The following is a 72,089-nucleotide window of genomic DNA, read 5'->3' on the forward strand; positions in this document are numbered from 1 at the left end:
CCTGGTCAACCAAAGAGATCCCAGGGGATTGGAGACTTGCTAATGTGATTCTAATCTACAAGAGTTATAAAGAGGACCTGTGTACAGGCCCAGCAGCCTCACCTTGATGCCAAGAACGGTTATGGAGCAGATAATCTTGAGTGAGATCACACAGCATGCGTGGGACAACCAGGGGACCAGGTCCAGACAGCATGGGTTCATGAAAGGCAGGTCCTACTTGACCAACCTCATCTCCTTCTTTGATATAGTGAGCCATCTGGTGGATAAGAAAAAGGCTGTTGATGTAGTCTATCTAGAATTCAGCAAAGCCTTCAACACTGTCTCCCACTGTGTTCTGGAGAAGCTGGCAGCCTGTGGCTTAGACAGGTACACTCTTGGCTGGGTAGGGAATTGGCTGGAAGCCAGGCCAGAGTAGTGGTGAATGGAGTTAAATCTAGCTGGCGACCAGTCACAAATGGTGTTCCCCAAGGGCTGATATTGGGGCCTGTCCTGTTCAATATCTTTATTGATGACCTGGATGAGGGCGTCGAGTGTACCCTCAGTAAGTTTGCAAATGACACCAAGTTGGAAGGAAGTGTCAATATTCTTGAGGATAGAGAAGCCCTACAGAGCGACCTGGACAGGCTGGATCACTGGGCTGAAGCCAGTGTGATGAAGTTTAACAAGATCAAGTGCTGAGTCCTGAAGTTTAGATGCACCAACTCCGGGCAACGCTACAGGCTTGGGGCAGAGTGGCTGAAAGACTGTGTAGAGGAAACAGAACTGAGGGTGTTGGTTGACACTCAACTGAGCATGACCCAGCCAATGTGCCCAGGTGGCCAAGAAGCCAATGGCATCCTGGCTTGTGTCAGAAATAGCATTGCTAGCAGGAGCAGGGAAGTAACTGTTCCCCTGTACTCAGCACTGGTGATGCCACACCTTGAGTACTGTGTTCAGTTTTCGGCACCTAACTACAAGAAAGACACTGAGGCCCTGGAGCATGTTCAGAGGAGGGCAACAAAGCTGGTGAGGGGTCTGGAGCACAAGTCTTACGAGGAGTGCCTGAGGGAATTGGGATAGTTTAGCTGGAAGAGGTTCAGGGAATGCCTTATTGCTCTCAGTAACTCCTTGAAAGGAAGTTATGCTGAGGCGGGGTAAACTTCTTCTCCTGTGTAACTAGTGACAGGACTGGAGGAGATGGCCTCAAGTAGCACCACAGAGACTCAGAATCGTGCCCCTTGACCTGTTGGAAACAAGCCTCCTAACGCAATGAAGAATACTAGAAGCCATCCCAGCACCAAGGGCACACGGCTGACTCATTCTACATGGTATTCACAAGGACCCCTCGGTCCTTTCGTACCAGGCCTCCTTCCAGCTGCTTGCCCATGTCCTATCCGAAGCCTGGGGAGCTTCCTTCGCAGGCGCAAGCAGACTTTGCACTTGTAGATCAGGCTCTCCCCGTCCATACCCTACACACACGGGGGTGCTGCCAACGCGAACGCTGGCACACCGAGTCACCGCGGCGGGAAGCCGACGCGAATGGTGTCGTACGAGGAATCCCAGCCGGGCTGCAGAACCGCGACCGCCTTCACACCCTCCTCCAGGGGCGGTCGTCCGTGTCCGGCCCCGCGGCGGCGTGATGCAGCGCTCGGCCCTCGCGCACGGCTCCCTCCGCCCCCAGCCCTTGCCCCTGCCCGTCGCCGCACAACGCCAGCCACCCGCGGGGCGGAGGCAGGGCCCGAGTGCGACGCAGCGCCGCGAGGCAGCCTCGCCCGTCAGCCGCGCAGGCAGCCCCGGCCCGAGGGGAGCAGCCCCCATGGCTGACCGGAGCCTGATCGAGGGAGCCGAGCCCTTCCCGCGCAGGGAAGAGGCTCCGGAATGGGGCTACGAAGAAGGTGAGGAGCGGGCGCACGGCAGCGGCTGCGGCGGGGGAAACTTTCCCCACGGGCAGAGGAGGTGGTGGTGGTGGTGGTGGTGGTGGAGGATTTACATCGCGGCACGGTGGGGAGGGGGATCGCGAGGGAGCCGGGGAGCCCCGGGGGCGACCGATAACGGCCACGTCTTTGGCGGGGTCGAGGCGGGGGGTCCGGGGGTGGATCGCCACGTAACGACTTCTCCTGGCGCTTCAGGGGTCGAGTGGGGACTGATTTTTCCCGATGCCAACGGGGAGTACCAGTCGCCCATCAACTTGAACTCGAGAGAAGCGAAATACGACCCCTCGCTCCTGGAAGTGCGCCTGTCGCCCAACTACGTCGTGTGTCGCGACTGCGAAGTGATTAACGACGGGCATTCCATTCAGATCGCACTCAAGTCCAAATCAGGTATGCCTCCACACTGCTTACGCTTCTCCGGCGGCGTTCCCTGGGCGCTCGCTGCCTCTCGGGTTGCTGTGCGCCCGTAGGAGGGGCTGCTTCAGCGCCGGCTGCGACTCGGAGGAGGGGTGGGTGCTGCTGCCTTGGGACCGGCTTTGGGAAGGGAGCTGTCAGCGCCAAGCTGGATGGGCGGTGAGGCTTCTCCAGAGCACGTTCGGGGACACTCAGAGCAAGGGTTGGACCCTGTTGTGATGCTGTCATCGAGTGTGCTGACAGCTGTCTGCTGTTGCTATTGCTAGGACAGTGTGATGCCAAACTGGCAAAATCTGTCCATTTTCTGAAGTCTGTGTAAGTTAAACTAAACTTTTCCCATTAATTTGAGTGGGTTGTGAATACTAACTAGTCAGTTAACGCAGATACTCCAGTTATACGTACCTACAATATTGATGAAGAGCAGGTAGCAAAGCAGTCCTTATTTCTTAAAGGGTTTTTCAGGTTAATTCATCAAATAAGAACTAGAAGCTGATAAGCAATTTCAAGTTTAGTGAAATGACAGTATCTCGTTTAGACCTTTCATGTGGACAAACTATTCTCTACAAAGGAGACAACTGTCAGGGAAGTTGGCAAAGAAAGCTCTTTCCAGCCCTGTGATAGTTCTTGCCGTGTGTTTTGAAGAGTGTCCAAGTTATTATAACCAGTCTTAGCTAGCAGCTGCCTTCTGGGGGCATTTAAACAGCTGAAGGTTGTCAAACCACAAGACAGCCCAACTTTTGTTTCCTTCTGAGATCCCAGTAGTCCTGTGAGCTGCAGCTGTGTTGGTGGTGAGGCAGTTAGTTCAGTTTTACACTAATTTTTTAAAACAAAAGCGTTTGTTCTTTTAATAATTATGTTTTCCTCTATGATATCCCTTCCGTGGTAAATCTCATGTTTCACTACAAAATAGAACATTGCTTTCCACAGATTTTTGCTGATTTCCAATGGAACAGAAATGTTGTACTTCCTGTCAGTTTTATTGCCTTCATCAGAAGCAGGGGTCTTTTCTCAGAAAGTAAGGTTCTCTCTGTTAGATCAGGAAGGTCGCTGAATTCTCCTCCGGAGTAAGGCTGACTGAGAACAACATTGCCATTTGCATGCCAAAGTGCAACTCATTAAACCCTCCTTTCTGCAGGCAGTTTGTAACTTCGTAGCAATAATTAGTAAGATGGGACTAACAACACACCCTATGCGTGTTCAAAACTATTCGAGGCCCAGGAAGAGAAAAATACTTTCTAAACTGGAATGCAGATTGATGTCAGACTGATGAGTGCTGAAATGTAAGAAATTAAGTGAAATAGAATGAAATTTTATGAGTGAGATATGGGATTAGGATTTAGGAATTCCTGATTTACTTTCAATTTCTTCTTAGTTTTGTATTACCTAGTTTTCCATTTTTAAACAGGATAATTTTTCCACGTTTGGAGGGAGACATTACTTACCCCTGCAAAGGGAAGAAAAGAGTTAATAAGCTGTGTTTGACCTAGTATTCTGGCTAATTTTCAGGGATTGTGGAAACTCCTGCATATTCTCTTCCTCACAGGGGATCTCTGATGACAAATCCATTTAGCCAGATTGTTTTAATGGGAACTGTTGAGCACTGAGTGCTTTTGAAACTTTTGTCCAGTTGATGTGCAAGAGAGTCGCACCTACTGTAGTGCTGTTAGTCAAAGAAGAACTTTGTGGAAAACATAAACTGATTAAGTATATATCAAAAGTCAATTTGTTCTTTTTGGTGAATTATTTTATCCTCCAATTCAGGACACGCTCCATCTGGAATTCTCCAATCCTTTTTATTATTTAATTGTAAACATTTTTACAGGCTGCTTTCAGTTTGATCATCATACATATGTTATACATTAGGGGGAATAAGCATGACCAACTGTGTTATGGAATTGGATATTGAAAATTGCTTTGGAGGATCCATATAACAGAGAGATTTCTTTTAAGCCATCAGTAGTTTCCAAATCAGATGATTTGTTTTCTAGTAAAAAAAAAAAAAATGCTGGAAAGTATACTTAAACATTTCATGCATTTACAAGGATCAGAATTTGATGAAAGATGAAGAAAGATAGACATGCCTCATGCACTGAAATACTTTTATCATGGGATCTGTGGATAAATTAAGCTTTGAAGACGAAGTCTTAGAAGCTCCTGTAGATACAGAACTACTTCATATAGAAGACATTTAGTCTAGTTACACTTTTTAGGAACAGTATTTTAAAGCAGGAAATACTCTACTTTCCTAAGAAGTAACCCTAATTATCATGTATCTTTATTCTTCTAGATTTTCCTAAGTACTTCAATTGGTTGTTTTCCCAAATATTCACTAGATTTGCAGATTTTTCCCAACAGATATGAATAGAATATAGGTAAAGAAAGTTTTAGAAGCAAGTTTGAATTCATAATCACATTTAGGACTCTTCATCTGAGGAACCCTGATAGCTTTTAGATTAATTATGATGAATCACTAAAAGAGAATTAATCTGAATATTTCTTCAGCACTAGTGACTGAAAATTGTAACTGATCAGGTTTCTTTTTTTTTTTTTTTTATCAGTATTTTTGTTTTTATGCAGTTGTAATACAATACAGTTGCTGAATTGTTTTACTACTGCAGTACATCTTATGATCCAAACTACTCCAAGGCTACATAGTTTGTACATCAAAATAAATTTTTTATTATGGAACTGCTGTTCTCTAAAGCTGTACATTATTCAGTTTAATAATCCTTATCAATTATCAAAGATTGTAAAAGTTTCAAAGTCAATGAAATGTAAGCCAGAAGGTAATGGATTATGAGAAAGACTGTGAGTGACCTTAAATAAAACCCAGCCCTATGTAGAAGCCAGCACTCAAATGATCTTAGCATAAAGTTACCTATAACATGCAGAGTAGTAATTGGTGTGAAGCCAATTTGCAAATCCCTGGGCCAATGTTTCCACTGATTAATTCCGAAGTAGGCTGGAACTCAAAAAGGTCCAAGCAAAATTGCTTGCTTGTAGTACTTATTGTTAGGATAGAAGGCTCCATTAATGCAAAAGACTCAAGCTAGTATATGAAGCTGTTGCTTTGTGCAGTATGTATGGATAGATACTTTTAAGAAATTCTGGATTCTGTTAAAAAAAAAAGTTAGCAAAAAGCTATGGCTATTTAGAAGCTGTTTTTAAGGAAATAAGCACATGTATGATTATATGTATTGATTGGACACGGTTGGACTAGATGATCTTATAGGTTGTTTCCAACCTTGTGATTCTATGATTCTATGATTATATTTGGCTATGGAGGTATTCTGTATCTCAAAGGCTGACAGGTGGCATATGACTTACTACCTTCAATTTACTTCCTTTCACTTGACAAATATTGGCAACCAAAATTTTCTGTCAGCTTCTGTGGTACATAGCAAATACAGGTGATGAAAATTAAGCATTTAGACTAGTTGAAGGTAGTGACCAGTTCAATTCACAACCTCTGCCATCTGTTTAGAGCATGTGGTTACTGTCTTGATAACAGCAGTAAACTTATTCACTCTTCTGATAAAGGTACAGTGTTTTTATTTTGTGTTATGAACCAGCTGTTCTGGCTCATAAAACTAAGGGTGCATGGCTTACATGACTGTGTTTTCACTGTTTATAACTGCCTAAATTCTGTACTGCACGGAAGTTCTAAAGTAAAGATCTCACCTCTGTCAACTTCCCTTTCTAACTCGGTTGAGAATAAGCTTGCAGCAATGTCCTCATTGTATTTACAGAATGTATCTATTGGCTTGTCTCGTGCAAAGCCGAGTGTATTACCATTTGTGTTCTTTCCCAGTGTTAATAGGTGGGCCCTTACCTCGAGGACATGAGTTTGAACTACACGATGTTCGATTTCACTGGGGGAGAGAAAACCAGCGTGGTTCTGAGCACACGGTTAATTTTAAAGCCTTTCCCATGGAGGTGAGAGTGACGCTGCGTTGCATAAAACCATTTAAATCCAAAAGATTTTGATTCTTAGCTTGACTTTGCGGAAGTTCAAAAGTGATTTTCTTTTAGCTCAGCATTTTAGTGCTTTTATTTCACCTGCAAACCTGTCTTCCTGAGTTATGCATTGGGGACAGTAAATTAGGATATACATCTGGAATAGAATGCCTCCAGCACTCACCCCACATGATTAATTGGTCATAAAGTTAACTTTTAGAATTATTAACTTCTGTCTTAACAATATTAGTGTTCTAACAAGATCTGCTGTTTCAACACTTCCTATGTCACCTTGACTAATAGCTATACATGGGGAGAACTGGCCACTGGAAATGTTTCCTTGGTGAATAACAATTCAGGAACATTTGGAGGAAACACATAGTGATTTGTTAATGAAACAGCTTTACATATCTGAAATATGAAGGTTATATGATACTCTTAGAGATGCTTTTTAATATCTCAGTTCATGTCAAAATTTTGATACACAAGCAAAGTAATAATGGAGTTTGAAAAAATTCAGCTCTTCACAAGATGCCAGTTTTGGATTCCCAGGCTCCCCAGATACTAGGACTAATGTCTTCCTCCCTCCAGCAGCCTTTCATCATTCACCTTCCTTCATTTTCCCATTGCCTATACTTTTCAAGGAATGTCTTGGAGTATCACTTAGACCATGGCCTACAACACTAACGTAACAGATACCAAACCTGATGTTTAATGACTTAAGTTTTGCAATTTTTATTTCATTTACTGTACTCTGTATTAGTTTTAAATAAAACACCAAGATTTTTTTTTTTCTTCCTGTTTTCAGAGCTAGGAAATTTATGGCAATGTTATTCGTGAGTTCAGACAGTGGGAATAGAACTGGTTTATGGTAAAGGCTATAAAAAGTATTAGAGTACCTACAGCAGAACTCATTGTAAAAGGCATGTTGGCTTACACCATCAATCTAACTGTTAGGGTTTTTAGATACTTTGGAGTCAAATGTAAGTTTCTGGTGTTGATTTCGCACTGGTCCACCACAGAAGCCAGGCAGATATAAAGTCACTCAATGGACTGTATAGGTTGGTTTCAGGCAGATCCTGGCAATTCAGGAGAATTAATTGAGTGGGGAAGACTCAACAACCAAAAGGAAGGCAGAGAAATCACCTTTTCATCTTGGTTACCTGGCTTCATATAGTTTGTATGGGCAATAACTTCATGCTACTACAGTGTTCCTATGATGCAGGAAGTAGTTTGTTCATTGTGAAGTGGCTCTGCCTTGTGCTGTTCCTCAGGACAGATTCAGCATGTGGTGGTCAAGAAATGTTAACATAAATTATGTTGAGAATTGTTCTTGGGAATCCAGTTTCCTGTCTCCCTCTTTATCAAGGATCACTCTGCAAACGGTCTTGGTGGCGTGTAGGAACAGACTAATAATATCTGCAAGACTTGCAATACACTTTAAATAAATAGCATTAATGTTGAATTTTGCAAACAGATCCCAATGCAGATTAATTTGGCAGAAAGTCACAGTGTAGTTGATACCATCACATCCAAGCTCTGCTGTGCACAGGTGTATTGTTTGAGTCAATTCATTATCTTCTGTTTCATGTTGAAAAAAAAAAAAAAAGCAGTCTGTCTGACAGATGAGTTACATGCACTTCATTTCCTGTATCTGTGAAGAGAAGTTGTATTAAATCCAGCTCAAATTGTCCAAATTAAATATTGGATTGGAGGTGCTTGTAACCATTAATGAGAGTCCAGAATGGATTATTTTCTTTTTGTGTCCCAGGGATTCCCCCACCTAGTTGGTTTTGTGGACAGCAAACATTTGGACTAGGAGACTGAGAAATTTATTTTCTTAACTTTTAACATCAGCATTATTTTATGCAGCTGTGGGAAATCAACATACTCTGAACACATAGTGGGCTTGAATTTCACTGGGCCTCTTAGTAACTGAACATAAATGGTGATAGATGCCTATTTTTCAGATGCATGAGCACTCTGGGGGAGTTTATGCTTTCTTACTAAGTGGTATTTGTTTCTTTGAGCACAAATACATGGCTATAAATATAAATATATAAATATATTGAGCACCGAGTTCAGCTGCCAGTGGGGCAAAACTAGCAGGATGTTTTTCATAACAAACTAGAGATGAATTTACAAAGCATTTTAATGAATTTTGAACTCTCCTCCCTTTGCGAGAGGAAGACAAGCTAAGCAGATAAGCACTAATATGCAAGAGCTTGATTTAACTGAGTGTGTTTACAGCACAACAAACTAGGTGCAGATCGCATGCTTCATTAAACTATTAGCAAATTGAAGCAGTTCTGTAAAAAACGGTGTAGAAACTTTGAGTTTAAAGATATCTATCTGAACTAACTATTTATGATCTGGAACAGCCCTCTGGTTTTTAGGATTGAAGAATGCAAGGCTTATTATTTATTGGACCAGGTGGTTGCAGAAGCTTCAGACTATCAGTGTAATGATCTTTGTAAAGGATGACTTTAAAAAGTATTATTTTCAAGTCTGGAAGAAAACACTTACTTCTTAAATCTCTGAATCATAGAATCATAGAATCATAGAATCATAGAGTCATAGAATGGCTTGTATTGGAAGGGAGCTCAAGGATCATGGGTCTCCAGCCCCCCTGCCGCAGGCAGGGCCACCAACCTCCAGATCTGGTACTAGACCAAGTTGTCCAGGATCCTATCCAACCTGGCCTTGAATATCTCCAGGAACAGAGCATCCACACCATCTCTGGGCAGCCTGTTCCAGCACCTCACCACTCTGTGAAGAATTTCCCTCTGACATCCAATCTGAACCTTCCCTCCTTGAGCTAAAACCATTCCTCCTTGTCCTGTTACTGTCTACTCGAGTAAAAAGTTGATTCACCTCCTTTTTATAATCAACTTTTAAATACTGGAAGACTGTAATGAGGTCTCCTCACAGCCTTCTCTTCTCCAGACTGAACAAGCCCAGCTCCCTCAGCCTGTTTTCATAAGGCAGGTGCTCCAGCTCTCCGGTCATCTTTGTGGCCCTGCTCTGGACTCTCTCCAACCTGTTTACATCTTTCCTGTATTGGGACCCCAGATCCGGATACAGTACTCCAGATAGGGTCTCATGAGGGCAGAGTAGAGAGGGATAATTACCTCCCTGCTGGCCACCCCTCTTCTGATGGAGCCCAGAATACCATTGGCATTCCAAGCTCCAAGAGCACAATGCTGGCTTGTGTTCAGTTTTTCATTCACCAGAAGCCCCAGGTCCTTCTCCACAGGGCTGCTCTCAAGTAGTTCTTCTCCTAGCCTGTACGTAACTGGGATTACCATTGCACCGACCCAAGTGCAAAACCTTGCACTTTACTGTGTTGAACCTCATTAAGTTCACATAGACCCACCTTTTGAGTCTGTTGAGGTCTCTCTGTATGGCATCTCTTCCATCTAACATGACAGTTGCACCACTCAGCTTGGTGTCATCAGCAAACTTGCTGAGGGTGCACCCGAGCTCACTGAGGGTGCACTCAAGTCCATTAATCTTTAATCTCCGCTTTTATAGAAATTTAGCAATATCTCATATTAGTTAGGTAATATCCTGTGTCTCTTCGTGCAACAGTCTATTATTTCTTACTCGACAGCTGGACCTTCGCACATGGTTAAGATATATAGGTTCATGGTGAGGTAGGTGTGGCTCCTAAACTTAAGTAACTTTCGAAACAGCTTGAAATTGTTCACACTGGAGAAGAACATTATTTATTTGAGTTGGAGGCTGAGTGCATCGTTATGTTTATTACTGTTTGAAGTTCAGCAAAGATGTGTTTCCACCTTTCTTGACTGAAGAAGTCAGAACATTGACAATAACATACAAGCATAATTGTTTTCACTAAAACCTCTGTGCTTGCAATCAGTCAGGAAAATGAGACAAAAGAATAAATAGTTGTCAAAGGCGAATACTGTAACACATTTTTTAATCAAAGGAATATTCCTCTCTTAGTTTCATAAAAAACAGATCAAAAGGGCTGCTTTTGCTTTTTGGACAGAAACTGGAAGGAGATATGCAACTTTCTCCAGACACTGTTCTCACTAAGTACTTTTACTGCACATAAATAGTGTTACTTGACCTTTGACCACCAGTTGTGTTGTGTTTTCAGTAACTGTCTTAAAACTGACAGACTGTTTCTTGTCAGTAAGTGGAACAAGGTACCAAAAGTCAGGTCATGCTTTGCAATACACATTTTCACAGAGCAGTAAAACCCATGCTTGTGCCCTCATGTATGTTACCTGAACCTGATTTAGGTTTAAACGAGAGAGGAAGTATTCTATATTTTTCTCTCTTTCATGACAAGAGTATGAATTATCAAACTCTAATGAGGCTCTGCCTCTCCTCCTTGTCTTTGCTGTGTAAGAGGGAGACAGATGGAGACAGGAGTAGCAACTGATGGCTCGTGTTAGCCATAAGCATTTATTCTTATTTTTAACAAAATTGCTGTAGGGTTACCTAAAAATGGACTCCCATTGTACCTGATCTTTGTATCGACATGGCATATGCCAGGCTGTGGAAATACAAGAAAAACTGTTCAGAGCAGAAGCTGTGGAGCAACATAGACAGCATGAGAACCAAGGACACCTCTAGGAGAAGAAAGAACATCTCACGGCTCTGATTGGATAAGCGCCTGTGTGAACGGCTGAAGAGTGTTTTGTAGAATGCTCTGTTGGCATGGAAAGGTGGATGGGAAAGTTGTAGGGATGGATGGGAAAGCTAGAAAAAGAAAACTTGTGAAGGTATATAAGTGATGTGAGAACTTGTAATAAACGATTTGGATTATTCACATCTGAGTCCATGCATCAGACACTGCACCAGGCCTAACCAATTTATAGTTCAGAAAGGACAGGAGAGCAGGAGAAAATGAACCACGGGATGCCATCAGTGCCTTTTTATGTAAAACATTAATATGTTTTAACAGCTTCTGAAATGAAGGAAAATGCAGGGAAAATTATTCCTTAAAGGTGTCTCCTGCTTGTATTTACTCGTGTTGGTGTAACCAAAGCCATAATCTGAACATAAGGAAACAGTTGTTTCCAGGTGGCTGTTTTGAAATAAGGCTGTAACTAAGGAATAAAAGGGTTCCTTTCAATGCTTGTGTATGACCAGGAACATAATTCCCTGTAATCCAACCTCTTTAAAATGTAGGATTGCATTAGCTGTGAACCATGTGAAAACTCTCAGTAGAAGAGGATTGGCAGAAAACCATTTTAAAAATGTTTCAGAGATATGCAGGAAGGTTAAAACTTGCATTATTATCTGTTTTTGAGCAGATGAAAATCTTGTTGCCTGAAGGACCAGAGTCAGTTCTGCGCAGGAAAATCAATGTTCCTTTCTGTTGTGTAATGAAGAGCAGAGTAATTAATTCTGTAGTCTCTTTCAGAGTTACTGAAATGTCTGCTAGAATGTGCTTATTTATAATTAAGCATATCCTCTGTCGAGTTTAAGTTGTTAAGTTTCCCCCTGTTCGTATGAAATGGTGCCTGCCTGTGGATTGCATCAGAGTTATGGTTTTCAAGTGTCAGGGTAGGCTGCCAGTATTACAATTCTCAACTCTCAAATCTTTACAGTCTGTCTGTGAGGATTTCTCTGTGTCGAGATCTGTAGTCTCAAATTTGCACAGAATGCATCCCCTTCCTGCCATTTCTTGAGAGGAAGTGATGTACTTTCAACATAGATGTTTATTCTTTGCCAACCTTAGATATTCTTTGCCATTGTCTTTAGTCTTGCTGTCTGTTTTGTTCAGTTACTGATTAGCTTGTTAGCAAGCTATTTTGTTTAAAAGGATAAAACATTATTTGTAGCTGAAATAGAAGGCATAGGCTTCCCTGTCATTTCCTCTTGACATGGAAATTTATAAATTTCAGTTAGATTGGGTAGGTGTGAATGGCAAGCAGAACTTAATGCGTAATGACAGCAGTTTCTGATACTTGAGCTTAGTTTTGAAACCTGTGGATTTTTGATGGTGGTTTTAATGGGACTATAATCCTAGTCATCAACTATAATAGGAAACGTTTTAAACTCAGGAATAAATCTCATTACCTGAGTAATGTAAGACCTAGGAGTGAAGAACATCCAGCTTAGGCAGTCTTAATTTGAGAGGAGGCAAACAGAGCAGATTCCAGAATGATTTACATCCCTTCATGCTCAGGTTTGGAACACTGCTCGGAAATTTTTCACGTTTTCTAATGGAAGAGTAGTTTGTCACTCAGTGGCTTGGAACATTTTCTAAATTTTGAAATCATTGCAGAATAATACTGCGGGCCATGATTAAAGCAGTGCTTCTTAAAAGAAAATGATTTTGTTCATGTAATTACTATGATAACGAATGGGATGCTCATAACTGTACCAAACAACATTCTAAGAGATATGGCCAGACAAATTATTTGAATGTTTAATTGTTTAAGTAAATAAAAAAAATAGCTGCAATCCTGCAGTGCCTTTGTTAGAAGTTGAAATATACACAACTGAAACCTAAAAAAGCTGTTCAGGGGGAAGGAGAGGAGTGAAGAGGAGAGAGTTGGAAGGGATCTTCAAAGATCAAGTCAAACTTTTTGACCACTTCAGGGCTAAACAAATGTTAAAGCATATCACTGAGGGCATTATCCAAGTGCCTCTTGAATATCGACAGGCATGGGACACATCAACCACCTCTCTATGTCTCTTTGAAGCCTGTTCCAGTGTTTGACCACTCTCATGGTAAACAAGTATTTCCTAATGTTCCATCTGAACCTCCTCTGGCATAGGTTTGCGCCTTTGGATCCTTTGGAGATGAAGTTTGAAGCCTTTGGATCCAGGGAGAAGAGACTGGCATTTCCATCTGCACTTCCACTTCTCAGGAAGCTGCAGCAAGCTGTGGAGCTGAATCTTTGACAAGTTATGAATGAAAGATCAATTAAAGTAGACAAGGCCATTGAACACTACCTAATTTTTGAGAACAGAATTGTGGAAAAACTCAGGAAAAACAGATCAATATATATAAGCATATATTCTCAGTTTTGATTTCCAAATCTGCGCTGGTTTATAGAAATACAGAATCTTCTATGCATTATGTCTACACGTTTTGCCTTTTGGAAGAATAATAATAATTAGTATTACACAGCACTTCATGGGAAAATCAGTTCTAGGACTAATTTCAGAGCTGTCAGTGAATTGTATTACGTGTGATGTTAGCCTCATACGTGCAGGTGTTTTAAGTATTTTTCTGTATAGTTCTATACATCGTACACTCATTGGTCCTCTAATTCATATATCTTCTCTTCGTTGTTACTGGGTTTTTTTTTTCTGTAGTGGTATAAGGCTGGGAGGTCTTTGTTCCCTCCCAGCATACTAAATGAAAACTGGCAAGAAGATAAAAACAGAATTACCATCGTTGTAAAAGCACACAGAGGCAGCTTATGACTCTTAGGATTGCTAGTTGCTAAGTTCTTTCAGTATTATGTTTTTATCATGGTTGAAGGATAATTTGATCTAAATAGGCACATGCAGTCTCTGAAGTATACTTTATTTCTAGGTGATTTATCAACATGATTGGCTCTTGTATTGCTCACTCGTGTAATTTTCATTTATTATGGAATATGATCTATGAGCTTTGTGAGTGGATTCATGGTTCAGATACCATGAAGGAATAGGCTGTTGTGCTAGAAACATACATTTAGCTTGACTAGCATCTGAGAAATATCCATGTTAAGCTCTGTGGAAGAACTGCACACATCTTCAGTAGTAGTGTTATTTCTCCATCTGTACGAAATCTGTGATTTATTCACTGCATTGTGAAAAACATACAAGCTGTCAGACACCCAGTCAAAGAAAAGTGGCATTGATTTTCAGTACTGATGTTTCTTTATTATTCATTTTCTCTTTTAAGAGTTATCTTTCTTCCAGCTAGTCATGTGCTTGAGGCTTCATGGATCGCACACATCTGAAAACTTTTGCGGTGGCAGTTGCACTAGTCTGTGATTTGTGACTTCTGCCAGAATGGAGAACTTCAGTACTCTTCTGAGATATGAATGGTCCAAACTACAAATGATTGAGTGAAATAGGAATAACTTTTCTAAGGAGAACATCTCAGGTGAAATAAGTTTGCTGAAGGAAATTTCCTTGGGGCTTTTAAAATACATGTATATATGGCGCTTAGGGATGTGGTTTGGTGAACATGGTGCTGATGGGTTGATTGTTGGACTAGATGATCTTAGAGATCTTTTCTGATCTTATTAAGTCAATGATTCAATGAAATGATGAGAAGAAAGCAAGAGGTGAATCGAGAGGAAATAAATTCTCTGTGCTCCTTGTTCTGTCGTAACTCAACTTACTGGTTTAGTGCTGCCAGAAGTTGAGTCTTTGCATTTTGCCAGTAATAGACATTTTGCACCAAATTTTCTTGCTGTCATGCTGGGTGCAGTGTTCAATCAAAGGTCGTAGTCTTGGTCACAGTACTGGTGGTCGTGAATGTAGAGGCTGCTATTATGACATCCCTTATTGCAAAGCCCATTCTGAACTTTAACAAGATGGCTACTTATGTTTGCACTGTGCTAGATACGGAAGAGCTTGTGTAGTCAATTAGACGGTGAGACTTCTGAGGAGGATTTAAGCCCTAATTTGAGCACGCAGGTCTGTTTCCTGTTGGTTTTTTTTTCATGGCTGTCTGCCCTTGACTATTTTTGCCTTGGTTGTATATCATTTTCTGATTTCTGCTATGGTCATTGCTTGCATCTTATGTCAGTTTCCTGGCATCTTGAAACTTTGCCCTCACTACTGTGCCTAACTCTTTCTGCCCAAGACCTGTCAGTTCTGAAAGAAGTTGGGAAAGAAGATTACTTATTTACTGCATTTCCATGCTGAATGCTTGTGTCAAGACCAATTTGTAGTTTAGCCTCAGGATATGAGTGAAAGAGAAAAACAAAAGCTTTTTGATGATAAACTAAATACCCTTTTTTTTTTTGTTATTTGTATTAATGGTAGAGATATGGCTCTTAAGAGGTGAAGGATAAAACTTGAAGATTACCTAAGAGCTGAAGAGCTTTGAAGGCTTCCACATGTATTGACTGTCATGCCTGAGTGCCTCACAAGAACAAATAATGTAATCTTTGCTTCCATCTGCACAAGTGAGACAAATTCTTGTATTGCCAGTGAACTGGTAGAGAACAAGTTCAAGGGGATATATTATCACAGATACATTTTTCAGAACTGACGGAGAGCTGATTCGTAATTCCTATATGCTTAAGTTCTAGAAAGATTCTCAGACACTGCAATACTAAAATAGTTAATTTAGGTTGTAAATCTCAGTTCAGCAGTTTAACCATAGGGCTATCTGATGCCTTGTTATGCAGGCCACACAGTTGCCAATAGGGCAGTCTCACTGCTTATTCCTACCTTCCTATTGTGCCAGCATTAAGCCATGTAATGAACTGGACTGAGGTGTCAACGGTTTATGGGCTGGTCCGGCCCAGTTCCGTGACCAGCAGGGCGGAGGGATCTGCGGATCCGCGCCTCTGGGAAAGGGGAAGCAGGGGACCCCAAAATACTTGAAAACAACAGCACTAATCTGAGGTGGAACAAATGATTTTACTAAATATAGTATTAGTAAAATACAATGAGAGAGAGAGAGAGTCTGTTTGAATTGTATAGACCTCACCACAATGCTGGGGTGAGAAGTGCAGTCCAGTTGAGTGACTGAAGTGCAGATGGCGAAGCGCAGGCGGCGAAGCACAGATAGCAAAGTGCAGACAGCGAAGAGCAGGCGAAGAAGAAGGATCAGGTGACCTTGCATGGAGTTATATCTCCTTGCTAACCGCAAAGCCTCCTGGGGAAATGTAGTTCTTCTCCGACGGATGAACATTCGGCAGATATCAAACCCCACCCCCAGTGCATTACATGATGTTATGGTGTGGAATACTGATGACCAAAAATCATAAAACCATGACACTGAGGCATGGTTAAAGTTGAATAAAATTTTGGAAGTCCATGCATTTAGGGGAATGGAGAAAAGTATAATACCATTATGCATTGTGCATAAGCACAATTCATGGGGCAACTGTTGGATATGCATTGCAAGGTTTATTATTCTGATGAAAACACAGCCAGCATTACAGAAAATAAATGGTCTCAGTTTCCTTCAGGAGTATAGTATGGATGAACAACTGCTTGCTGGAGAGTAGTTGAGATTATGTCTTAAAAAGATAATATGCAACTGCAGATTCTCATCTTTTTAGAGAGACCCTTAGCTTGCACACACAAAACCATGAGATTCAAATAAGTTATTAACAAATCTTAATAAATTAGGAGAGAATTAGTTTGATATTTTTACTTTTTTTTCTGCCTTCATTGAAGATTCTATTGTTGAGAATTAAGTTGTTGATATAAATCCTTCCATATACAAACAATCCAGTTTTAACTCCAGGGCAGCCTGTTGCAGCCAACACTTTGTGGAACTGGACATGCTTATATTAAATATCTAGTTGTATAAATAGCATTTCCAGTGCTAACCATGTAACCTCCACCACTTTGTGTTTTCTGTGTTGATGGCATTGCTAGCCTGTAATGTCATCAGCTATTCATCAAGGTCCAGTCCCTTTAGAAGAGCTTCACACTTTGCAGATATGAAGGTAAAAAAGCATGTGCAGACATGCACATACAACCATGAAGATTGGCCAAAATCTGGAGTAACAGCAGGATGGAGAGTTCTGCACTGAAATCCTTGTTTTTTCCTTTTTGGCTTTCAGAGTTCAGGGGAAGGAAAAATAAAGACTTGAATGTGAACGTACTTCTCTTAGCACAGGTAAATGCACAGACCCAGGGAACCACAGTCTGCGTGTTTTCTGAGGCCAGATGTGGTATTCAGGGAACAATATTCTGCGCTGTTGTGCTCCTTTCTTCACATTCTGTGCAGAAACTTGGCTCAGTGAAGAACCCTACTTAAGAATTTGACTGTAAGAACTATGTAGAATTTCTTTCTGAATATTGAAAGTCAGTAAAATAGTCAAGGATGTTTTGTGTTCTTCATTCCTTTACTTAGACAGTATAATTTTACTGAGGTTGGAAAAGTGTATGTTTTTATTAATTCTTGTTTTGCTTTTATCTCCTGTGCATGCCAGTAGAAATAAGCACTGCTTGTGCTTACAGACAGGAAGAAAAAATAAATACAGATGAATAACAAATTATTGTGTCCTCAGTTTCTCCTATACCCATTGATGCCTTGCCAGTAGTTTTTTAAGAAGCAAACAAGCTAATGTCATGTGTCAGTAGCCTCTGTGAGCTGCTGAGGTGAAGGTTTGACCTTCTGTTCAAGTCCAGGATGAAAAGGGTCTGGGTAGGGTTTGCAGAGCTTTCTGGTGATTGGTCTCCTTAAATCTTCTCCCCCACTGGCATTGTGGTTGCATTAATCATACATTTTATGCCTGTATCTTGCATCCCTGTTAGTGCTGAGAGACTGCAGTGATGTTTGCCTGTGTGTCAGCCTCCTTGTGCCACTTACTTTCTTGTTTCCTAGTGTTGGAAATGAAGCTTCTCTGTGACAAGTTGGCCCATCTTTAGTTAGAAGAAGGATGCAAGATTTGACCTATTTTTTTTTTTCTTAACAAGGTTAAATCATTTTCTTTTATTAGCCTTTTATCTTCTTTTGCCGAAACAAAAAGAAGAGCGCTCAGATGGATTATTTATTAATTTATTTGTTTGTTTGTTTGTTTGTTTATTTTTGGCTTCCTTTTCTTTTTAGCGTACTGTTTGTAGCTGTGGGCTTTTGATTCTCTCAGAAGTTGTAATTACTGATATTAATTTGTTTTTTTTCCAGTGGACCAGGAGTTCTTTTTCTTATGTGAAGTGAGACTACTGCAAGGTAGATTCTTCGAAGGGAACACAGAAGCCTGGTTAATGTTAGATGTTGCGATATTTTCGTTATTCTTTTTATGGTTTACCAATGTGGTCAGTACTTCTATAGCACAAGGAACTTGCCACAGAGACTGCTAGAACATTTCTGTTGATTTAGCAGATAATTCAATAGTCCCACTATTCCTTGTCTTTCCAGTGACATGCCTGAAGGTATGTTGCACAATTGCCTAGAATTTCTTCAAGTCTATTCTTTCAGTTTAGGCAATTACTTCATGACTGATTTTGTGGAAAGAATAGATTTTGGAAGGTATATTTGCAACAATTCCTTATACAACCTAATTAAAATAATTTCCTTTACAACCACATTACAGTTCAACCCTCTTTGAAAGGTGTTCTTGGAGAGGAGAGCTGACAGTCAGGATTTTTCTGGATGATATCTTGATATCACAAATGATCATTTATTCTGAACATTTTAGCTGTGAATTTAGGTTTTGGCCTGGGACACTTTTTATCTCACACTGTGGTGCAAAGTTGTCTAAACAGTTCTGTACTCTATTCCATTCTGCTTCCACCTAATTTGACTGATTTTAGATTACAGGTCACTTTGTTGAAGGAATGTCATCTTGTTAATTACATACTCAAGAGTCTGACAATTAAATGATGGACTAGGTCTAGATCTTTAGACTTTCAATAAATTATAACAAGCAGAGTTTGAGCAGAAGTTGTGTTCTCCCTTCTCCCACATTACACCACTTGGGAGATTTTTTACTCTTAAGTGTTATCTGTGTTTCTTGGCACTGCTTCCAGCCTGTCTTTTCATTGATCTCAGCATTGCTCTCAAAGATAGGCACTGAGTTCCCTTCGTGCCTTTGTTTTGACCATAATCTAAGTATGAAATGTTAAAGATTATTTAATTCCCACTGAAATTCAGTGGCATTTTGGCACCTATCTACAACAGAAGCTTTGAAAAATTCAAGTCTACAAGCATAAAACAAGTACACTGATTAACACTCTAAGTCTCTTGGCTACTGACTCCTTCTCTTCTTCATACTACTTTTACCCAGAGTTCACAATAGAATAATTTGTTTTTATTTGCATTTGCATTTTAAAAAGAGTATATTTTTCTTGACTGAACCGTGTAGGCTTTGTACTTTATGGGTTTTTGTTTCTTTCTTATGTTATGAAGTATGGACATGTACTCTTGCTTCTCATAAGACATTTTCCAACAGCCTCTGTATCAATTCCATGAACTTTAATTTCCTAAACCTCTCCTTCAGGCTGTTAATAACTAACTTTCTATTTTTTTAATCGCTTTTCTTGAACCTGTGTGCCCTGGTCATATCCTTGGTTTGGTCCCCTTGTGAAGCTTTGAAGCTTAATTACTGTATGTTATGGTCACTGCCAGCAGCTTAGTCAATTGCTTCCTGAAGCAATTCAGCGCCAAGTCAAGTATCAACTCATAAATTCTTGTGCACATGTATTATAGTAAGGCACAGTTTTTTCCACATTTTGTCCTTGCGTGATATTATCGATGGAATGTTTGGTTTGTTGAAATTATGCATCATTGCCATATGGCTAGGCTGTGTTGCCATCCATTATTACTAGCTGAAATCCTCAGTTTTATTTCAACCTTCTTAAACCAGGAGAAAGACTATATGTCGGCTCTTGTTAGGCATCTGGAGTTTTCCATTCATACCATTCCCTCCTCAGCTTTTATAGCATGTTGTGGATGAAGTGGGAATGTACCGGTCTTTAACAGAACTGGGTAAGTCCAGGAGAACAGTTGTTAAGTTCTACTATAGTTAGCAGAGCAGTTGTTTTTATATCAACCATATAAAATCTAACAGGAACAAATGCCGGACTCTGCACTTGACAAAGGGCAACGCTGGATATACAAACGGACTGGGAGACAAGAGCCCTTCAGAAAAGAATCTGGGGTTGCTGGTTGACAGCATGTTGAATCTAAGTCAGCAGTGTGCCCCAGCAGCCTAAAGGGCCAACTGTACCCTAGGGTTTACCAGCCCCAGTGCTGCCACTGGGAGAGGGAAGGGGCTGTCCTCTCTGCTCTGTGCTGTGCAGCCTCACCTCAAGCATGGGGTGTTATTTGTGTGCCACAATATAAGAATGACAAAAAACTATTTGAGAGCATCCACGGGACAACTACAAAGATGATGAAGGGTCTGAAAGGCAAGGTGTATGAGAAGAGGCTGAGCTCCCTGGATTTGCTTAGCCCAGAGCAGAGGAGCTGAGGGGAGGCCTCATGGTTGCTGCAGCTGCTCACAGGGAGTTGAGGGGCAGCACTGAGCTCTGTTCTTTGTGGCACCAACAGGGGGCATTCAGCTTTGTCAGGGTAGGGGAGGGTGGGGGTCTACATTCTTGGTCTGTAACAGTACTGGACTAAGCAGACTTTTCTGGAGCTTGTAATTGTCAGTTGCATAGCTAAAAAGCAATAGCCTAGTTCTGACTGGGGAACAAGCTTTTTCTGAAGATTCCTTTATACTTGATGCAGCATGCACTGGAGAAAGACATGATAGTGACTTTCTGACCTTGCAAGAGTCAGGTAATCTCAGGGGAAAGTAGGCTTAGGTGAAACTTTTTCGCTGGGTGACATTTACTAATGGTCTCAGAAAAAGTCACCATTTGAGAGTCAATCAAAAGTCATCATTTTAGTGGTTGTGGGTAATTAACATCTGATTTCCTGATCAGAGAGAAGATGGGCCAGGCTCTTTGAGAAGTGTGAAAGAGCAAAGGAAATTAGCGTGCAGCAAGAGAGATGGGAGGAGAAAAAGCTCTTCACTGTGAGGGAGATGAAATGTAGAAGAGGCTACCCAAAAAGGTTGTGGGATCTACATCCTTGGAGATACACAGAACTTGGGCTGACAAGGCTCTGAGCAACCTGATCCAACTTTGAATTAGTAGGTGACTTTGAAGTTGTTGCTACTTTGTGTGGAGGAAGGAGGATTTGCATCAATTGGCCTTTAGAGGCTCCTTCTAGCCTGCATCATCCTGTGATTCTGTGGTTTTAAGTGCAAATTAAGAATACAGTAAGAATACAGTAACAGATCTTAAAAGATTGTTTTTGCTCATTGCAAAGATCCACCTAGCAGCCAGTGCCTTAGAAGAAAAATGTGCGTGTTCTTGTAATACTTTTTTATTGATAGAAGCTGGCTTCCAGAACTAATAAATGTACAAGGTCAAATAGAGTGACTTTGATTCTTGCCAGCATTCACCATCCCAGTGACTTACTCTGTGTAAAAGGCCTTTTTGTGCTTATACAAGAAATGTTTTCCATGATAGAGAAAGGAACTCATTGAAGTGTGAGGTTTTCATTTGTTTATTGCATTTAAAGCCCCAAACTCAGGTCCTTACTCAGTTTTGAAGCAGTGTTGATTTGAGATAGGTAACTAGTTAATGTCAGCATCTGTTTTCCCTGGGCAAGGACATCAGGACTAGGATCAAAGGTCTTTTCGTTGAGAGAAAACCAGGTGAAAATTAAGACAATTCTCAAAATTTGTTCTATACCAAATAATCCTTCTGTGGAGTTCACTTTGCTGCCTGGAATAATTCCTTAATCTTTCCTGGGAGGGAGAATCTCTCCAGCTGTTCATGAAACAAATCAGCTCTAACAGTACTTAGTTATTGTTTGCTTATATGAATTTTCAGTTCATCCAACTTTAAGGACTTTACGTCACTGCTATAGTTCTTTAATTTACAGCTGGAATATTAAAAGGCACCAGATAATTTTGTATTTTGGAATGCTAAGGCGTTTCTCACACTCTTCTGGTATTTCTGTAAAAATACACTGTCTAGCATTCCAAGTCAGCTGTGACAATCAGCAGCACAGCTCACTCATTCTGGTTGTATAGAAACAACCTGATTACTGATTATCAGTGCGTTAGCTGGCAACTTGAACAGCATCTCTCCTGCTTTAGTTTGTTTGTACCCAAAACAAAGCTCACACTGGTGAACACTGTCAATACACTGAGCTGGTTATTTAAAAAACCCGTATAATTGTGTTCTCATCAGAGGCTGGCACCCACCACTTCTGAGCAGGCACTCTCAAATCAATGTCTCAAATCAATATAGCTGTCAAATCAATGTAAAACTGAAGGTTTTACCAAAACACAGATCACTGATCTAGTAAGTTGCCCTGGCTGCTATGAAGTTGTCAGTGTATGCACTGACATTGATAGTTTGAAGACTTGTAAAAGCACTGAGGTCTTTCCTCTATGCGCATCTGATTCCCATTAATATTTACAAAAGTTACAGGCCATGTTGTTTGTGCACTATCCTCTTTGGCAAATTCTGTTTGTAGTCTTTTTGCTGTCATTTTTTCTTTTACTGTTACCTGATGTTTGTTCTGATGCCATATTGCAAAAAATTGAATAAACAGAAGGCAAAAGAGCTCTAGAAAGTCACACAAATACATAGGAAAAACCACAGTTTGGAAGGAACATTTTTCAAAGGACACTTAGGATACTTAGGTCTTACAACTTTCTTACTAATATTCCCCTTTCTGAATCCCTTGTTCATTGAATTATCCAGCCTTCATCTGAGCTACATTTTTCCTGTTCTGTAGAAGAATAATTTTGGTTTGGCTTCCATGTATTTAAACAGATGTTAACGTCTATTTAAATGTGTGTGCACAGGATTATTGGAAAGCAGAAGATGTGAGGCCTAATAGCTTCTTGTTAGGATGTATTTTGGCATTATTAATTTTCATTGGTTTTCCTGTCTCATTTCATCTCGTATATCCCTAATAACAGAACATTTTCTGTGAAGAGCTATTTCAAACATCACCTAGATTCAAAACATGGGAACATAATCACAGAATCACAGAATTGTAGGGGTTGGAAAGGACCTCCAGAAATCGTCGAGTCCAACCCAAATGAATACCATGTGGAATGAGACCAGTGTTCCATCCAGTATTCCATCTGTAGCTGTGGCACTAAGAGATGCTGTTTGAGAAGAACCTCAGCCTTACCACTTCCTGTGTTGTACTCTGTCATCTGTGAATTGTTGGACCTAAGGCTATATCTCTGCCTGTTCTTTTATCTGTTTGTGGACATTATTCATCCAACCCATTTATGAACCTGCTGGTACTGTGTGACTCCACAAGTGTTCATGGCAACAAGTTTACAACCCACTGTGTAAAGAACAGAGTGCTAATCTACTGTAATTATCTCTGCCTCTAAGGCAATAATGCAGAAGCATTTTTAACACTGACCAGAAATTTGTTCTACACTGATCTAAAGAAACCCAGTACCCAAATTCTTGTTCCAAGGAGACTAACATTTATTTAAATCATTCTTGAGCAGAACCTCAAAGTTACAGAAACCTTCAGACCAGAAAGTGAAGAACGTTTTAGTACCTTTGGTAACGTGGACTTTGTCGAGTCGTGCCTACATTAGCCTTAAGCACAACTCTTTGCATTATTTTCTCTTTGTAGTAGACCATCTTGACTTCCATTGAGTTGGTGGGGAGGAAAGAGGCTCTGAGGGTCTGCAGAGAATCTTCTTTCCCCAAGTAAATGGCAAGGCGTAAAGATACCCTTATAATGGGTAGCTCATACTTAACTTTCCTCATGTCCCCAAAGAGATGTGGGAAGGGGTGTATATATATACGCACATATATGTATATACACACCTATATACCTAGGCAGTATATATCATTAGTATAGAAACTGGTCTCTGCCCTGAAAAGCCTGATGTCTGAGACAGGCCGACAACCTGTTTCTGGATGCACTGGGGTTATTGCTGGTACAGCATGAAGTGCTTGTTCGTTTTCTTCTCTCCGAGGCTGTTTGCCTTTCAAATCTTCAGAAACAAACAATTGTCAGAACATGGAGAAACATCAGATTACAGACTTCACCTCCAAAGGAGCGCAGCAAGCTGCTGAATGTCATGGCAGCCCTAGCCAGGACCTGCCTGTTGACACAGTCGAAGTAATGCTCTTTTTAAATTTGGCTATCGCTCTCAGCTCTATTGTTCCAGTCAGCAAAGGAAAAGCTTGCTTTGACATTTCAAACAAAATGAATAGCGTTGCCATGTAGCATTGTTCTCCACAGCACCAAGGACGTTGCCATCAGGATTGCAGTCACTGCAACCTTTTTCGTTCCTGTGTGCGCTCCGCCTGCCCGCAGCTGGCTCACATTCCCTCCTGAATGTCAGGGCTTGGTTGGGGTGATGGGACTGCATGAGCCCCCTCTGGCGGATGGCTCCTGCACACTCCAGGCTCTCTCCGGAAAATGCAGTGCTTTATCTTCTTGAGTAGCAGCTGTTCTGTGTTGGGTGAAATGAGCGATTGGGTTGTTATTGTTTGGTCCTTTGTTTTTATTCCTTTAAAAGCCAAAGGCAAATTAAATTTATAGAAAAGCTTGTAATGTACAATAAAATATGACACCAAGTACATTCAAAATAAATTAGTTCTAACAAGGAGTATTTAGGTGTCTAGAAATTCTGTAGTCAAGAACATTTGTATTAGTGTTTTCATGTGCGATTTTTTTTTTTAAATTTCCTTTCTTAGTACAACAAGTGCCTTTAATTGACATAAATAGAATTATTTGCAATGATAGTTTGAAATTCAATTTGATTTATGATAGATTCATTTGGACTAGGGACTGGGGCAGGGGGATGCTGGGGATGCTGCTGTTCCGCTGGATCCTAGATCCTCTATAAAGGTGGTGAGAGAGAAAGCCCAGCTGAAGTGTCTTTATACCAATGAACACAGCCTAGGAAATAAGCAGGATGAGTTGGAAACCATGGTGTGCTTGGAAAGTTATGACCTTGTTGCTATCACAGAAACATGGTGGAATGACTCCCATAACTGGAATACCACCATTGAGGAGTATCGCCTCTTTAGAAGGGAGAGGTGAGGTAGGAAGGGTGGGGGAGTTGCCCTCTATGTCAAAGAGTGGATAGACCTGAGAAACAGTCAGCAATAGGTTGAAAGCCTGTGGATTAAAATTAGGGACCGGACTAACAAAGGCCAGCTGGTAATAGGCACATACTACAGGCCACCTGATCAAGGGGAGACTGTTGATGAGGTTTTCTTGCTTCAGACACGGGAAGCATCGTGCTCACAGGCTCTCGTCCTGATGGGGGACTTCAGCCATCTGGATATCTGTTGGAAAGATCACACGGTGAGCTGCAGTAAGTCCAGGAGGCTCCTGGAATCCATTGATGATAACTTTCTGGTGCAAGTATTGAACAGACCAACCAGAGGTGAAGCGTTGCTGGTCCTGCTGCTCACCAATGCGGAGGAGATCATTAAAGACGTTAAGGTTGGTGGCAGCCTGGGCTGCAGTGACAATGCCCTGGTTGAGTTCGTGACCTCGAGGGATGTGGGCCTGGCAAAGAGTGGCATCAGGACCCTGAACTTCGGAAGAGCAAACTTTAAGCTGTTCAATGGACTGTTGGCCAAGATCCCCTGGGATGCTGTCTTTAAAAACAAAGATGTTAAGGAGAGCTGGCTTCTCTTCAAGGATGCCTTCTTGAGAGCACAAGAACTCTCCATCCTTTTGAATAAGAAAGCGGGCAGAAGAGGTAGGAAACTGGCATGGCTTGGCAAGAGCCTGCTGGGCAAGCTGAGGGCAAAGAAAGGTGCATAAAAGCTCTGGAAACAAGGGCATGTCACCTGGGAAGAATACAGGGATGCTGTCTGGACTTGCAGACGTGGGGTCAGAAGAGCCAAGGCACAGGCAGAACTGAATTTGGCGAGGGACATGAAAAACAATAGGAAGACATTTTACAGGTACATTGGCCAGAAGAGACAGGCCAAAGCAAGTATGCCTCCTTTGGTAAATGTAAAGGAGAACTTGCTTCAACGGACGAAGAGAAGGCTGAGGTACTGAATGAGTTCTTTGCCTTGGTCTTCACTGGCGGCCAGGATTCTAATATTTCTCACGTCCCTGAGCCCTGCATCCCGGTCCCTCTAGGTGTGGACCGGGGCAGTAAATCCCCCCCACTGTAAGGGCAGAGCAGGTCTGAGACCGCCTCTTGAGACTGAATGTATACAAGTCTATGGGGCCAGATGGCGTGCATCCCAGGGTTCTGAAAGAGATGGCCAAGGTGGTTGCTGAGCCGCTCTCCATCATATTTGAAAAGTCGTGGCTGTCAGGTGAGGTCCCAGATGACTGGAGGAAGGGTCACGTCACTCCCATTTACAAGAAAGGGAGCAAAAAGGACCCGGGGAACTACAGGCTGGTGAGTCTTACCTCTTTGCCTGGGAAGATCATGGAACAGATCATCCTGGATGACATGTCTGATCACATGAGGAATGAGCGTGTGATCCAAGACAGCCAGCATGGCTTCACCAGGGGAAGGACACGCTTGACCAATCTGGTGGCATTCTATGATGGAGTGACAGCATTGGTGGACAAGGAGAAGGAGACCGATGTCATTTACCTGGACTTGAGCAAGGCCTTTGATATGGTCCCCCACCACATCCTTATCTCCAAATTGGAGGGATGTGGATTTGATGGGTGGGCCACTCGATGGATAAGAAATTGGTTGAAAGGCCACAGACAGAGGGTGGTCATCAATGGCTCTGTGTCCAGGTGGAGGCCAGTAATGAGCAGGGATCTGTCTTGAGACCGGTGCTCTTTAAAATCTTTATCAGTAACATCGATGATGGAATCGAGTGCACCCTCAGCAAGTTTGCTGATGACACCAAGCTGAGTGGTGTGGTTGACACGGTGGAAGGAAGGGATGCCATTCAGAGGGACCTCGACAGACTTGAATGGTGGGCTTGGGTGAACCTAATGAAATTCAGCACAGCAAAGTGCAAGGTTTTGCACTTGGCTGGAGGAATCCCAGGCATCCGTACAGACTGGAAGGAGCGGTCCTTGAGAGCAGCCCTGTGGAGAAGGACCTGGTGGTCCTGATGGATGAAAAACTTAACATGAGCCAGCAATGTGCTCTTGCAGCTCGGAAAGCAAATGGTATCCTGGGCTCCATCAAAAGAGGGGTGGCCAGCAGGGACAGGGAGGTGATTGTCCCCCTCTGCTCTGCTCTTGTGAGGCCCCATCTGGAATACTGCCAGTACAAGAAAGACAGGGAGCTGTTGGAGAGGGTCCAGAGGAGAGCCATGAAGATGATCAGGGGGATGGAGCACCTGCCCTAGGAAGACAGGTTGAGGGAACTGCGCTTGTTCAGCCTGGAGAAAAAAAGGCTGTGGGATGACCTCACTGTGGTCTTTCAATATTCTTTCCCTCTTGGGGAGAGGAACTGAAACCTGCAGTCCCTCAGTTAATTCCTGCTCTGTCAGAAGCAGTTACTGGGCAAAACTGAAACACCAAATAGAAAGATACGCTGTCTGTTTTAAAAACTGCTGTGCCTGAATGTGGAAATTATGTTAAGTAAGAGAATTACACTTCTTACACATGTCCAATCTAAGTACTGATCACTTGATTTTACTACAGAATGGATGTTAAATGGAGTTAAATTTAAGAATGCACACTTTTTAAAGCTGTTTGGAGTGTGCAGACGTCATTGGCAAATAAACTTAAAAGCAACTGTGCTTAGGATGCCTAAACTCTGCAATGTTACCAAATCCAGATGCAGAGAATACTTTTTAGCATCAGTACTGGAAAAACTTGTGCTTGCAGTGCATGTTAGCTCACAGCAGATGGTAGTGTCTCTCTCTCCCAGCCTCCCCTTCTTTCCCTTCCTTCCATCCTTGCTTACACCCTTCTGGCCTTCCTTCCTGTCTGTTTGTCAGTTTCATAGCACTTTTCTCAAACGTCACTTCCCAAATCATGCCAGACAGCTCTGACACCTCACTAGAACAGACTTCATGTTTGCCATCCGGTGTCTCCTGCCTGACCTGTCTCCATTCAATCCTATAAGTCAAAGAAGGCAGTTGAGGGCCCTCATTTTCCTCTTTAGCATCTCTTTCTCTCCTGTCCTGAAGGTGCTTCTCGAGCCATTTTCTCTGCTTAACTTCTTCTCTGTTTAACCTCTCCTGATACCACTTCACTACTTTTACTACTGAAATTTGAATGACTCGTCTTATAAGATGATGTTTGAGACAAGTATCATTGAGATAGGCATTCAGCCAGTCAAGTACATATCTGGACAGCTTATGTCCATAATCATGGTCATACCTGGCAGACTGAGAGGCAGCGCTGGCAGTCTGGATTAGCTACATTGTTTATTTCAGTATTCAAAGTAAGAGAGTTACTGTAATCTACACCTTTGTTATTGACATTTGGTAACTGACCATAAATAATTTCTTCTGCAGCTTTTTTTTTTTCTCCCTTGGAATATCTGGTGTTTTTAATAGAAATGCATTTATGTATACATGCATAGACACAGGCATGTACATGCATGTATATGCTCAAGCATGTGGAGGCCTTGTTAATTGAAATTAATTTCTGGTGGTTTTTTTTTTTTTTTTTTTTTTTTTTTTAAATGCAAAACTTTTCTGTACTGATCTATTTATACTTCTTTGTTTCAGCTTCATCTAATGCACTGGAACTCCACACTATACAGCAGCATTGATGAAGCGGTAGGGAAGAAGCACGGCATAGCTATCATTGCTTTATTTGTACAGGTAAGTTTCCTGTGCTGCATGTGTTAGCGATGTCATTTGTGTGAGGAAAATGGGTTCCTTCACATTTTCTTTCATTTTTAATAATTTCTTAAAATAAAATATTGTATAACTGGTGGGATTCTACTCAAAAGATAGTTCTCTGTCCTTTTGTCTGTGCATATGCTAAATGAGTAAATCTTGGTTAAATGGTGTATTTAATGTACATTAGTTAAAGAAGAGTTGATACGTAATCAAGCCATCTTACTGTAATTAGGCATCTGTTCACTGTGCCTGTGAGGGGACCTGTCAGGAGGTGGAGGTGCTTCGATATGTCTCTGATGTGTTCTTCTCTATTCCAGCCCAAGCCTGCTGTGCAGGAATTGGGGAAATACACAGAAGAGAGGAGGAAAGAGGAAAAGAAAACCTAATGACCCATTGACCCAAAAGCCAGTAGTAGAATGGTGTCTTTTTAAATACAGGTGCAAGCATATTACTTCACATGGGAGAAATGTGAGATAAGATCACATTATTCAGAGACATCAGACTGGTGTTGTAATGAATCTTCTGGAGACTCTCAGAAGAGCCAGAGACGCAGAGACTTGAGGCTTACTGGGGAGAAGATGTGCAAGCTGGGAAGTTAGGCCCATAATCTAATTGCTGTTGAAAATTTTTCAAGGGCTTCACCCTATAAAGACGACTATCAGTTTCTCATCATTCTCATGAGAAGTGGCAAACTTTTTTATTTAAATGGGTTGGTAGGAAGAAGTTTAGAATTCATGCTTAGATCAAATGGTTTTTCTTTCACAGTGATATTAATTTGTCATTTTTCATTACAAGTTTGTGAATGCCTTTGAGCTTTACCTCTGTTGGAATGTAAAGGTACATTGGTTATGTCTCCAACACTGAGATAGAGCTGCTAAAAATGGAAGTTAGAAAGTTTTTATTCTCTCAGTTCTGTATCCTGGAGGGCTGTGTCGTAATTGCTTATGTAAGTCACCTTCTAATTCCAGCAGAGGTAACCTTGGAGATGGTTAGAAAGTTATAGGTAAGTTCTTAAACAAACATAAAACTTAAGTGATACATTTTCTATTTCTGGACTCCCATTTAATCTGAGTTTTTAATCATTCCAAAGTGCTTTTTCATTTGCCAGGAAGCCCCATCCAATCTGGCTTTGAAAACTTCTAGGGACGGGGCAGCCTGTTCCAGCACCTCACCACTCTCTCTGTAAAGAACTTCCCCCTGACATCCAACCTAAATCTTCCCTCCCTCAACTTAAAACCATTTCCCCTTGCCCTGCTGTTATCAACCCTTTCAAAGAGTTGATTCCCCTCCTGTTTGTAGGCTCCCTTCAGGTACTGAAAGGCTGCAATGAGGTCACCCCACAGCCTTCTTTTCTCCAGGCTGAACAAGCCCAGCTCCCTCAGCCTGTCTTCCTAGGGCAGATGCTCCATGCCCCTGATCATCTTTGTGGCTCTCCTCTGGACCCTCTCCAACAGCTCACCGTCTTTCTTGTACTGGGGGCTCCAGACATGTTCGAAATGATTTTAATATCTTTTATCCATTTGAAGATTTTAAATAGAAATTCCTTTTTTTTTTTTTTTTTTTTTTTGAGAAAAAAGAAAATTCTCTTAATTTTCTAGAAATAGAAGTTACATTTTATTGATGTTCAATTATCTCCTTCCAATAACGATTAGATAATTTGTAAGGACAGATCGGTGAGGTTGTGGATGCCCTCTCCTTGGAAGCATTCAAAGCCAGGCTGGATAGGACCTTGAGTAACCTGGTCTGGAGGAAGGTGTCCCTGCCCAAAGCAGGGGGTTTGGAACTAGGTGATCTTAAAGGTTCCTTCCAACCCAAATTATTCTATGAGTCAGTGCTTCAATGATTCTTTGATTCTACTCCAAAAAGTCCCTATAAATGAACAAATTTCATCCAGCTCTTCTGTTCTTACTCATGCCCATTTCATTCCTCACCTCCTATGTGTATGCACTGGCAAAGAAGTCGAGCAGAAAGCTGTTCTGAATGTTTCTGCTTTGCCAGTGTTGTTCTGAATGTAAAAGGTGGGGTCTTTGGATGGTGATGTAGATCAGAAGCAACTGAAATCAGCATACAGAGTGAAAAACATTCGTGGAAACTGGTTTATTTTGAAAACCCCATCTTCCACACCTTGAAGACATTCAGTCTTCAAGGACAGTGCTGCAGAGGGCCAGGCTTTTGCCTGCAGAAGCTGGAGGTGCATGGAGGGGGAGGATCTGCCATTCTGCACTCTGGAGGCAGGGAAGAAACAATCCCTTGCGCCTCAGAGCCAGATTAGCAGCACCATGGGAGCAAATTCAAAAAGTATCCATCATGTTTGTTCATTCTGTTCCTTCCTATGTGCTTTTCTGACTAAAAACTGGTAAGGACAAATTGTATTCTTGGCATTTGTCTGTCACAGTGCTGCATGATTTTGAATTTACTTACAGTATATGCTACAAAACAGGCTTACTCAAAACTTACCAGATTTAACTATGGCTTTTGTTCTGTCAGTTTCTGTCTTCATGTTGAAGTTTTTAAAATCCTGTTTAATTTTGGCTGATGCCTGTATAGAGATTTCATTGTTTGGAATTGCTGTGTATCAGTATATTTGATTAACACGAGGTTGGGTAGCTTAACTCAAAACAATTTCAGAACTTAGTGTACTGATTGATTTCTGTCTTGCCTTATAGGTTCAGAAACAGCAAAAGACTAAATTTCATCTTTGCTTATTTTATTTCAGATAGGAAAAGAGCATGTAGGCCTAAAGGCTGTAACTGAAATTCTCCAGGACATCCAGTACAAGGTAAGACATCATCTGAAGAGATGCTTCCCTCACAAACGAGATGAAGTAAGTGTGTGAAAAGTGTGTATGAAACACTGAAACCGAAAGAATGTTTTCAAACTCCTTTATAGTAAAACCATGTGTGAAAGCTGTAGTTCAGTGGCCTACATCAGAAGCTCAGTATTTTACAGTGTTTTCATTTAATATGTAGTCTTTGTAGTTAAATGCCTTTTTGTGATGTCCAAAAATTTGATCTGTCTGATTGATAACTGATTTCAAGTATCACCTTTCCAGTGATTATCAGTATGGAGTCAGTATGAATGTAAGCATTGTTACAGAATGCTTAGTGAACACTAATAACAGCACTTCCAAACTTGTGTGGATTTTATTTGTAGAGGAAAAAAATAGATGCATTGAATACCCTTATTAACTTGCAGTGGGAAATCAACAAAGCCACAGTGCTGCCTTGTTGTATGGATTATATGTGGGGATACTGAAGAACAGATAAAAAGCATAGCTGTATTTAGAAGCCTTGAGCACTTTCCAGAAAGCTAAAACTATTACCTTGGGAAAGTTATTTCCATCCCTCTGTCTACAAAACAGAAATAATCATGTTTATCTTTGATTTTAAAGTATTTTGTGCTATATTAATGAGCAGTTGTATTTTGGCTTGGAGAGACAAGCCATTCACTTCAGAGGATGGTGAAGTACAGAAAAATGAGAGACTTACTAGAAGAGAGTTTAAGATCTTTTAGGCAAATAATATATGGTAAACAGTAATTATATGTAATATTACAAACTCATTGTTAAGGCAACTGTGGAAACATTAGTCCACAGAACTTTGTAGCTTGATCATTAAAGGCAAAGCTAAGTAGAGTAAGATGGTGAATAGCTTTGTCATTATGAGCATTTTATGCTAGTGACTTTTGGAGTGTCAGCATCAAACATGCTACTGCACACATAAAATTTTATTGCATTAAATTATTGGAATGATAAGTTTAATAAGATATTTAATAAGTGTTTTCTGTCAGTCAAGGAAATGATCATTTTGTCCCTTGTTTTTTAAACTCATTTTGTATGGAAGTCCTGAATTTCATGTAAAGAAAGTATTTTAAGGCTGGGGCCTGGAGAAGAGCGCAACTACTAAAGGCAGTAAGTTAGCAAATTTCTGTGATAATCTTAGAAGTAAAATACAGAAAAAAAATCAAAAAGAGAAAACCACAACTATTGTGTGGTTGCAAGGACAAACACAGTGATAATTAAATGATGGTAGTGATTTCACAGGAAATGAAGGTTTCATTTTAGAAAACACACAGTATTTTACCTTTCCATTCATCATAGCTAGAGATGAGATTCATTTGTATTCATTTTTTCAGGGAAAGTCCAAAACTATACCCTGTTTTAATCCCAACTCTTTATTACCAGGTAGGTGCCTTTACTTATTTTTCTGTGGGTGGATTACTAGGTAACTGCAAAGGCTGAAACAGACCGGAACTAAAGAGCAGTCTAACTGCAATGTTGAGAATATCTCCCACCAAATGATAATACAGTTTTCCACGTAACAGTGCTAATAGCAGTGGGGTAGAATTTCCTGTTAAACTTGGGATAAATTCACACCTTTCTCACTTGAGTGGAATGTGATATTGCAGCCTGTACACTGCTGGCAACACTGTGTCTAGATTTCTTGATGATTTATTATCTCACCTACAGGGATAGTGATGTGTAATCTTTTCTCTACTGTTACCTGAAATAGGAGATGATTTATTTAAACAGAGGCCTGCTTTCACTTCAAAATGTAGAAGGTTGCCCACTTAACAAGTTAGTGTTTTGGAAGCAGTGACAATGCCATAATGCAATTGCAGTTGTATAGGATACAAAGGGTAGTGTAAGTGGGAGGCAAATTCAAATTCATATAGCCAAGAATAACAATAAGAAACACTCTACCTTGCCTTGAAAAAAAACTCCTTTAAAAAAAAATTCTATGAAGTAAAAATTTCTTCAAGGAATGCTTCTGAATTAAATTCCATGCCACAGTAATAAGATATTTAAACAATTTTTTAAAAGAACCCCATTATTTATTAACCTATATTAATTTTTATCAAAGGAGTATTATTTAGGTTGCAAGGTCAAGTGCTCAGCATTTAGAAATTGCAGGAACTAAGGCTACCTGTGCCCTTTCATAAACATGTATTATAAAACATGCTTTATCAGAAGTTATTTTCACAGAACCCATGCTTCACAGTTCCTGGTTTGATGCTGATTAAGTCACATAAACCAAAATTTTCATAAGTGATCTCTAACTCTGTATTCCTCATTTTCTAGGTGCCCGTCTTGAGATCAAGGGGTCTGATTTACAGAAGTGCTGAGTGCTTATACCTGCAACTGAAGTCAATGGGAGCAGTGCTCTGACTCCATTAAGTGCTATAGAAAGTTAACTACTCTGAGAAATCAGGTTCTAAGCATCTCATATTGAACACTTCAAATGAATAGATGCATTTCAACTTAATCTCTCTATGCCTCACTTCCCCAGCTTTAAAAATTGGGGGTAATCTGTCCTTCCTCACCTCAGTGAGGTTCTGGAAGGATGAACTAATGTATGTGAAGCACTTGGACACTGAAGAAATGAGTGCACTAGAAATACAAAAAATGAAAAAGAACAGTCCTTGTAAAAAGCAGGATTTGAATAGACCTAGGACTGCATATGTTACTAAAAAGCCAAATGTTAGCTGTTGCTTTTAAAGATAGAGTCATCCATCTTTGCAAGTAAATGATGTATGTGATCGTGTAATGAGACAGTGCTACAATGCATGCACATGGTGGGCTGAATTAATTCTTGCAGTTCTTAATTTTTGAGTGCTTGACAGTGCAACTTCTTGCTATGAAATCCTGTAACTGAGAAGGAAAATGAGATCAACAAAACAAAATCCATTCACTGAGGAGCGCAGGTTTCACTAGTAAGATTTAATTTTACTGATAGATAGATATCACACCATCCTGTCTGATATCTATCTAATATCACGCTGTTCTGTGTGATATTCCTCTTATCTGGTACCAAATGGCAGTAACAGGTTAGGTCAACCAAACAAGTTTATTTCAATTTCCAGCCTCCCATCCTGTCCTTGTCAAGTTAGTCACAACCTTCCCTCAGGTCTTCCATGTCATGAGCGTCCAATTCCTCTCCAGATTTGTTTGTTTTTACCCTCTTTTAAGATCAGGTAATATATTCTATTTCTTCAGCTGGGTTAGGAAGTCATTTGTGAGTGTGGCCTACACTCACAGAGCAGCAAAGAACAGCTCCGTGTGATATGTTTTCATGAGAAACGGAGTGATTTCTTAAGGTTTTTCTTTTTCTATGAACTCACTTTGCCAGAGTTAGGAGTCAGTAGTACATCTTGAAAAATATGGCACCTGAATTATGAATGGAAGAGTTTTGTTTGGATGTAGAATTTAGTCACTGCTTGATCACCATGGCCTTCCTACTTTCAAAATGGGATGTCTTTTCACAGTAAAGTTATCTACCTGTCTTGGAGATAAGAAATTTCAATCCAGCTATGAACTTTAAGCTCCATGGAGTAGTAAGCTTGAGGTTCTACTTGACCAGAGTGGCAAGAAGAGCTCTCATTCCTCCATTCATTTTTGAAATGTGGAACTAGGCCCAAGTGAGGGCAAGTCTAACAACAATTACTGCAGTAGAGAATGTGGAATCAGGAAATATGGAGAGTTTTTCCCAGAATATTATTTATTTATTCTGCTAGTTTAAGGGATTGGGCTTATGTTATTTGCCATTTCTATAAAGTGGCATTTTGATCTTTAAAATAATAACCTCTGGCCTCAAGTTGCACCAGGGTAAGTTTAGGTTGGATATCAGGAAAAACTTTACAGAAGGGGTTGTTAAGCACTGGAATAGGCTTCCCAGGGAGGTGGTTGAGTCACCATCCCTGGATGTGTTTAAAAACTGTGTGGATGTGGTGCGCAGAGACATGATTCAGCGAGGGTTGTTAGAGTTAGGGTAGTATGGTTAGGTTGCAATTGGATTCGATGCTCTTTTCCAACCTGAGCAATTCTATGACTCTGTGATTCTATAATCAATCTACAAGAGGAAGTTACTGTTATGTAGTAAGTATGTGTTTATGTGTGTTCACTTGAGAAAGTAGTTAACAGTACTTAGCAGGTCATAAATTCACACCTTAGATTTCTGCATACTAACTTCATCATATGAGAAAGCTCATGGCTGTCATAAGCCATCATAATTAAAAGGTACAATCCTCTTCCTTAATGTCATTAAAATTCTTTTAATTTCAGATCCTCTACTGCGTGACTACTGGGTGTATGAGGGCTCCCTAACAATTCCACCCTGCAGCGAAGGTGTCACCTGGATTTTATTTCGCTATCCTTTGACTGTGTCCCAAGTGCAGGTAACGGTTCTGCTTGAAGTGACCTTGGAATATGGTTATGAGCTAAAGGTTATAGTGTGCAAATATGTATATGGGGCATTATGTCTGTTCTCCATGAAGATCCCATTAGATCAGTACATGGCTTTTCAAGTAAAGGTTAACCTTTTGAGTCACTGAAGGCAACGCAAAGGTCAGAGATGAAAAACCTTGTTATCGTTTATCATCTGCATTTAAAATAATTCTGTATTTAAGTCGAAGTGAAAGAAAAAAAAGAAGTCAATTGGCAAAAGAAATTCAATTCTTTGTAATTGTAAGCTTTCAAATACCACTGCTTTTTGATGTTAAAGGAACAAAAATGCACAGGGAGATACTACATCCTGGAGAATAAAAAATGTTAACGTAGTGCAGGCTAGCTGTATCAAATTGAACTATACATTGCTTACCTTGCTCTTTTTTTTAGTTCTATTTTGTGACAAATGTCAAATGGAAATGACCTATTTAAATTTAATTTTATATGTATGTATTTTAAAGTATATTCTTTATAATATCTAACAGTCAAATGAAAGAAGTTGCAAACCTGTCTGCAAATAAGCCCAGTAAAAACAGTGAAAGCTCCTGACAGTTATTCTCCTTCATACTGTGAATCCCAACCTGAGAAATGTGGATATAACCTAAGTGAAACTATTTAGAATCCTTGAAGCTGAGTGCATTAATTTTTACTGCCTCTTCTGGAGAATGTGCAAACGGAAGGAAAAAAATATAAAAGATGATAAGTTGATGTTATTTCAATTTTAATAATCTAAAATTCTGCTAGTCATCCCAGCACAATGTTTTAACAACTTATCATTTTGAATTAGCATTGATTATTTTCACACAGAAAGTGAATTCTAGTTCTAATCACAGGTGAAAGTGATTGCTCCCATTAAGCTTATTTCTTTGTTAGCTAGAAGTTAAGCGTATCCTATCAGTCTTGAATCTGGTATTTCTTTGCTTATAAAATGGTAAGTTTTATGGCTGCTTACTACTGAGTAGATGGAAACATAACTCTGTTGGTGATATTAGATTCAGAATAACTTTAAAGGCAGTTTGTTTTGTAACACAGCAGCTAATTGCCTGGAAATGATATGGATAAATAAGAGGACTTCACTGGAAGTGTGAAAACCATACTCACAAGACTAAGTTGTTGTATAAAATTGGATTTCATGCTAGTTACACATTTTGTTTTCTCTATTCCTTTTTAATCTAGTCAATGGACAAAAGAGGGCACAGTTCAAGGTATTTGTGTATGCTAGGAGATTGTGTGAAGGGTGAATGAGAGAAGAATTAAGCAGAAAAATGCAACTTTAATTAATTGTATGTGCTCATTTACTGCAAGACAAAATGGTGGAATATGATGTGAAGGGGATAGATCTCCAGAAGAGAAGTATTGTGCCATTGTTATTAAAACCCATTATTTGTTATTGCTTTTTTGCATTAATTATTGAGCACATCTTGAATACTTCTTAAAGAGATATCTTCACATAGATACATAGTTTGTAGGGAAAAGATTAGAATTTTGGACCGTACCCAGCTTTATTTGAGGAATAAATGCATTTGTGTTGCTAAAGTACACTGATTGGTATAAATTCAGTCCAGAACTTTGCAGTGGTGAAGAACTTACAAGTCATGGAGGGGCTTGGAGGACTTCACACTGCCACCGACATAGTGTGCAGCTGAGAGGTGGCTCTGGAACAGAGAGAGATTGGATCAGATTCATGCCATGAACAGCAAAATAACAAATCAGGACTGCCGCATCAGAGTATGAATTTCTAGAGTTCATTGCTATTTCTTTAGTACAAGTGATATTCTTATGCTATGAGTCTGCACTTCCATCAGAGAGTAGTTTTTGGTAAGTAGTTTTGTGAGATTTGAATAAAATGTGTGCAGACAACTGGAGAATAATATTTTGCAAATACAGTTCTTGGAGAAGTTTCATTACTGAACTCTGTTGGAAAGAGATCAAGCCTTGTGTGAAAAGCTGCATCCTGCAGTGTTCTTTTTGCGCATTCTTGCCTTCCTTCTGTGCTTTTTATCATCTTCATTTGTCTTACATTACAATATACAGCACAGGATTAACTGTGTTGACTACTTTTATAAGACTCCTTGCTCATGTGTATACACTACTGAAATACAATTAAAGAAAATAGAAAAATCTATCCTATTAGGCCTGAAAAAACAGGTGGAAAATTGAAAAAAAAAACTTGCTTATGCTTCTCTCCACTGTATATATTTTTTAAATAGGACATAGTGAATTATGTGCTTTGTGTTACACCGAAGCCTAGAACCTTAGATTGTCTAAGCCAGGCAGAGTAGGGATTTAACACAGTGATGCAGTGAGGAGCTGTTGTTCTGCTGTCATTGTCAGAGTTAACTGGTTTTGTATTGAATGGCTAGGTCTTTAGTCCTTTCATCTACTTCATTCGAAGTCAAGTCCTCTTACAGGATGGAAACAGTAGCTAGTATACGGAAATGGAGTGGGAGTAGTGCAAAATTTGTACAGCCTTTGAAATAAAACAGTCTGTGAAATGTTATTTTATTCTGGAAAGATGTATTGAAGGAATGTGAAATTTTCAAACAGAAGGGTAAGTAAAACAGAGTAAAACAGAATTCAGGATCTGAATACAGGGGATTGGCAAAAATATTCTTGCAAAACGTACAAAATGTAATCTAACTTTGTTTTTACTCAGCAGAAGTAGGAATGTTAACATTGTGGAATTACCCTTTCACTTTGGCCCCAAGTTTCAGTATGAACAGGACTATGGTCTTCTGGGTGTGAGAAAGCCTTCTGTTTCTGTTGAAGGTGTGTGAATACCCAAGGAAGTTCATCTGTATGTCTCTAAAGTATTTTCTCTTGTACTTTATAGCAGTGAAATATAGGGGGTTGGGATAAGAAGATGAAGAGGGTAGCATCAGCACATCTGAGTGTTCTTTTCTGACAGCACCACTTCTTGCGAATGAAGTAGACTGCCATGTATGTAAGAAGGCCTCTGTCACTGGGATCTCAACCCTAATATGAAGGGGTCACCACTCACTGTGGTGGGCTTAGAAACAATTATCCATCTAGAGTGAGGCTGCAATTCCTGACTTCTCTGAAGATGTAAGAACAGACAGACATTGGGGTCAGATCGGTCCTACTTTACTGACTGGAGAAATTGGAAGATACTTTGTGAGCAAATAGATTTCACCATAGGAATTGGGGCAGAGCATTCACAGTTGTAGTAGATAACTCACAAATGCTGGCGTTGCCGTCTGCTCTTCCCTTCATGTGTCTTTAAAGTCTCTTATTTTTGAAAGATCAAACAAAAGCCAAATTCCTGTAAAATGCACCATCCGAAACAACAATTATTTCAGACTTTTCAGGGTTGATTCAGTTTAGTGATGGTGACAGACACTACCTTTACAAAAGTCATTCAGTGATTTATCTGCACTTGACTCCTGAGGACATTTTCAGTTCGGTAGCCTGCAGTGAGTTTGTTTTCAGTTTGCTTTTAATAAACAATAAAAAAATCTTCCAAAATTGAGATCTGCCTCTAAAAGCACTTTGAAAGAACTTTATAGTTCCTTCTTCTTTTCATTTTACAGTCTAAGCTATCGACTTGTATCTCAGCTGCCAGAAGCAGAACAGTTGATATCTAAGCACAGTTTTTTCAGGAAAAAGCAACAGAGCAAAGCTAGCCTCTAAATCAACTAAATAAGTCTCTGTCACTTCTGCAATAGAGTGGAAGAAAACAATGAAGGCAGTTGTCTTCCAAGTTGCATAAGAAAGTATTCTCTGTGGGCAATATAAGAACAAAAATGTCATTACCCGCTGTTCAGTACCTAACTTCCTTTAATTCTGGAATCACGCTTGCCTTCTCCCTTTAATCCTTCATAGAGTGTTTTTCATGAAGAAATTCATTCTTCATAATGTCTTATATAATAAAAAGATTAAACTTCAGGCTCCATTTTACTTTCTGTGTAAAATTTTCAAGTTCTGTGTCATTTTCAAGTTACAGCTGAGCTAGACAGTGAGGCATAATAGAGACTGTACAGATATAGAGCCTCAGCCTAAAGAAATCAGCCATCAGGTAGGTTTGATGTATCCAGCTTGGCAATATGCCAAAGCAAAAACAACCAAAAAAAACCCAACCAAGCAACTGTAACTATGCTGTTGAACAGTAAGGTATAATGTTGTTGATAGATACATTGGTTTTCATTGCCTTTTAGCACGTAGAACTTGATGCTGGTACAAAAGATGGAGATGGAAGCTCTGAGTCTTCCTACATCAGATTAGAGTGAAAAATCTGAAAAGAATCTGTACCCCCAAAATACATTGTTTTGGAAGATATGAAATGTTTTGTATTGATTTTTGATTATATTTTAAAAAGTATATTGAGCACTAATATCTGCAGAACTTTTGAAGTAATATCTCATTTTTATTGTAAAAAAGTATTTTTGGTATAAAATGTCAAGACTTTCCCTAAAGCTTAAAGCCTTTTCAATATTCTGCTGCTTTGTCAAATAATTTTGATTTAAATGAAGCAACATTTTGGGTTGCTTCATTATTTTGGGTAATAAATCACTGGAAGAATAAAAAAACAATTTCCAGTTAACTGAGTTATTCCTACACTTCTTAGAAGAAGACCAGAATCATTACTTTCATGTCACAATTGTGAGATTGATTTTGTGGGATGTAATCTACAATGAGTGAGAAGGTTAAAGATCCCAAAAGAAATTATGAAAATGCAAAGGGTATGTTTTCCAAACCACATATATGAAAGTTCTTATTTTTCTCTGTTCTGTTAGTGCTGACAACTATTTTTAAAAGTTAGAAATGGTGTCTGAAAACTCCAAGTTTCAGTGGTGCACAAGTGGCAGGGAATGCTGATTTCGATCATCAGTCCCATAATGCAGAATTACTTTGTCTTCATGTCTGCTTTTTTGCCTTTCAGATAGAGGAATTTCGTAGACTGAGGACACATGTTAAGGGTGCAGAACTTCTAGAGGGCTGTGACGGAATCCTAGGAGATAACTTCAGACCAACTCAGCCACTTAGCGACAGAGTCATCAGGGCTGCATTTCAGTAGCAGAAGAGGAAAAACAACAAAAGTAAATCTTTATTAATGTAAGTAAAACTTAGGAGAAGAATCAAAATCTTGAAATAATTTTCACAGGGGAAATTTTGCCAAAGGAGAAAACTGAGTTAATTACAGCATAATGTTATGATATGTTGCCACAACTGTAAACTTTAACACTGTACTGTTCTATTTTATCCTATGGTAACAAAGTTGATTTGCCTTTCTGACATGCTAATAATTAGATTCTTTAGTGGCTGGAATAGAGTATATGATTTTATGAATTGAAATCTTTAGTAGACCGTGGTTCAGGCAGTTAGGTCATAGTTACTTCTTCTAGCTTGAAATTTCTATACTGCAGTGGACAACAGCACATTATGCCTAAAGTTTTTGGATGAATTTCCGTATTTGTGGAAAGCACTAGTTAATTTTTTTAATGTTATCATTTAAACAGGTTATTAGTTCTGGAAGAATTCCTTATTTTTTAATTTTTATTTTTTTTTAATCCCTTCTCCTTTTTTTAGAATGCTGTACCTTCTAAACCAAACAGTGAATCTTTCAAAACCAGTGCGGATACAATTAATTAATTGCTCTTATGGCTAATTTTTCACATTATTTTATTCATCAAAGTAGTTGCTGCTTCTTGTCCTTGGTGGTTTTAGCCTTCATTGGCTCAGAGAACAAGGATGACTTTGAATTCAGTGCAGAATAGCTAATGCACCTGGGAACCTGAATTATCCACACTTCAGTTAGTAAAACTGCCCATGTGATACTCCCCTGGCTTCTAGCAATTACAACATAAATTCCCTCTGTACTCGACAGTTGCCCCTAAAGCTCATTGCACTTAGGTAATCAATGTTTTACTATAATGAGAACTCTAATAATGAGTTAAATTTAAGAAATTTTGCTATCAAGACATCTAGTTAGCTTGAAAGTAGTGAGTCAGAGACCAGCATTTATGGTTGATTTTGTAATGAATGTGGCTCCATCTTGATACCAATAGCATGAAAGCTTATGTAGGAAATGTTCAAGAAAAGTGTGAATTCTTTCACTTTCTTTAATAAGTCCTACTACATTTTATCATATTTAAAACTATATTAAAATACAATAAACCATATTAAAAAAACTACAATACTGTATATAAACACAAAACTACAATAAGCTATACAAAAAAAATGCATAAGGTACTCACCCTATTTCATTGGTAGAATCAATTATATAGTGACATCATTTTTGGTATCTGCCATATGCTCATAAGAGAATTAATTCACCCAGAGTTTCGCCTGGAATCATGCTGCTGAAAAGTTCTTAATGTACGCTGTCACAGAATCAGAGACCTGTAGGTATGGAAGGGACCTGCAGAGATCATCAAGTCCAACTCTTTTGCTAAAGCAGGTTCCCAACAGAAGATCACACAGGTCCCAAACAGGACCCATCCATATGGGTCTCGAGTATCTCCATAGAAGGAGATTCCACAAACTATTTGGGCAACCTGCTGCAATGCTCCATCACTCTGACAATCACTCCTCCCTGTATTAGTGTGGAACTTCCTGTGTTCCAGGTTCTGCTCTCCACCAATTTGACTCCTGCGCTTGAGATGTTTATAGACAGTTATGAGATCCCCTCTCAGTCTTCTCTTCTCCAGACTGAAGAGTCCCACCTCTCTCAGACTTTCCTTGTACAGGAGATGCCTGATCCTGGCCCCTTTATCATCTTTGTCGCTCTCTGCTGGACTCTTTCTAGGATATAACTGTCTTTTATGAAATGAGAAGCCCAGAACTGGGCACAGTATTTCAGATGTGGTCTCACCAGGGCAGAGTAGAGGTCCCTCGACCTGCTAGCTACACTCTTTTTAATACACCCCAAGATACCATTGGCCTTCTTGGCCACAAGGGCACACTATTGATTCATGGTCAACCTTTTGTTCACCAGGACACCCAGGTCAATCTCCATAGAATTCATCTCCTGCACATCAGCCCCTAACCTGTACTGATGCACAAGGCTGTTCTTTCCCAAGTGCAAGACTACACTTGATCTTGCTGAACCTCATCAGGTTCCTCTCTGCCTAATTTGCTAGTCTGCCCAGGTCTTGCTGAATGGCAGCATAGCCTTCTGGTATGTCAGTCACTCCTCCCAGCTTTTTATCATTGGCAAACCAGCCCCTGGGAGACACTGCCTACAACTCTGCACCATTGACCACAACTCTATGAGGGCTCTCAGCCAGCCAGTCGTCAGTTCACCTCACTGGTCTGCTTATCTATCTCACACTTTCTTAATGTTCATTACAAGGATGCTGTAGGAGACAGCATCAAACAACTTGCCAGAGTCAACGCACACAACATCTACTGCTCTCCACTTGTCTACCCCACCAGTGACAACATCATATGAAGGCTACCAGGTTGGTCGATCATGATGTCTCCATGTTGGCTACTGGTAACCTTCTCTTCCATTTGCTTGGAGATGGCATCCAGAACAAGTTGTTCCATCAGTTTTCCAGGGGCAGAGGTGAGGCTGACGGGCCTGTAGTTTCTTGTATCCTCCTTTCTGCCCTTTTTGAAGACTTAAGTGACACTGGCTATCCTCCAGTTTTCAGGCACCTCTCCCATTTGCCAAGACCTTTCAAAGATGATAGTGGTTCAGCAGTCTGTCAGCACGCATGGGTGAACGTCATTGGGGTGCATGGATTTGTGTGTGTTGATTTTGGCTAGGTGCTTCTGACCATCTCCTCTTCAGCCACAGAGAAGACTTCAGTTCCCAAGCCTTTCTCTCTTACTTGCAGGGTCTGAAATTCCAGAGGAGCAATCTTAATAGTAAAAACTGAAGCAAAGAAGATGTTCGGTATCTCCACTGTCATAGCATCCCTTGTTACCAGGACACTCACCTCATTCAGTAATGGACTCACATTCTCCCTAGTTCTTCTTTTACTATCAACACACCTAAAAAAGCCTTAGGGTACAGACAGTTATTTGTACAGTAAATTCATGCCCTACCTTGGTCAATGATGGAAGTTCTTGCTTCACTTCAGGCTCTATTCTGCAGTTAAGTCTCCTCAGACTGTGCTCTGGTTTCAGCACCCAGCTTCATATAAAGTTAACAAATGATCAGGCATCAGATAACCCCTTAAAGAGATTAATAATTCAGTACTTCCAAAATCGGATCCATTAATGCCTAGTGGGAAGATTATCTTTCCTCCCGCATGTGACAAATCATTAAATGGTCTGGGACAGTGGCCAGCAATTTCACGATCTTTTGATATAGCATAAGCATTCAATATAATATTTAGTATCAGCAAACCAGAAGTTAAGCAAAGAAAGCAAAATACTAGTCCTTTTATTAATACTGTTTTCTCATTCACATATTTGATTTTGGGCACATCCCTAAGCTCAATTCTCAATTAAATGGTTCTCTACAGTCAGAGAATGTCATCACTTTAATCTTGAAATTGATGATTCAGATTCATGCAGGCTTTTGCATTAAAATTATTTCGGAAAATCATAGCAATATTAAAGTACAATTTTTCTCAGAGAATGAATAATGCCCTCAGGCCAGTGCAGGTAATTCAAGTCTGTAACAGAGAAATTACTTGACACGCTGTCTTTGAATTTTAAGCATGAAATAGTTTCCCTTTACAGTGTTGGAACTGAAATGTGAAAAATTTCCCTTTTCCTTTCACGTTTGAATTTTATTACATTTGTTGATACTTGCAAAAGATTGTTTTAAACAACAAGTTTTGTCTTGGCTAAGCTTCACAAAATAATCTGAAGTTTAATTCCCAAATGATGGAAGTGTTAATGTGAGGTAGTAGTATTTGCTGTTGGGCTTTGCTGACTGTAGACTTTTGAGCACTGAGAAGGAACTGTGAATCTGGTCATTGTGTACCCAATATAAATGGCCACTTGGCTCTCTACACCTGATTGAATTGTTTATCAGAAATTAATTTGGCCGGGGCTTCCTTTTAGTCTTGGGTACATCAGTCGAAAACAGTAGCAAACTAATTAAAGGCTGGCAATACATCCCTGCTATTGATTTTGCCTTCGGGAAGGTGGAAGCTGGAAAAGTGAAGTCTAAAAGGAAATAGTGTGGCCTTTATCATCTCTCTTCCTCTAGAAAGAGGAAGAAAATGAAATAATTTTACCTATTTTTTAGTACTTTCCTCATGCTGTTCTCTCCAGGGGCAAGGTATTGAGGAACGGTAGGTCCCCATGTGGACCTCAGACATTCTCAGAGAAGATACACTCCCTCCTTCCTAGGGTCGAGTAATGATCCTTCAGCTGAAGCTTCTAACATGGACTGAATACTCCTATGAAGATCCAGTAGCAGATAGGGAAGTAATAGTTGGCAGTGTGGGATGTTCATGATAATCCAAGAGGGAGTGTTTCTCGTTTTTAAAGAGAAGATTACCTTTTATTTGAAAGCTCTGGTATGTCTTAGTTATTGCAAAACTAAACGTACTGGTGGACTTCTTTTCTGACATGATACCCCTCTGCCAAGGCTGCTGGAACACCTGTCTGAAGAGATTTCAGTATTTTCTCTTTTATTCCAAATCATTGTGGTGCAGCCTATTGAAGAACCCTGAGAAACATTTGTTTTCTGTGACCTCCTCACTCTGTCAAGGAGACAAATGTTTCCGTACAGGTGCTGTATACACAAGAGTACAGAAAGGCTGTGTGAAAGGTCTAATTAGTTTTGACTGAATCAGAGTGCAGGCTTTATGCATGCCGTGCTCATAAATCTTCAGTCTTGATTGAAAACTTGAAAGAATTGAAAATTTTGTGGCTTATGATCAAATAGCATGTGTTGATATTTGTGCAATTTGTGGTAGCTTGTTGAATTGAAGGCAGAGATGACACAATCATATATCACAGCATGTAATCTCAGGTAAAGAGTTTTTTTTTTGTTGTTGTTTTTTTTTTTTTAAGTGTTCCTTTATCATAAGAGAGACCAGATTTCAAAACAACTGCCTCTGATTCTGGAGGAAAATTTGGGCTCAAATGGGAGTAGTAAGAAGCAGGACACTGCAGGTTGAACTTTATAGCTCCACTACTTTTTTTTAACATGATTGACATTAGAATTAGTTTGTTGCTGTTCAGTTTGCCTCTTCTGACTCTACTTTTCTACTGAAAATGTCTGGGGTTAATGAATCTGTGATATCTGTTTTGTGGATATTTTTGAAATACATTCTTTACAAAATAGCCTTTACATCCTTTTTTTTTTTCCTTCAGTTGTTGAAAAATTCATTCCTGTTCCCATAGAGAAAAAAAAAAGGAAGAATTTTTTTTTCTTGCTTATAACCTATTTTAATCACATCCACTAATGACAAAGCCAGTCAGGTGGTAAGAAATTTGGTGGGAAAGCTTGGTGCAGATTTGCTTTCAGGCATGGAAAGTGAAAAAACTGATTTTATTTTAGGCTGAAGAACAGTATAGAAACACAGAATGGTTGTGGTTGGAAGGGGCCTCTGAAGATATACTAGTCTGATCCACTGCTCGAAGTGTCAGCTAGAGTGTACTGCTCAGGGCCATGTCCAGTTGGGTTTTGAATATTTCTATGGACAGAAATCTCACAACATTTTTGGGAAACCTGTTCTTTTATTTGACTAAAAAAGATTTTTTCTGTGCTTAAATGAAATTTTCTGCGTTTAAATTTGTGTCCATTGTCTCATGCATTCACTGGATAACACTGAAGAGCCTGATGCCATCTTTTATACTTTTATCTCTTAAGCTAAAGATAAGATCTGCCTTGATAAAATCTGTCTTGAGATATTTATTCCTGAGTCTAAACACTACCAGCCCTCTTACCCTCTTTTATGACAGGAATCCCATAATCGTCTCTGTGGCATTTTGCTGGACTGTCACCAGTATGTCCATATTTCTCTTGAACTAATGGCACCTAGAACTGGACCCAGCACTCCAGATTTCTCACCAGGGCAGAGTAAACATGAAGTATCACTTCTCTTGTCTTGCCAGAAATGTACTTCCTAGTGCATCCCAAGAGGCTGTTGCCCTTCTTTGCTGCATGGGTGCATTGTTGGCTCATGTTCAACTTGCTGTCTAGCAGAACCTGCAGATCCTTTTCTGAAAGAAAAAAGAGACCTCTCAGTATGACCTCTCAGTATAACCACTAGATTTTATTCACTCGTAGTCCTTGATATGGGTGTCAGGCTATTTCTTGATAATATCATGTGATGTTGGAAAAAGGTTTGCAGTTCTTACCATTATACCCAAAAGCTTAAAAATGGGGACAACAAATGCAACCACTCCTAGAAATCAAATAAAGAAAACCCTAAATCTACCATTTTATTAAAGGTAACTTGGATTCTGATGCACCGTTTAAAGTATGTGAATTGTCAGTATTTTCAAAATTTCTTGTATTTTGGGGCATTATATAAATACCTTTTCTGTAATGTATTTTTTCATTGAAGTATTATTTGTGATTTCCAATAGTTTTATTACTCTTTCTATAATCCTTGTTGCTTTATATGTAATGGATTTGATAGACATGCTTCCATTGCATCAGCAGAACAGCTTAATCTGTGAATGAGCAACATGTCTGTTTTCAAATAGCTAAACATCAGCTTGAGTTGACTGTGATACTGAATTCATTGTGCCATTCATCTATATCACTTCTTTGCAAACCAGGCTATGTAAGCATGATTGCATACACATTATAATTAGCTGGTTTTGCTCCCATTTACTAAGAGAAGGTCAGATTAGTGCCCAGTACCAAAGTCATTGAAATCAAGAAGATTCTTTGAACAGAATATAGTAAGATCTCATTCTAGAAAGTAATCTGCTAAAACAATATGGAAATAATATTTTCTCTTGAAAGTGATAAACTTTATTATCAGCTGAGCATAACCAGTAAACAAAGTAATTTAATCTCCAAGTAAATTGGAGATTTAGACAGATTGGCTATCTTGAATTGACATTTCCCAGGCACAGCTCATTTTATTTTCTATCCATAAATTAAAGATTGTATTCCAGATACCTATCTACCTTTGTTCTCCTGAACATTTTTTTTTGCACGTCTGATTTAGAAACTCCTGAAAAAGCATCTGATTTTATGTACACAAGTGTACATGTACACATCCATGCATACACATATACCTGTAGTAGATCACAGACTGACAGTAGCTGCCAGTTTATTCAACATATTGTAAATGATGGTTGTGGAAGTGACTTTGGATGAAAGGCTATTCTTAATATAATTGCTGTTTCCCTAGTAGTACATTCAAAATTAGAAGAAAAAATAAATAAATGTCATTAAAATACCAAAATTGTGATAGGTCTGGAGTACAGGAAGGATTTATTTGGGGTGGGACAGAGACTGTATGCCTGATACTGTGGAGACTGTATAATATTGTGAGGTACAAGCAGACAAGCAGAAATTGGCACACCATTATGTTCACAGTGTAGACTAAGGAGGGAGGACAGTGTGGTGACTTCATCCAGTGGATTCTATGAGTGAATGGTATGAACTCCTCCCTTCCACAGAGCACTGAACAAGGGATCAGGGTGGCCAGTTTGGAACGAGCTATTATTAAAAAAGTAGTGGTACATTCCCCCCATTGTAGCATTGTACACTGTATCATGGCTGTGGAATACACAACATGAATGAGCATTCAAATAGAGATTGAGCTGTGGAGCTGTGCCTTGTCTTTGAAGAACGGAGTTGTGAGAGGCTTGATGTTCATATTTCTTTGCGTAAGCAGATGTCAGAGAACTTCACATTTGAAGGGAGGTTCTCATTACCAATCAGTATGTCTTCACTCTCTTACCATTAGCTTTTGCAGTTCCTGAAGTTAATGAACAAGTTGCTGTGAGGAAGTTCCAACACTTAGGAGTTTTATGCTTTCCTGTTGCATTGATCCAGAGCTGGAGTGAGCTTTCAGCAGCCATGCATCATTATGCTCTTATGACCATTCTTTTCTTTTTCCTGATTTAGAAGAAAACAAAAACAAAACGTCTAGAAATTATCAACACAAGTTCTTTAGAAATACAAATACTGATTTCCTAGATGTGATGATATGTAAATATTTATGCTGCCTTTCAGCAAGTGATTTTTCATTTGTCTTTGTTTGTCTCCGTGAGTTTAAATTTGGTGCTTGAAAGGACTGGTGTAATTGTTGAGTTTCAGTCTTTGAATGTTACACAGCACACACAGTCATGGCTATCAACAATACCAACTATTGTTCTTAGGTAACATGTCCAGCAAATTGCTGCCACTTCAGAGTACTTGAGAATGTGTTTACATTGGAGTGAATAACTGCAGGACCGAGGGCCAACCACCTTTGGCTTCTTAATCAGAGAGCTACTGGAAGCCAAAAACTTTGGAACATTCTGGAGATGAAGAGCCTCGGGAGTGGCTGAAAGCCACCTTCTTTTTCGCTGTAATAGAAGGAAATGGGGTGTACATTGACACTGCAGGTGAAAGCTGTAATGTCAGCCTAACTTATTTTCCCATTGCTAGGAATTCTAATTCATAAGCAGCATAATGTTTTTGATGCCTGTGTGGCATGCCTTTGACACAAGAGAAACAATTCAGAAGCAACAAGCAGTCCATCATGGCAATGATCATTGTTGTAGTAGAAATATATGTCGTTTCCAGCCCAGAGCATCACTAAAGGGAGTGACTGAGCCATAAATGAGGAATAAAATAATGTTGAGATGTGCCTGTTTCCAGAGCCAAGTACCATATTGGAATGGTCCTTGTTAAGTTACTTTCAGAGCTCTTTTTAGAAATACAGAATTATTAGTGGAGGAATGAAAAAGAGTAGAAATCTGTTAATACACACAAAAAGAAACAAGATATTGTGCTTCCTTTTCAAATCTAAACAGAGTCATAGGGTAGGCTAGCTATAGGCTACCTCTGCTATATGCTTCAGATAAGATACTCCACACTGACAGAGGCTCCCGAAATTTTTGGAATGCAGTTCTCTATCAACACCACACATTCTTTGCTATCCACAATGCTCTGTTATCAGCTTTTTTATGAAAAACATTCTGATAGTATAGTTTCCAGCTGCTTCCCATAACTCGTATGGTTTATTCACTACTGTTTGGAAAACTGATAATGTAGCCAGGAGCTTCTGTCATAAAAAAAACTTCCTCACAGAATAATTATTGCCAATTTGAGCACAAAAGCTTGGCTCTGAAAGTACACGCACACAGAAACTCTGCCATGTTGTATTCACTTACAGAAAAAATGTTGGAGATTGTATTGAGGCAAAGTGCTGAAAAGCATGAATCATTTCTACTTAAACTGTACCTCATTTTTAAAGTGTGGAGATTCTAGATTATTATGTAACAGCTCTCAAATGTTGAGGATATTAGGACATACAAGTACATGTGTATGACTACAGACATAAAGAAGAAAGCCTACAACATATATGCTTTCTTCTACGATGTAGTACAACGTTGTGAAGTGGGAGTACACTTTGTTTTGCCTTAATGAAATCACAAAGGAAGTTTTAATGGGAATATTTCGATTTATTGAAACTGACAATGCAGGTATTTACGGATCCTTATTCTTACTGGATTTTGTAATTCTAATCCTATATGGATGAAAACACTGCAGTGAACACATGCACACAAACTCACGCTTAACAGACAACAATATTTTGGAATTAATACAAAACCTGAACAAGTTGCTTGGGTTACTGAAAATATTTTTGTAATTGATAATTCTCACTCAGAGAGTGATAAATGTATACCAGAAGTGATTGTTATTAGCTGTATTTTATCACTAACTCCAGATTTTGTGGCAGAGCAGGGCTACAAAGCAGAACTTTCTCTAATTTTTAAAGCATTTTTATCCATCCTCTCAGCTCAAGAGAAGCAAAGGTACTTTTGTTAGCTTGGTATTGATACAAAACTAGAAGTACATTTGGTAAATTTTGAACTTCATGGAAAGAATTACAAATTGTTGGAAGAGGCATAAGAGTTTATAAGGTAGTGCGATTTCTTTTCTGAGATGCTCTGAATCCATGCCTGATAATACTTTCAGATTTTAGGAAGGTGTAGGATAATGGTAATGTGTAATCAGTGTTCAAAGTGCTACTCATGTCTAATTGAAGTTTTTTTAACCCTTAATGAACTTTTTAGTTTAGCTGTTTTTAAGAAGGAGAAGACAAGATGCTTCTAAGAAAAAAGCAAACACCATGGAAATATTGCGTAAGACAATAGTGGAAAGGAAAATGGGAAGATAAAGGAGGATAAAAAGCTCTCCAGAAAGTACATCGTCTACTTTTAAGTAGCAGAAGAAAGTTTTTGATCTCATATAATGATTTTGGCCTAAGGCTGCTCCAGTGTGGTATCTTATTTCTCCCTATCAGATGAAAAGGCGTATTATCATGCCCATCCTATTTCATTTCTTTGTATTTCATTTATATGCACTTTTCCTACACTTCCAGAAGACTGAAAAGTAATCTTTTTTGCTGAAGTTTTCTTCTATCTTTTCTCTTTCCTAAAATACGTTGTCTTACTATGGGAACCTTGGTACCTTCAGTTCTTAGAAGTATAGCATGCTTGGCCCTGATCTTTACTCCTCCTCTGTTCCCTGTTTTTGAGATAGTTGCTGTCTTGCATTCCAGTTTTCTTCAAGAGAATACATTCTCTATGAGGAATCTAAGTATGTAAAATTGACAAACACAAAAATTAGAAGTAAGTATTCTTAGAGCCATGCATATATTTATATTTACATTCTCAGGATGATTTGTGGATTTTTTTTTACCTTGTTAATGTTTCTTTGCTTTAAATCATGAGTATTCTGATGATAGACCTCAGGTTTTCCAACAGTTTATGCATTAGAGGATTCCATCAGAAGCATTGGAGCTCTGTTTATATGTAGTACTCAATCCAAGCAAAGGAGATTTAAAAGGCAGAAATACACTCTATAAACAAGTAAATAATCTAGGCGGTTTTCTGATTATAATATACAAGGACATTTGTGCAATTTTGAGTAAGTATTACATAGGTTGCTCCAAATAATGCCTCCTTTTTGTTTCCGTGGAAGCTGCAACATATGCAAGAAGCACAGTAACACTATTTAATAGAGCACATTGCTAGTTATAAAAACTATTTTTCAGCATAGTCACCGTCATTATCTGTGCATTTTCACCAATGATGAACGAGAGCCTTCGTGTTGCTCTTGTAAAAATCTCAATAAGCGGAGGTGACACAGTGTTTAACGGCTGCTATGATGACATAATTGCTGGGAAAATATTGCCCATGCAGTGCATCTTTCACTGGCCTGAACAGATGAAAGTCAGAAGGTGCCAAACAGGACTATCAGTGCACGGAGTAGGACACTTAAGGCAGAGTTGATGATGTGTTCCACAGTCTTCAGACTGGTGTGGGGGTTGGCATTATCATGTTGCAAGAGAAAAGTTGCCTTCTTCTCTGGCCCAGCTCTGGAAGTTTGAGCCTTCAGCTCAGTTGTCATCACGTTGTAGTGGTCAGAGTTGATGGTTTGTCCGAGTTTCAGGAAATCCAGAAGCATCACCCCTTTCCTATTCCAAAAGACAGTGCACATCGCTTTACCTGATTAGGGTTGTGTCTTGAATTTTTTCTTCTGTGAGGAATTCACACATTGCCACTCCATGGACTGCTGTTTTGACTCTGGCTTGGAGTGGTAACACCACCCTGCATCAACAGTAAGGATGTCATCCTAGAAACTGTCACCTTCAAGCTTGTATTCACTAGGTCCTGATGAAATTGCGAACAATGTTCTTTCTATTCCTGGATGGTGCATTCATGGGATGCACCTGGCCCAAACTTAGCAACATTGCTGTCCTGTTTCTAATGCAGTGAAGCCGATATTTGAATGTGTACAGTTCCCTGGTCATAATCTGCTGATTTATGTGGATGAGTTGATTGAGACACTCTTCATTTGTAGTGGGACAGCTGCGTATGGCCATCTGGAATGTGGCTTGTCTTTCTTGTTGCTGCTGTCACTGCTGAAATGCAGTGCAGCCACCACATCACTGTGCTCACATCTGCTGTTTGGTCTCCATAAGTGTTCAGCGAATGTCTGTTGATGAATGTCAGTGGGTACCATTTTTCTCTCTACATGGAGGATTTCAGTGACTTTTCTCTGCTTCCTAAACTCTTCCATATCAGACGCCATTTTGTCAGACTGCTCTTCTACTGTCTGACACAGAGTAATAAAATGTAATGGAATATTGGCAGGGAGATTAAACCTCTACCATCATAACACCAGCACTACCCCTGATGTTGTGGGCTAACATCTTAAAATAGGAGGCGTTACTTTCAGAGCAACCCTCACACCTTTCTATAAACACTTCAAAAGAGTAAGAGAAGCAGGTACCTTGATGTCTGCATAGTAGATAATAGTGTGTTACTTGGTTATATGTGTCGTGGAACAGTGCTATTAATTTAGCATGGTAGAAAAATTAGTCTTAAATGTGAATGAAGGGTAAACATGAATAACACCACCACCAGTATATATAATTAGTCTTTTGTTAGATTATACATTAGGTATTTTTGTAACAAACACAACTGAAATCTTCAGATTGGCTTGTAATTAGGCTCCTTTCCAAAAGTAATCCAGTAATACAGTAGCTGCCGAAATTGCAGTTCAACTTAATTTCACTGACTTTGATTTTTGGACCAAAAGCATTAAGCTTAAACTAGTGAAAAATGTACAAAGTGTGCATTCAATTATGGAGTAATTAGATACTCAATCACCCTATATCACGCTAGGGATTCTCCAAGAAAGGAGATACTACTTACTGCAGTGTATAAAACTGCTTTGTTAATTAGTTTAGCACTAATGGAGATTAAGAAAGTGTCACTTTGTCAAAGCATTAGTTTGCCTATGTAGAACCTTAAGAATGCAGAGTTTTGGTTTCTTCTGAGCTCTTTGAGCTTCTGAGCTTACTCAGATTGTTCATCTGATCAAGTATCTTTTGTCTACAAGAGAAACCTTCCTTTTCAGGCAGGGGTTGGTCCCTGCACCATCTTATCAGTTAACTCACTGAAAAACATGTCAGAGTCTGAGAATAACTTGCTGTCATTATGTGGTTGCTTTTTTTATTTTATTTTATTTTATTTTATTTTATTTTATTTTATTTTATTTTATTTTATTTATGTTTAACGTTGCACCTTTGTGCTAAGCCCCAGGTAGAACTGACAATCCTCTGTTCCATTGCATGAAGTGTAACTATGGCTAAAATCAGCTGCTCTGTGAAGGATCTGCAGTGTCCCTTAGAATGTAGCCTAAAAATTCTTCATGTTGATCATCAAATGATCCTGCTGCCAAATCTCATGGCTTTGGGGGGCGTGTTGTCTATGTAGAGAGAATACAGAAATCATTGCACAGTTTGTCCTGCATGCAGACACCTACTCCTTGACATTGTTGTAGGCCTTTACACTCCTGTTGTCTTGAAGGAAAAGAGTAGAAACTCTCTAGAAATGTGCTGACTATTCCTGCAAGTAGTTGTTGTAGCTCCAGGTAATCTATTGCACCCAAGCACTTATGGATTCCTTGTGTATACATTCTGAGTGCTAAAATAACTTCAGGAAAGATGAGATTGCTAGTACAACAGGATGAAATGATTTGTCATTCTCATACCTACCACTTCTGAAGTGAGGCAACCCAGCAGCTGATTTCTTAAGGTTGTGCTGTAGCACATAAGTATGTGTTTGCATGAAGCCAAATATTAATTTATCTCTACTGCTGATGAATATGAATATTACTGCTATTAGGAGGAACAAAATGGGCCATTGCTTTCAATCTGAGCCCATCTGACACCCATGAAGGCTGTGTACTCAGCACTTTTCTTGGTAGGGCCACTAGGATGGTAAATGGTAAAAAAAAAAACCTTCTGTGTAATAGTATATTTTACTTTCTATTTAAAACTATGCTCTCCACATTAAAATCAATTACCTGATTGATTCAGAAAGCCAATAAAGCTTTGTTTCAAGTTTGTTCCTGCACTTGGCATTTTATATTGCCATTTCCTCCATTGCTATTAAATCTTCCAGTGCTGGCTTTACCCTACAGGAGAAGAATCAGGACCGTTATGTCCATGAGGTGTATACCCGGAAACTGCCCCCACCTGCTGTCCATGGAACCCCTACTTTTAGTTTCTCCTGTCTCCTTGGCTGGACCTAAACATTCTTTCAGACCCACTGTGGAGGAATTTCAGTAACATAATTGTTCCATTCTCTTTTCAGAGAGGGAGAAGACAATGCTCCCACAGTGCCCTTGGATGAGAAATGGAAACTTTTGAGGCTGCTGCTTCAGTTGAACCACAAAGCCTGTATTGTTTGTCTTCATCTAATTCAACTCTGATAGACAGCTGTGACAGTTGTTCTGTCCACACAGTTCAGTGAAATTCTGGAAATGGGGCTGTACATTAAAAGAAGAAAGCATTAAATCTTCCAATTTACACTGTTAGCTATTTTTAAATGGTAATAATCATTGCTTATGTAATTTCCTTTTCTGCAGTAGCATTCAATAGTGGTCTGTGATCCAAATAATACTAATTTTAAGCTTGGTATAAATGTTAATATATAGAGAAATACTCATTGTTGTGAATGTTACATTTAATTTTGTTTTGTAGCATCTCTTTTGCTGTCAGTAACCATCTTTTCTGTAGGGGGGAGGTGTGTTCTGTAAAGCTAATAAAACCATTGGTTGTTCACAAAGTATTATACAAATTCAGAATTCTTTTTTGGGCAGAAATGAACACTTCTCTGACAAGCGCTTAACATGGCCTACCAGAATAAAGCTGAATGACATTTGCATTATTAGGAACCTTATTTGAATAAAAAACAACTTTGGAATAAGGAAAATTAATTGATATAACAGCAGACAGAGTCATGGAATTTTACAAAGAAATTATCATTTCAGGCAGAAAATTATCAGCCTTTGTTCTCCTGTGAATTATGACAGTTCCATTTGTTTCTGCACATGGCTGAGGATGGTGGTCTGAGGCCCTTCTCTGCAGGTCCTGAGCTGCTACACAGCATGGGACCTGCCATTCTGGGCCACACATGACACAGCTCTGACAGAGCAAAAGAGAGAGAAGGAGACCAAGCCTGCAAGACAAGCTCTTAGCTTACAGTTCCTTCTAAACACATAGCACTGAAAAACAATGTCACATGGTTTGAATAGCTTTGGTCTCCATGGCTTTCAGCGCGGTCCATTTTGCTAGCACGTTTATGGTGAGACCTGTGTGAGTGCAAGAATGCAGAGACACAGATGGCAAGCTTCAGGCAGGGCACAATGGAGATGCAAACAGAGGTTCACAAAGCAGAGGTTACTCCCTGGGAGCAGATGGATGAATCATCAATCACGAAGTCATCACCATGCAGTGGTAAATGTAGTGTCACAAGGCATGCTTACTCCATCTCGTGGGGGCTGCTGCTAAATAATGAGTAGCAAATTCTCAGAGTCATATATGTGTGTATTAGGGACAGGAGAAACAATAGGAGAAACCCACACACTGCATATGAACATGGTGAGAGGGAGTGGATGCTGCTCACCGGTTCATGTGGTAGTAACTGTGCGTGCTGCAGGAATGTGTGGAGAGACACGCAGCTGACCTTGGTGTTGCAATAAGAGCATGTAAGTCCATCATGAAGTCATCTGTTTATGAGGATTAGTGGAGTTGTCATTAATAAATTGCTCCTTGAGCCTATGAAAACTCATATTTCTTAGAGTTATGTATAAGAATTTTCCTCTCTATCCGCAACAGCCCAGCATTTACGTCAAAGTAACAGCCTCAGTGGATGCTGCCCCTCTTCCATCTGCAGGGACTCAGTGGTCCTTATGTGCCCCTTCCAATTTGGAATATTCAATGATTCTACAACTCCTCAGACAATTGCAACAACAACCCAACTCCAGAGCCTGGTATCCTCCATTCTTTGCCATAGGGCAGGGTGGAGTCTCTGCATAAAGATTGCTATACGTAGTATCTAGTCTGCAAAGGCTTGGCCGGGTTGTCTGCAGATATTGTGTGATAATCTGTAGTTGTCAGGTTCAGCTCTGAAATCTCTAAAAAGAAAATAAAAAAGGAAAAATACCTGCCAGTTGAGGGCATCTTCCTATCTCCTTGCACCAAGTAAGGAAAGCCCTCCGAAACTGGAGTTAACCGGACTATGAACCTGGTGGTTCTTAGTATGTGTACTTAACTCATTCAGAAGATCTTTTCCTTTTGCACGTGATGTATTATTAACTATTGGGTATTAACTGAAAGGAACTGTAATGTTAATATGGCAAATATTGACGTAATGATGAAATCTGAAATAGTTTATTCTCTGAATAAATATGTTCCTTATCTTGGAGCTGGCTGATATTATTCTGGCTGTGAAATACAGATACATTGCAAAACAAATGATGTAATGTCTCCACTGAAAATCTGAAGTCCATTACTTCCTTTTCCTGTGCTCCCTTCCTGTGTTTGCTGTTCTTTCCTGCATTGCTGTGGACTTTGAAACTTGAGTCATATAAATCCTACTACTGAGGAACTGAGGCTTGTAAACTTGTCTCAACATTTGTGAATTTTTTTTTTTTTTTTTTTTTTTTTTTTTAAGGCTTGGCTTAAAAAGAAACGAAAAAAAAATGCAGGTAAAAATACTTACAACTATATTTTGGCTTTAGAACCAGATCTAATTATAACAAATTCATTCGCAAAAGGCACTCCTAATTACAGAGCGATCAACCCACATTTGTGGTGTGTTGGGAAAAATTAAATTAGTCTTTCTGGTTTCAATAGGAATCCACAGGGAGGAATTTGCAGAAAGGGCTCTATGTGTATTCCTTCGGTTACACTGCACCCATGAGAGGCTTTATGAAGTGTGGCAAGACTGTTACTCTTCAATTAGAGTTCCATATGCCTGCCTTGTATTAACATTTTTAAGAAATCATAAAAATTGATAAAGGTGTTCTAGGAGTAATGTAAGGCCCTCAATTAATAATGTCCTTTTCAAGTCTACAGCCACTAAAATTGTCCTAATTAGCTTGCTATCCGCACTGGAAGTGTTTTTAAAGGTAATTATTAGTGTCAGTGGTGCACCGTATAATTTTAAAGACTTATTAGATATGTGAATTAGAGGTTTCCAGGAGGCGTGGAGGCTAGAAGAAATTCACAGGTAGGAGTTACACACTTGATCCAGAAAGTTATGATATCATACTTAGAAGCAGCCAAGTGCCTCATAGGCAAAAGCTGGCTTTGCAGCCTTCACGTAAATGTTAGGATAATACAGAGAATAAGAAACATAGGTTTTGGGAGAAGACAGGTGAGGTGGGATGGTACGTTCCCTGTGGTTGACCTTCGCACTGCAATTGATAGGATCTTTGGATTCCTCTGTAGTTTTCTGAAGCTCTGAAGGAACACTTGGAGATCTAAAGCTCTTCACGTGTGTTCAGAGCACTTTGAACTGTGGGGTGTGGCCATGGGCTCCTGCCTAATCAGATCAGGTCTCTGTGATTCGTTCATCCTTCATACAGCAGCGCTGCCTGCTGAAATGCCAGGCAGCTGGAGAACCATTCACCACATCTCCTTGAGATTGGGCCTTGTAGAATGTGTTGGAAGTCTTCAGGTGCACATTTATTTTTGAAACCGTAACTATCTGTGTAGCTATGTATGTTAGCACACATCTCTCTGTTTATTCATATCTTCAGAATACTAGACATAGAAAAACTGTTCTAAAATGAATGTTAAGGGTTTCTAATTAAAGCTAAGAAGTACCACTGTGAAGACTATGTGCCTAACATCAGTTCACCACCACTGTACATATTCAGTTGGTGTTTGTATGAGTGGATATTTTCCCCTTTTCCTGATGTCCAAGTGCTGCTTACTTCTCTTATCCCCATTATTTTTTATTTAGTCACAGGACCTTCGCACTGGGTGATGTTCAAGAAGACGTAATCATTAATTTTTTCATGGGGCTAACTCTCTTTGTTTGAATGCTTCAGGTGTATTAATGACTTTTTCACTCATTTTTCAAATGCCTTCTATCCTGTATCACCCACCTGAGGGACATTCCTCTGATCACAGAGCTGTTACACGTACAATGCCAGGCATAAGAAGTAGAGCAGTCAGCTACTTTAGAGAGAGAGAGAGAGACTGTTCATAAGGCCCTGTAACACATGTGGTCCTTGTCCATGAGAACTTGGTATGACTTCATCTGCAAAGTTATCTAGCCAGCATTGACTCACTGGTCAGGTTACCTCTTCAGCCTTCTCCTGATGAAGTAATGATTTCAACTGCAAGGTTTGTTTTTCAGTGCTGGGTCATTTCTGTGGCTCTTCCATCCAGTATCTTCAAATCCTTCTTGCTGGTGCTCTTATCATGCTGTGTACAGAGGCAGTCTCAGCTTTTCATTTCTGCTTGTCTTATCCAGTGCCTGACCTCATTTTGATTCAAAGAGACCCTGCACCTCCCCATGTATCAGGCAAACAACAGGAGATGGGATCTGAGGAAAGGAAATATTAAGTAAACATTGAAAGAATTTGCCCTATAAAGTATACAATGAGTTACTTAAGCCATGAAAAACAAAGATAAAGCATGAAGGTAGCAGAGAGCAAAGACAGCATGAAGAAATTTCCTTTAATGTACTTCTATCTAGCAGAGATGTGGTTGGAAATATTCCTTCTCTATTCCAATCTCCACTAAAACTCATTGAATCTGGCCCGTTCCAGGTGGAACTTGCCCATTTGGGGTGAAAGTGGCTCATTTTAGGTGACAACCAACAGTCAAATCAGTGATTACAAGTCACATGCAGCGTGCATTGTTCCCAGAGTCTGCTGTTCTCATGTCCCTCTCCTACCAGCACCAGGAAAATGGTGGCACAGAGCAACCCTTATCCCACATGTCACCTCTTCACCACATTCCCTGTGGTTTACTTTTTGTTCCCCCAGGAAAACAATAAAGAAATAAACACAGACTCCACTATTTTGAAAAGTAGAGCACTCATGAAAGCTGGAGATTCAAGAATATAAGCATTGTTTAAGATGATGGTTATGTCTGAGATGGAGATGAAAAACATCTTGATCTTACATAGACATAAACTTCTTGCATCCCTTAGGCTTTAATATAAACATACACTATAAACAGTGTTTTCTGAAGTGCCTCTCATGTAAACATCTGACAGTGGTGAGCATGAAACAGATGAAAGCTCTGATAAGGCAGAGAAACACATAACTGCATATGATACACTGTGTCAGCAGAACTGTAAATAGCAGGTATAAAGTAATTCTGGAAAATATATGTTTAACCTCATGTTGTGAAGATACCAGATTTCTGCTCTATAGGTCAGCTGGAAGTGAAATTTCATTATCTTGAGTCACAATTAGAAAAATGTTTGATCTCTTTACTTGTATAATCTTATGTGTGGCTGAGCAAAAAGAAAAAATGCAAACGAAAGGTAGCGGAAAGATTTATTCATAGCTTAGAAACATGCAGTAATTCACAGAGATAAGGAGATGTTTACTCAAGAGGCAAATCAAAAACAAACACAAAAAACCCTGAGAGCTGTGTGCTCTTGGCAGCAAAGCCAGTAATGATTATCAAGTGCATGAGTCTCAGTGTGAAATTACAGGCTGCCATTTAGCAGATGTGCTGCAGCGTTTTGAACCTTCCTGATTTCTTGGCATTGTACATTTTGTCCACCCAAGCTCCACACAATTCAAAACAATATCCTAGAAAACATGAGGCCAGAGCATCCTAAAACATCCATACTAGGGCCATTGCGAATGGCAAGTGGACTTGCAGAGCCAAAGAATCTGTTTGCAGCAGAATCTGTGCTGTCTGGCATTCAGATGATGATGTGACTGGATAGAATTTTTACAGGTGTCCCGTAAAGATGTTTAATTGCACTATATCATCCAGCCACTAGATGTCTGCATGCTATAGAGCTTGAGGCAGGTTTGGTTCCCAGCGGACAAAGGAAACGCAGTGTCTGTGGATGTCTCACTTTGTATCATAATCTGGCATCTGTTTTTTTCTGAACTATGCCCCTTGTTCAAGGAGGGAGAAGAGATACTCTGCAAGAAAAATCATATATATGAAAACCGAGTATGATTTCTATTAAAAATGGAAAGGAAACACTAGATTGAGCCATTTTCAGATTGCATCTTCTAAAATAAAATTCACATATAAACGCTGGAAATCAAATAAAACTGCGACACCTGAGTTGGCACAGATTCCAGTGAAGCAAGTTGCTCATCTGCACCAGCAGCAGCAGCTTACAGCACAGACAGTGTAAGTCTGGCTGTGGTAGTGATGTGAATGTGGATGCCCTTTCTCCCAGCATTTCCTCAGGGCACAATGATCTGCTGCCCTTCCCAAGCGCCAAGAATCATGTGGAGAAAAAAACCAACAAGCTTTCAGAGCCTTTGATGTGGTACAGTGTGAAAGTAGTGGATCATTTGCAGTGTCCTCTACTCCCTGCATTTGAGCTCTGCCTCCTTCTCCAAGGCCTCTGGACACCTGTATGGCATTTCTTTTCCTTGTTCCAAGATACAACCTCCTCTTGCTGCTCCTGGATGCCTTCCCCTGCTGCTGAGGTTTCTTTTTGAATGCATTTAGTAGTGGGTGGTTGCAGAGCACAACTGCTCCACATGTTCTACTTGATGTGATAGTATTTACAGTTTCCTAGGATTTGAGCCCTGTCTTGTGTTCAGACTTTCCTTCCTTCCTCACAGCTCTTGGTTAATTAATCAAGTAACAGTACCTAAATCCAGTTTCTCATGAACAAAATTGACTCTAATATTAAGGATTCAGTTGCATTTTAGAGTTGATTACCATAATTGTGCTTAGTGTTGCATTGCAATTGACTGTGCTTTTAATCACTAAAAGGCTTGCAGACACTCCAAAGCTCATTTCACACAGTTTTCACTTGATAAATGCAGAGAAGGAAAACCCTTTCAGGGTCTTGTATTTACCAGGTGCAGAAACATTCTTCCATTGTCCTTAACCAAGTGTCAAATTCTGTCTTTGTGGCCTATGTACAGAGCAATGAGGATGTTTTTCTGTTTTTAAGTAGAGATACAACTGATAGGTTGCTTGTTGCTTCTTTTCAAATTAGAGCTGCATCAGTTCTGTTGTCATATACGTGAGTGCTAAACTATGGAGTTCGTGCTCTGCAACACTGCTTCTTAATTCACAGAAATCCTGAAATTATTTGGGGGCAGATGAGTTGCCTTGAGAGGAAAGCCAACTGTGTGCCTGATCTTGTGGTCACAAGAATATGCTGTGGCACTCTGGGGCAGGGTAAGATGCAACCCTTTGCTCTTCCTTCTCCCTTTTTGTTCTGTGATTAAAATATGAATCATTAAACTGTGAAAAATCTCATCAAATATAAAACTTTAGTTACTGATGACAAACCTTCGAAGGTCAGACTCTGTGGTGATTTCTTGCATTAGTTGTAGGTAATGAGAGGAAATGTATCTCCCTCTTCTGTTCAAAGCAGGAAAAAGAATTGACGCTTACATTTATGAACAAACATCTGGAAAGATTACTCACTGAATGCAGGTGAATTTGTAAATGTGTGTGCACTTGCAGGTTCAGGATGTTTAATAGACATTCTTCTTTTACCTTCGTATATGTTCCTTTCATGAGCACAATCAATTTTCTTAGGAGAGGCAATTCTACAGCTTAGGATTTTTATTTTGGTAATAGAAGCATTCAAAGTCTGACTGCAGATAATGCCAAATGAATCTCCTTCCTCTCAAAGGTACACAAGAAATACAACTTTTGTAGTCATACCTATCATCTATTAGAAATAAATCAAGCTGCCCGTATCTAAAGATGTTTCACCAGAACTGTTCCATGCTGGTACCTAACAACAAAGCAACCCGCTTTCTACTTTTGTTTTTTAAATATTTATTTTTATTTCTCAAGGAGAGATAAAAAAGGAGGAGTGCTCTTTGAGAAAGTATTTGGCAGTTATAAATGAAGGGAGTGATAATGTGTGGTTATGTTATTGTGCATAAACATCTGAGACTTTGTGATCCTGAATACACACCTCCTCTAACTAATTATCCAGTTAGGTAAGGGCAACCTGTTATTTACTTTGATAATCTTTTTCTGTAGAAAGATATCTATTATGCCTTCATTAGTTTGCTTTTACAGACATTTATTTATTTATGAACAATGCTGATTTCTCACGCATTTCTGAGCAGGAAGAACCCAGATACCTTCAATTTTTGGCATACTCCTTGGACTAACTTTATCCCACCTACACTGCCTCTACTCATCACTGCTCTCCCCAGCACTTGCTTCATTTTCTCATTGAACATGTGGTGTGCTGGTGGCCAGGCTGGAAGTTTCTCTCCATTTCCTGAGCAGCCAAAAGGAGAGAATAGGACAAAATCATGGCATAGTCTCTTTTGCACCAAAGGATTCCAGATGGCATTTAAGCTGTGATGGACATCTACTTCCTGAGGCAGAGCTGCTGTCATCCAAAAATGAAGCAGTCAGAATACCTGTAAGAGGATATCATTTAGAAAAAAAGGCAAGGAGTTAGAAATCTGTCAGGTCTAAATCTGCTCTCAAGACTTTTTCAGTTACTAATTTAATGTGATTGCGTGGTATTTTATTCCTCTTAGTCTCTTAAATCGTCTTTCATTAGGTTTTGATGAGATTTTCTTCTCCTCTTCCAGATAGAGTCATCCTATTTTTTTAATACACATCTCCTGTTTGTTTGTTTCCAGATGTACAGAGCTACAGTAAAAGTATATTGAACTCCATATGTGCAATCCAGACTGCTTTACCAAAGTGACTTGCAATTGTTTACAATTAACCAACTTTAAAGCACAGAGGTTCACTCTGGCTTTTAACCTTGATAACACAGAGCACAGAACTTCACTCATTATACAGTATTCTGTCTAGTCCAGAAACGTGTAGTGACTTCCTGCCTAGACGTGAGTTGTCTTTAGTTTGTGTTCTCAGTGTTTTGGTATTATGCATAGCCACATTGGCATTACATGCAGTTTTATGCATGGCTCTTCACACCTTTTTCACTTGTTTTGTTTTTTTTTTTCTTCTTCATAATTCAGATCTTTTTATTTTTTTTTTCCTCATTGGCTCTTTTTTACAGCTTCTATTCCTTTTGCTTTCTTCCTCAATTCTTTCTGTCAGATATCATTTCTATCAACAAGACACATGCTGGCTGTTTCCACAGCATAATATCTCTCTTCCTCTGGATCAATTCGTGGTACAAATCTCACCCGAGTGAGGCATGGGCACATTTCAGATGAATTAGCAAGAATACAAGGTATGGATACATGTCAGGTTTTATCCCAACTATGGGTAAACAGATGAAGTGTATTCAGCATAAAGTCAGAACGGGCAGGATGAGCTAAAAACTGATCTGTCAAGACAGATTGAAGTTGTACTAAAAATTCAAAATATTTGGAACAAATTTGAACTGACAGACTGAAGTTGTTTTAGTGTTTTGTGTCATCTGGCCGCGGGGTTTTTGATCTTATAATAAGTGTCTTAAAACGGGCTTGCCATCTTGTATATCTCTAGCCTTATTGTCAGCGAAGTAATAAACTTCATAATATTAAGACAAGAAAGTATCCTTTGGGTTTTCCTTGTATCCTTTCCAAAGTATCCTTGGATTTCACCTGATCCCCGCAAAAGCTGGTCAGTAGAATTTCCTTCATTAATCCACGCTGTGTTCAACAACCTCCCATTATTCTTTATTGGCAAGTCCTCTGATATAAAATAAAAGCATCTAGCAAAACGATGTTGTTTGGTGAATGTAGAGTCTAGGATTTGCACTCAGTGTCACTCTTTCACTTTGTGCCTTGGAACACCTCTTAGCTTAGACACAGCACTCTTCATCCTGAGTCTCAGTGCTTCCCAAGCCCCCTCCTTCTGGAGGATATTTAGCCTTCTGCCAACGTAGGGCAGGGAGCAAGCAGGCTGCTTGGCTTGGCTCTGAATCCCTTATGCCAGCAGCCAAACAGCTACCAGCAGAATACAAAGAGGAGCTTAGGCAAACCCTGGTCTTATCAATGAGAGGCAGGCATCCCACATCTGGCTGGTTGTCTATAGCTTGGGGTAAGGCATCAGCCATGGAGAAGAGGCATCTGGGGCTAGTGTTTTCCATGCTGGATAACTGGGTAATTGCCTGTTGCCTCTCAGATGTGATCTGTGTTTGGCTGTCAAAGGGAGGCCACACTTATAGAGGGTTAACAGTCTCAGCATATCCAGTGCTCAGGTCTCAGCCAAGGACAATGTGGAGATCTCAAGCTGCATGAGGGGATAATCTCAAGTTGTGCCAGGGGAAATTTAGCTTGCAAATTAGGAAGAATTTCTACTTGGAGAGGATGTTCAGCATTGGAATGCGCTGCCCAGAGAAGTGATGAATTCCCCATACCTGGAGTTACTGAAGAGACCTATGGATGTAGCATTAATATACATGGTTTAATAATGGATCTCATGCACAAGGTTGATGGTTGGACTTGAAGATCTTTTCCAACTAAAATAATTGTGCGATTCTATGAGATGCAACCCAGGAGAATGCCACTATCATCAGATATTGCAAAACTGAGCAACCTAAGGAAAAATTCCTCAGGTCTCATCAGGGGAGAAGCACAAGCTCTGAATTTTATGAAAAAAAATTATCCCTTCTCATTTGTACACTTGCAAACTAGATATATTAGAGAGACAATTGAGTGGCAAGATAAGGAGGAAAACAGGAAACAAATAAATAATAATAGTAATAATAATTTAAAAAATATACAAAAAAAAAAAAAAAAAAAAAAAAAAAAACCAACCCAGAATCTTTCCTGTCAGAGTAATCAGGTTTGATCAGATTGATGTTAAATGAAAAGTCAAAAAAGTTGCTGACCACTTTAGACTGGGAAAAAAGCATCTTTTTATGAGCGTGCCAGGAATGACAGATCTTTTTATTTTTGAAAACTTTTAACAGAGTGATCAGATAGGGGATTAATGATGTATGAAAGGCATGTGTTTTGTGTTTCTTGAGAAAATGTTTATCCTTGTCAAATCACTTTAAATACCCTTGATCTTATGGTATGTATGTTGGATTTGACCAAAGCACAACACTTTTCTCAGAAAGCGATCGAGTCACTCTTTAGTCTGGCTCTGCTCAGGACCCATCTTGTACATCATGTTTCAGATAAACCACCTGTGAGTAACAGATGACCTGGAAACTATTCATTGTCTGCTTATCATGTTTGTGTTATTCTTGCATGCATTTTCCTCTTGCCAGAGCTGTTGTAAGACATTCCAGTACTCATGGTAGTATGTTGCATGCACTGCCATTCCCAATAATGCATTTCGACTAAATATTTCTCTACACACTTAAATGTTCGAACACTAATTAAATACTGGGATTTCATGCACTACTTATTGATTGTTCTCAGTAAGTTACTGTAAAATGGTATCAATTCTGCCTAGCATTGTACTCAATTCTTTCAAAGAAGAATTGCAGGTACAGCTGAAAATGGATGGGTCCAATGACGCTTGCAGTCAGATCACTTCTGCTTTGAGAGAGAAAGGCTGAATCACCCCAGTGGCACTGACAGGCCTTTGTACATCTGAAGTTTCATGTTTGAATACATGACACTCAGATTTTGAGATGGAAGGGCCTTATGAAAGTGCTTGTTCCTTCCTGGATTGCTGAGGGAGGCTGTAAAAGAGTAGCCAAAATAATGATGCAGTCTTCCTGTGATGGGCCCTGCTTGGGTGAAGTCCAGTGGGAACATCTTTAAGCATGATTTGGAGCATCTGCTCCTGGAGCATGTCTTCCCTTGCTATGCATTTATTAACCTATGGCTCTCTGGGGTAGCAGGGCAGGACCTTTCATGTTCAGCTGCCCAACCACAAACAGGTGAGCCCTGGGCACTAGGACAGTCCCAGTTCCTAATATCGGGCATCTCTGTTGAGTCAGCCAATCTCCTTCTGATTTGATGCTCTTTTTTCCCTGTCTTTCTATCTCCATCACATGGCTCACTCTGAAGAATAACCATCATGGCTCACCTCCAGCACAATCATCTCTCTGAGACAGAGAGATCTGCATGGCTTAATTTCACAGACCTCATCAATATGCCTTGGGAAGACAGCATCTGATTAAGCAGTAACTAATCTCCCTGTGCTATTAGAGTGAAAAGTAATACAGTGGAACATTTTGCACATTACCTGTCTATCTCCCAAAGTTAGAGAATGAAAAAGGAAAAAAAAAAAAAAAAAAAAAAAAAAAAAGAAGGAAACTTCATTTTGGATAGAATAGAAAACCTCCTGATCAGAAAAGGGACAATTTCAACATGCTCCTCAGACAATTGTGCACTAGCCAATCCTAAATTAATATCATTTCACACTAATTTCATAGCTCTTTCTTCATTCTTCATTCACATAATTAATCTGTAATGGACACTGCCCTTCCCCAGATCCCAGCCCCGCTGCCAGTGCTGCTAACTGTTCTCCAGTTTCTCAGATGGTTTGCCCAGAAAAATGGAGACAGGTGAGGGGACCTCGCCTTGCTGCTTCCGAATGGCCAGCTGGCCCCTTCTACTAAACTTGGCTTGTGCATCCTAGTGGGAAGCTGCTTCAGTAATCTTTACGTTGCCCTGTTTACATTAAATGCAGAGAGCCAGGAATGTTTTCTTGTCCACATTAACTCCCACTTTAGAGTGGCGTTTTGCCTACAGGGCCTCCATGAATGACAGCTCTTCACTGAGCACAGCTGCAGATTTCCCCAGGGGACTGGGGGTAAAAGGAATGAGAAGAAAGACTACACAGCTTGTCTTCTTTTCCATAAAAACTTTAAAGAGTTATGCTCCTTGATTTGAGACGGTCAGACAGCCTGGTAACATGCAGGCTCGGAGCTGTGTTATGACAGTGCCATCAGCTGTTCTGAGGCCAAATAGCAAATAGCCATGGGCTGATATCTCCTGCCTGGCAGCCTGGTGGCTGTGCATCCCCTGTCTCCCCTGGCCAGTTCCTGGGAACCCCCTTCACAAAGCCAGATGTGCCTACAAAACAGAGAGGCAAATCCAGTACACAGAAGCAGAAACTGGAGAATCAATTCTCCACAAACCAAACTGATGTTTCCAAATGTTGCCAGCAGAGGATGTACCAAGCACATGTTTTGCTGGATCAACATATAAACAGATCCGACAGCTGAATGTACCAGCAGCGGTAGCGTAACTTCTGTACAGACACAAGAAATTACAGTGTAAACAGCAATTCAGGCAAAAAAAAAAAATGCACAGAGGGAGACAAGGAAGTTATGTGCTGTTTTCTTCTGATATACTTACCCACTGGCTCTTGATTCATTAACATATTAAATGGTAAATATATTTCTGATTTTTTCAATGTATCACTAATACTAGAAATATCTATGCTAGGCCACTTCCAGTATTTAATGCAGTCTCTTGCAAGGACAGCAGCCATTTTGATGGCTGAATATTTTTCATTGCAGTAATTCATCTTCTAGATCTGGGATAGTCAGCAATTTAGGAACAGGGCAGTATAAAAAGTGTTCAAGAGACAATGGTTACCAGGCTGAGGGACTGACTCAGAAGCCATTTGAAAAATGGTTGCTGTAAAAAGGAATGGTAAGAGCATCAACTGTAGATAAGTAGACAGCTTTTAAAATTGGTGTTTTAGAGAAAAGTCTGTAATCTTCTCAGCAAGAAATGTCAAAGCCTACTTAATGGTTACATCCTTTATCAACAAGAAAGTATACATTTTTAACTGAAAAAACCCCAACCCCTGGCAGATTTCCTCTCAGCTTTTCTTTTCCTCCATATTACAGGCACTAAATATTTCTAGGAAGCCACAAGAATATTCCAAATGCATGTGCATTCTGAAAGTGCACAATATAGCAAAATATTTAGAAACATTTAGGTATTCTGCACTAGTTCTATTTTCAGATTTCATTAATGGTCTGACTCTGACCATCCAGTGTCTGGCTCAGTGGCAAACCACTCTCTCAAATGGAACAGGATCAAGCCTTTGAACATTTATTTTCAAATGAATTATTTGTCATAGCCTGCTGAAATGAAAACAACTTTTAACAGGCATTTTATCTTCTGTGCATAAACTGAATTATGTGGTTGTGATTCCTTCCTAGAATTGACTGTGACTAGTTAGCTCATGTTTATGTCTCAGTGTTTGTTTAGTCACAAAGTCTCATCTAGAAGGAGTTATTAAATTTCTGAAACAACTTGTTTACGCAGTACGTGTTCTCTCTGCATTATGATAAACAAACATTAAATTAGATGGACTGATGAAATAGTCGCTAGTCTATGTTGAAGTCTGCAGAGAAGAGTTATTCTGGATATATAGGAAATTGCAGTTATCGTACATTTGAACAGGCATGTCAGTATAAATGTTAGCAGAATAATTTTTACCCAATTACATTGCTCACAACATCTAGAATTGCTGTAGTAAAAAGTAAAGGATGAAAAGATTCATCTTCATTATTGTAAAGACAGTCAGGTTCTTTCAACTGGCAGCATATTAGGGTTGAGTTTAAAACAATCATACATCTTTCCAGTTATTGGTAATATCACTAGTGGCCTAATTCTGTCACTTTGTACTCAGTCTGCAAGTGGTAGGAAGTTGCATGTTGCAGAAAATGTAATTATTGAGCAGACGATTATAAAATAAGTATTTTTGTTACTTCTTCCTAATGGCAAAAAGTATCTATCTATCCTACTTTTGTCTTCTCATATTCTTCTTTACGTATCTGCCCATGGCTGCTGGAGCTCCTAACAGACCCATAACTCAGAGGGTCCTGCATCCAGTGCACCACAACCACCAGTGCAGCAGTAAGCAGAGCTGGGGTGGCCCCAGCAGGCCCCTCCTCTGTCCTACTCCCTGAACCTGCACCCAAAGAAGAATCCAATTAATGTACTCAGGGTCACTTGGGGCACATCTCTTTTGCCCTTTCATTAGCATGCTATCCACAGTGAGCTATCGTCACTTGTACAAATAATGGGTAGATAAATTCCTGCGGAGTGAAATAGTGCGATGCCTAAGAAACTCCATCCCTCAGGTAAAGAGTGGCAGACAGAGCTGGTCAAAACAGCTTTTCATCATGGCAGCCCTTTCTCACAAGTGTTTACACATATTCCCTGGAGACCTTATTTCATTTGCAGCTATGATGTCAGAACCCCCAAAGAATTTTTGATTGGCTTGCTATGGGAGATTCCAGTTGTACTTCATATGCTATTCTCTTTTGCAGTGGATATATCTGGAACCAATTCCTTCTGTGCAACTTCATTCAAAACCTCACTGTAATCACTAGCACTTCTGAGACTTCTCAGAAAGGGAAGCTGACACGTAGCTGTCCAGTTACATGTGTTTTAACACATCTTTCTGCTAACTCTATGACCCAAATGAGAAATCTGCTAGAATATGCAAGGACATCATGTGGATTTATGCTATTTGCTTGAGGACTCTGAAATCATGAACCAACGAATGGATTACAATGAGATAAATACAGCATTTTCTCCTGCCAAATTCAAATGTGTCCCATTTTTTTCATTGCATTATTTAATTGAAAGCAGCTTCCATTTTGCTCAACCCAGCCATATGAAAATTTAAAAGAGAAGCCACATTTCTTCATTTGAATACACTGTCAAATATATTTGAAAATAAAATGCTCAATCACGATAATGTTAAGTCTACTCCTTGTGTTTGTGAGTTTGAAATGTTAAACCTAATAATACTCTTTTAAAATTGTGCCAATCTTGTTTGACTTGAAATCAATGGGAATCTTGCCAGTGGCATACATGAAAGCAAAGACATTGCCTGTAAATTACCTTCAGGCTGTAGGACTCCACAGGAGCCCCAAACTTCTACTTTTTTTGAAATTAAATATTTCCAACTCCACTGAGTAACAAGTTCCTGCCACATTTCCAGAAAAGCGTTAAAGTGAACTCTGACAAACAGTATCATATTTCTTGTTTCATGTTGCTGCCGTATTCTGATGTTTTAAAGCAATAGTGACAAACTGGAAGAATGCATTATTTTTTTTCTGAAACAATTGCATTTCTTGAATTTCTTGAAGTAGGCAGACGGGAGGTGGACCAGATACGTTCAGACTTACATAGAGAACAGCTCTTTCCACATTCTGTTCTTTTGACGAACAGTTGACACAACTTATGGAAGACATTTTCTGCATTTGGATCATTTGCTCTGTGATGCCTAGGTTAACTGAGCTAATGTTTTAATTATGGCCCAAGAATGCAAGCAAACATGAAAGAAAGCAAGACAGAGATAGGATCAAACACACTATCTAACTTGTTCATCAGATTTAAGGTGACTGTCTCCTCAGACACTTGAATTAATATCTTGTTTCTGGAAAGATATCCTTCTCCTCTTAGTAAGCAGGGAGTGCAGAGATGAGCACTGCAGCTTGAGTACAAAACAGGTGCTTCAAGTGTCACAGTGTCCTGTCCCTCTGCCTCTGGTTTCCAAGGACTGGCATGTCTACATGACTCAAGCTCAGGGCTTCTGTGCCAGTGAGTTCAGGAGAGTTGTAAAGGTACACCAGAAGTGGGCTAAGACTTGTCAAAAAATATTACATTTCCACTCCATTTTTATTTTTTTTTAACACTATTTTATCTGAAGGGAATACTGAAAGTTATGTTGTGTTTGCTGTGACATACTACAAGACCTCCACTCCCTACAGAAGTTTGAGGAACTAGTCTGATCACTGCTTGTGAAAAGAACCCCTACATTTACAGATTACTGGTTAGCTTTGCAGGGAAGCTTAAGGAATTCATCCTCTCCTTTCCTCTGCAGATACTAGGCTAAGTGGGGTCTGATTCTTAGGGATTAAGAATGTCTACAGATCCAGCAGGCTTTGAGCGCGTTTGAACAATAACACCACCAAGTTGTCTATGTGGAATTATTTCTACAGCAGGGTATGCATTTGCAACTTCAGCCTGAAGCGTATTGAAAGTGTATGATTATGTCTTTCTATGAATTATATGTATGTCTTAATAATTCTCTCACTTTGGGTGGATAGTGATGGATTTTTTTTATTTATCTGGAGAAGATGGAGTTTGGGGTACAATCTAGTGGCTTAATAATTGCCAAGTCACCATAAAGACATTACTCTATTTAATGTGCACAATCTTACATTCAATCAACTGATGATACAAGCCAAGCAGAACTAAT

The 72,089-nt window shown here is 39.7% G+C and overlaps 1 protein-coding gene across 1 annotated transcript; it reads left to right on the plus strand.

The window, feature by feature from the left end:
* The first annotated feature begins 1,765 nt into the window (after positions 1–1,765).
* Positions 1,766–57,270, plus strand: CA8 (carbonic anhydrase 8). Its single transcript, XM_042808849.1, has 9 exons — positions 1,766–1,874; positions 2,109–2,300; positions 6,136–6,260; positions 28,584–28,679; positions 31,417–31,479; positions 32,835–32,883; positions 35,761–35,873; positions 40,823–40,995; positions 55,144–57,270. Exons 1-8 carry the CDS (start codon positions 1,796–1,798, stop codon positions 40,955–40,957), a joined length of 852 nt encoding a protein of 283 aa, XP_042664783.1. The 5' UTR covers positions 1,766–1,795; the 3' UTR covers positions 40,958–40,995; positions 55,144–57,270.
* The last annotated feature ends 14,819 nt before the right edge of the window (positions 57,271–72,089 follow it).

The sequence above is a fragment of the Centrocercus urophasianus genome, unplaced genomic scaffold (assembly GCF_019232065.1).
Source record: "Centrocercus urophasianus isolate 14NV4802_14NV808 unplaced genomic scaffold, USGS_Curo_1.0 seq_11, whole genome shotgun sequence".
Lineage (NCBI taxonomy): Eukaryota > Metazoa > Chordata > Aves > Galliformes > Phasianidae > Centrocercus > Centrocercus urophasianus.

Coding starts and splice junctions, on each gene's coding strand:
- CA8 (XM_042808849.1), top strand. CDS start 1,796: ATGGCTGACCGGAGCCTGATCGAGGGAGCCGAGCCCTTCCCGCGCAGG. Junction 6,261..28,583: donor TTAAAGCCTTTCCCATGGAG/GTGAGAGTGACG, acceptor TCTTTGTTTCAG/CTTCATCTAATGCACTGGAA. Junction 35,874..40,822: donor TGACTGTGTCCCAAGTGCAG/GTAACGGTTCTG, acceptor TTTGCCTTTCAG/ATAGAGGAATTTCGTAGACT.